The sequence below is a fragment of the Stegodyphus dumicola genome, chromosome 2, assembly GCF_044657685.1.
Source record: "Stegodyphus dumicola isolate Sdum_Otavi_A_Nest chromosome 2, ASM4465768v1".
NCBI lineage: Eukaryota > Metazoa > Arthropoda > Arachnida > Araneae > Eresidae > Stegodyphus > Stegodyphus dumicola.
The window spans coordinates 11,228,143-11,300,231 of record NC_140769.1 but is presented as its reverse complement, the minus strand read 5'-3'; the positions used below and the strand labels follow the sequence as shown (position 1 = coordinate 11,300,231).

Sequence of the window (72,089 nt, the reverse complement as noted above, 5' to 3'; positions counted from 1 at the left end):
CGTTCGCGGGATTCGAACCTCGGAGCGAACTACCAGTGCTCAGCGACTTTACCGCTCGCAAATTCAAAAGGAAAAACTGTACATGAAAGAAACGATAAGCATCAACATTGCTTTTGAAAACAAAATAGTCTGAAGAAGTGGTGGCGCCATCTAGTATAAAATTGATTAACTAACGAAATCCAATACATCGCCAGTTGGGACAATACCGAATTATTTAATCTATTATTCCCATTAAACTGTATGATAAATTATTTTCTTCTTTTAGAGCATTAATCATCATATTTATCGTAAATAAAAGCTTACTGTATAAAAACACTTTTTCTTTAATTAATCTCAGTTGCAGGTTATCAATGACGAAATTTTTAACCATTATTAAAATACAAGTAATAAATTTTAAGAAAATTAGGAAATAAAGAAAGATAATTGAGAGTCATTTAGAGACTAAAGAAATCGCTTTGAATATTCAGTTTCGAAAATTGGATGCAATAACAATGTTACAACGAGCATTTTACTTTGAAGTTAAAATGGAAAACCGAATACCGTTAATCCCTCACTAAGTGCGCCGCTTTTTCAAAGCAATTTTTCCGCGAGAAACGCGTTTTTTCTCCTTTCTGCTTAAAACTGCAACAATTTTTTTTTTTTTTTTTTTTTTTTTTTTTTTTTTAAGAATTTTAAAAAGTCACTCAGCTGTTTTATAGTCTTTTTGTTTTAAAAGAGGGCAAAAAATTCGCTTTATAATCTGAAAATTTCAAAATTTTATGTTCGGTACACTTTTAGATGTTAAAATTTTGCAATCATAAATGCAAAATATCCTAAAAAATCAAGCAATTTCCAAAAATTTAGAAACTAATTTGCAATTTTTCATGCACGTTTCATTGAAAACTTTTTTTTTCCGTCTACATTGGACAGTCCAAATAATAAAATTATGAAATGCTTAGTTTGTTCGTTAAAGAAAGGCATTTTTTATTTTATGTCTTTTAATGAACAAACTAAGCATTTCATACTTAGACTTGCGGAAGACACTTGCGGAAAACCGTTTAAGCATTAAATAACAAGGCCCTTTTCCGTTTCGCCGGCGCAAATCTCGTCAAGCAGACTTTATTGGCGAAAAAGCACAGTATACACATAAAATATGCTAAGAAATGTTAGTTCTAAGAATTTTTTATTTTGAAGACATTTTAATATCGTTTAAAATTTTGTAAAAAACCAATAAATAAAGACAATAGATTTATTAAAAGACGTTAATTTAAGAATTTACTATGCTTTCATGGTTCAACATCCTGATTCGCCAGTTCATATCACGTGACTCCAAGTGATCTCATCTCACGTAAACTACGCTACAAAAATCTAATTCTCTCAGTAATTATCTACATTAATTTCAAGTTAAATCTTAATTTGGAATACAAGTTTAAATGCAAGAATTATTTCAATTCGTAAGAAAAGATTACTCAGAAATTACGTAAAACCGCAGTTCTTTACTTCGCTAGTGCATTCTCATTAGAATTGATGGATTTAAGCCTTGAATTTGCCTGTTCTATATTTTCTCCTTTGGGTGAGCGGTGTAATTGCATCTTAATTAATTACCGCGAATGCCTTTAGAGCGTAAAATTGAACTACCTGGTATAAAAATTTTATGTAATTGTATGCCAGTATTGAAAGAAACAATCAATTTGATATGAAATGGCTGTGACTTGTTTTGAAAGAGCCGTAAAACCAGTGACCAGTGACTCGTTACCAGTAGACCAGTGACCAGTCACTCGTTACCAGAAGTAGTAAAACCAGTGACTCGTTACCAGTGAGGATTTTTCGTTTGGCATCGGTCGTACCATTTTCGGAGACTTATCGCCTGCGCCGGCAAAATGGAAAAGTACCAATAATAATAATAATAATAATAATAATAATAATAATATAGATTGAACTAAAACGTCAGTTCGGGCTCGTAATGGATTGAATGCACATAGAACCGATGATAGCTTGAAACAATTTATTTTCCCAAAAGAAATTCTTTAGATTTCTGGAACTTTCCACAAAAATACTTGTACAACTCTTCTCTATATCACACTGCACCATCAGCAAATATACTTCAAACTACTGAGAATGTTTAACACTATGCAATGCAAGCTCGAACGGAGATCTCCATACTCCGAAGTCAGCTCTGAATTAAGAACTGAATTGAAATCGAAATCGAAATTGAGTCAATGGCTAGGCGGCAATTAGTAGCCAACCGCTACTTTAATCGTCTCTGTTGGTAAATTGCCCTATTTTGGTACTTAAGTTTTTCATTAAGGCGATTTACGCCGCGCCAACTAGGCGAAACTTGTCAATTTTTGTGAAATGTACGTGGAGTAGCATTTGGAATTGCCGTTCGAGCTGTGACAGTATTCGCTAAGTGGAGGGAGTTGATTGGCAGGAGCCTGTCACGTGAGTGATCACACACCTAAGTTCAGACTCCGAGCAAAGCAGCTTATGCGTGCAATGAGAAATATTGTATATATTAATAATTATCAAGTTTTGAAACAGGTTATCCACATTGGATCCACATGGAATAATTAAACTAATATCGCGATCTAAATGAAGACAAATGGCACAACTGAGTGCAACAGATTAGCTAAACAAAATATTCAAATTCATCCTTGCTGTAAAACACAGATTGGACAGTGGTAGTCACGTGGGGTCACCCTCCCGTGAACTGTCCACAGCCAATACATCTTGAAATAGTAGATAACACAATTCAGTGAAGTCTTGGTTTGAGAAATTAAACACTTAAGTTCTTGTACAATACTGAGGCACATGAGTTACTGAAACTATACACTATGTACATATAGGGACGGCGGTATTTGAGCGAAGTAGCAAATGGTGAAAAACACTTTACACTAGCAATAAATAATCAGAACTTTGAAGATCCAGGTATACGGATCATGTCCGTAAGTCCACAATATTACAAAGTTTCTGATATAACAATAAGAAGATTACGAAAATGACAAATATAAGATCAGTGCTTTGAAGATCCAGGTACACGGATCATGTCCATAAGTTTCAAAGACACTGGTAAAATGACACAATGAAGATTACATAAAGATAATAGTACTATGTACAATATATACACATTTCACCATTTGCTGTTATGGAAGATGCCTCTATTTGCGGTTGGCTACTAATTGCCGCCTAGCCATTGACTCAATTTCGATTTCGATTTCAATTCAGTTCTTAATTCAGTAGCAGCGGGTCTTATTAAGCTGGTATAGATCTTCTCGAGACTGATATTTAATTTAGCATTTCTTCTTATTAAAGGGTAAAGAGACATTTTAGCAGCGCTTTGCTGTAATTTCTATAGTAGGATCATAATTTATCAGATTACGGATATGTTCGTATTGAGAAAGTTCTATTTTAGCATAGAAATTGTGGCTCGTGGTGAAAATTTGATCAGCTATGGGTCTTATTTTTAGTTATTTATGTATCTGCAGGTTACGTACAAACCATGGGGATTCAACAATTTGTTTGAGTATTTTGTTCTGAAAGACCTGTAGTTTGTGTCTATAAGTCTTGTACACAGTAGCCCAGATAGGCACTGCATAAAGTAGGCTGGGTCTTATTAAGCTGGTATAGATCTTCTTCTCGAGACTGATATTTAATTTAGCATTTCTTCATATTAAAGGGTAAAGAGACATTTTAGCAGCGGTGGCTTTGCGCAAGGCATACTCCGTGTGTTCTTTGAGTAACAGCTGTGAGTCGAAGACCACTCCTAGATACTTGAAACAATTGCTAGGGCTTGATCATTAATTTTTATATTTACATTCACAGGAGTGAACTTCCGATGGCGTCTGAAAAGGAGAATTTGGCTCTTTGAGGGATTTACTTTTAATTTCCATGAATCATAATAGTGTGCTATGATATTTACTGCGCTTTCAAGTTTATCTACAGCGAGATGAGGTTTGGCGCAAAAAAACTGAATTGATGCTCTCTACGAACTTATATAGTTTTCCCCTGGCCGCTGAGAAATCTCTAGTACCTTTCACTTCTCGAAATTATTAAAAGGCATATATGGTTAAAGTTATGAACAAGAGCCGGATAAAGAAAGTTATATACAAGAGCCGGATAAAGAAAGTTATATACAAGAGCCGGATACAGTTACCATTACATATAGGGATCAATTACAAGACTTTTGGCGATTTCTCACCAAATCTGCCGATAAAAACTAATCACCAAAAGCCATGCGGCTTTCTCGCCAGTTAGCAAAAAACCCATTTACCTCTGTTAAAATAGACTTGCACTTGTAATCCTATTTTTTCGGTAAAACTTCGTTTTTCGAGTATTCTATTACATTATGCAAACGATACTACAATTTTACATAAAATTCACTATAACTATTTACATATGCATAAAATTCGAATAGAATGTTAAAAGAATCTCTTCACCTTATTGCATTGCCATCGGCAAACAATGTGCAAACAATCGGTAAAACTTGAACTCGACAGCTTATCAGAAATAGGTTAACATCGATGATCAAATTACACTGCCAGTGAAACACCACGACTGAACTAAGTAAAAGTTTATAAAAAAAAGGCAAAAGCCCACAAATATATGCCAAGATAATAGCGAGGGCTGTCTTAAATGTGATACTTGTTTCTATATAATCTATACTATTAATATTTAAATATGATATGAATAGTAAAATACTGTCAACATCAAATGTGGTGTGGTGGTGTATTTAATTATGGCAAAGCACACTAGGGCTATCTGCCTAAGGGGAGGGATGCCTTTCGTGGAGGACTTTCTAAGGGAAACTGGCTAGTATACACGTTACACATGGGGAAAACCACGAAAACGCCCATGCAGCCAGCCCGTTCGCGGGATTCGAACCTCGGACCGAACTACCAGTGTTCAGCGACTTTACCGCTCAGCCGCTGGTAGGCCAACATCAAATGATGTGTATTTGCTTAATATTACTTTAAAATAATTTTATAGCATGACTTTTGTTTAACAAATAATATAAAATATGCAGAATAGTGCGATATAGCCTTCTCTCTCTTTTTGATGTATAAAACTTAAGGATTTTCACATTTCAGATTAATCTGTCAAACACAATTGAAAAAAAAAAAAAAAAAAAAACGGTGAAGAAGTGAAGCTCATTCATAGTATTGTTCTGCTTTAAATCTTAAATATTTTAGATTGCTTGTATATGTTCTGTCTTGCTGTGTATTTCTAGGACTTTTTTTAAAAAATTATTTATTTAATGCATTTTTGTGTTCAATTTTAGTGCATTTTTGTTTAATTGAATTTGTGGCGTTTATTGGGTTTATACATATTTATTTTATGTATTATGTTGTAGATTGCATAACTCTTTACCGATTAACGTTTAAATTGAAAGGACAGTTGAAGTAGAATCATTGATATGTGTGGGCTTCAGATCTGTGGACTACCAAGCCTTGGAGAAAACTGGTGATTTCTTGCCAATTTGGCGACATTCTGAAATTTGCTGGGAAAAGTGTTTTCGAAGTCCTAGAGGCGATTTACATGGAAGTTTAGAAAAGTGCTTACCCTTCCTCTTAAGAAATCATATAAATGTGAGGTAATCAGGCACGATCAGTCAATTCTAGCCACACCTTTTAAAGAACATTGCATTTTAAGAATTTTAAAGCTAGGTCTACCTTTTAATGGTTCCACATAAATTACTCAATTAAATGCCAAAGCAACAATCTAGAGAATATCTCAACATCCTAGTCCATCGGTCAGTTTGAGATCAGAGTTATACGCTTAAACTGAGCTTTAAATAATAAAGTAAATAGAAATAAACTTAAAAGCGTTGCTTGGTCAACATCGTCATAGCCTACTTGATTTGATTCATCTCTTTGTATGGAATCATGGACATTTTCAAAATATGTTAGTCATGTTATCCTTTTCGAAACACCATGCATACCAGAAAATGTCGTTCATATATCGATATATATATGTCTTTAAATGTCGTTTATATGTCGATGTATATGTTGCTAAAGGTCGTTTGTATATCGCTATATATGTCGTTTTCTGGCAATATGTTTTGTACTAAAGTGTTTATTTGTTGTTTGTTCATTTGTTTGAATTATAGATCCTTTGATTCCGAGGATAACGGCTTTGGAATTTGTTCAATAAATACATAAACAATACAGCAGCTCAATTAAAATAAAAAGTAAAAACAGCTGAATTAGAAGGCGAGATATAGGCCATTTCGTTTCTCGTTTGGCAGCCATTTCTTGTCAACTTGGCGATTTCCTGGGAAATTTACATAAACACAGCTTTAAAGCTCTACCACTCATTCTTCCAGAAGTTTCCAGAGTCCATGTTGCAGGATATTAATACGAGTAGGAGAACTCAGTTGTTAAGCAGTTGCGAATCAATTTGTGAGACTTAGCGGTTAGGTTAAGGTTTATCCTGAGTGATTTGAGGAACTTTACGATACATTTCGTGTGCTAAGGAGGAACTGCTATATATCCACACTTTCTCTGAGTTATTTCCAACTATTATTGGGCTGTGTGTGCTATTTATTGTGCATATTTTCCTAATAAATTGTTCATTTCTTCTGCTTACCTGGATTTATTATTTAATAAAACATCAGCGATCCTGTATCTCGCAACAAATGTCATTCCCACTCATTGTTTCATACGGTAGGAGGGAAAAAATTTAATGCAATTTTCACTTAAGTGTTAATTAATATTATTTATTTCTGTTCATTAGGTCTCATGAAAGTAGGAGAAAGTCAGATGCCATGAAAATGGGAGAAAGAATTCGTGAATTGTCTGAAAAATTTGAAGATACTGAACTTGGACGGGAAATCAAAAGAATTGCCAATGAGGTTTACTTCTTATATTCAGTATTCGTAAGATATAGTATTTTATAAAATTTTAAGAACTGAGCGAGGAGTATATTTAGAACGAAGGAAAACATCGTATAAATAATTCAGCTCCGAAAGTCAGTCGGTTGCATGTTTTTACTTTGTTATTTTAAAATAGATACTTCAAGATGGTAGCTGTTGAACCACCCGTTGTTTACAACTGTAGCGTATGTCGTCATCACTGCGCAGAGGAGATCAGGAGATTTTAGCAAATCAGAGAACTCCATTATCTTCCGCAACAGTCGTTACCATAGTTACAAAGCAAGCCAGAATGACCTTGAAGTGCATGTTCTAAAAAACTTTAACGGAGCCTAAATTTTAAATTATGCCACTTTTTTCTCGAGGACAGCCGAAATCGCTTATTTGAAATTCTAAAAATAAGGGCATAAATACAAATAAATAAATAAATAATTTATCTGAAAGCTTTTTAGATTTTAAAATACTTCCAAAGGGGCATTTTTTCAACGGTTATGTTAGAGACGTTAAGACCTTGTAGAGACATTAGGTATTTTTTGGAAGCAGGAAAGATGAAAAATTAGCAATGCCCTCGCCGGCAATCGAACCGCGGACCTTTCAATTACGCGCTGAGCGTGCAGACCACTACACCACGAAGGCTCGTTCAGAAGGCGGGAGAAATACCTTATAACCTTTATTTATCAAATATCATGTTCTTAGCACCTAAACCATAAAATTCAATTCAACAGCAATATCACAAAATAATTTAAAAAGAGCATATGTTTAGGGCTTCCGATACACAGTCTCGTGCGCTGGAGATAAAAATGTTATTTTTTTACCGTGCATTGTTGTTACTCGCTTTGAAATCGTTGAGTTTGTTAATCAAAAATTCGCTAAAGTTTTACAAAGTATGACGTATTCAGAATTTGACTAGGAACCGTTGTTTTTTCACTGTGCGAAAAACATACATACGTTCATGCAGGTTCTTCATTATTTCATTTCTTAAAATATAATGCAGGGCTCCAATATTTGATGACAACAATTTGAAAAGTGAAACGCCGTTTATAGTGAACCAATGCAAAATGCCAAAACGAAATTAATAGGCCTTCTGGGTAAATTGCCCCTTTGGGCCAATAATTAACGCCTTAAAATATACAATTATTGCGCCTAAACGAGTATACTCGAAAATAATTCGCGAGTTTTTCTAGCGCATGATAGAATATTTTCGACTAGAACAGCGTCTCGTGCTTCGCTACGGCTAGAGAAACAATTATTTTCCCTGGCAACCTCAAGTTGCTTAAAATTCGCGATGGGCTTTAGTCAATAGATGGCGCCAGCCACGAATCTTGTTTAATTTATGGGTAGATGCCATTATTGCTTTACACAAACTTAATCAAAAACTCATAAATGCTTTACAAAATATGAAACAGATTATAAAACAAATTCTAAATTCCAAATTTGGGCTCCCTGATGCCCAAATTTGGCTAATTATGAGCGAGATATGTTATCGGCCGAAAGGCAAATATTCGAAATGATATTTTGGACTAAGTGACTATGCGACCATTAAAATTATATACCATCAGCTGACATATGTAATACTGTGCTGTTTAACTGCTTGTCGTTATAACAGATGCCATACTTTTTATGCGAGTTTTGTATCATCTGTATTGTTGTGACTCACTTGTCTCACAGTAACGTGAGAACAAGCCCACGAGATTTATCGTGGCAAGAACAGCAAGTTTCGCTTGTCGTTGGTAAGAGCCTTGAGCACCATACAGGTGATAATCATAGACCTGACCATTACAGCTCTATGGTGATAATACGACTTCGCTCAGTTCCGCCCCTAGTTTTGATGGATACCACCCCAGGGGAAAGGGTCCACCTCTCGAAAGGACTTTCGGCTCGCCGCATATTTAGATTGCCCCCATGTCGCAAAGACACTATACATTTACAAACATCCATGCTTTCTGCGGGATTCGAACCTGGTATTTTCATACATTTCTAAACCATCCATGTCAGGTGACGAAGCCTTGCTATAGGGTGATGTCCCAAATGGAGCGTTTCCCAGAATAGCCTTAATAATTTAATTTCAATTTTGAAAATTGTTACTTAATTTAATTCGGAACATCTTAACTTTGGAAAAGCTGAAATTAAACCAAGTTATTTTATAGCTTCAAAATTACGACCAAATATTATTTATGGTTAGGATTTTAGAGAGACGATAGCATAATTATATCCCAACAAGATAAATCACGATAAAAATGGGTTAAGCCGTCCAAAGCACAGACTTTACGTTCTTTTATTCATAGAGGGAGGTGTAAAAACCCACACGTTTTTGCAAATGAAATGAGGAAATATTTCTCTATTTGACTGAATTGGGAATAAAATTAGCGAATCCTCTCCTCTAAAGCCGAAATTGGAACAAAATTGTTAAGGCTGTTTTGGAAACTCGAGTTTGAGTCTCGGGCCTTCGGTATCTTAGAAAATTTCCCGAATTCCTGACAACAATGATCCGTCCTTGGTGGCAATGATTGTTATTAAGTTGTATCCAGTGCCATTACTGTCGCTGAACACTGATAGTTCGGTGCGAGGTTCGAATCCTGCGAACGGGCTGTCTGCATGGAAGCTTTCGTGGTTTTCCCCATGAGTAACGCCTATACTAGCAGTTCTCTCAGAAAGTCCTCCCCAAAGGCATTCCTCCCTTTAGGCACATAGTCCTCGAGTGCTTTGCCATAAAAACCAAACCATGCCAGTACCATTTTAAGTTTTTAAGTTTTTTTTTTTCCATTTTTTTTATAACATGAAAATCATGTAGTAATTAATTTAACTAAGAAATTTATGTAAAACACGTTTCATAGTTTCTGTCAGTATGTGTCTTATTTTTATCGAATATCTGATATAAGTGTTCGATTTTAAAGTTTGGTTCCTATATAATGTGTGTGTGTGATTATGGCAAAGCCTCGAGGGCTATCTGCCTAAGAGGAGGGATGCCTTCGTGGAGGACTTTCTAAGGGAAACTGGCTCGTATACACGTTACACATGGGGAAAACCACGAAAACGCCCATGCAGCCAGCCCGTTCGTGGGATTCGAACCTCGGACCGAACTACCAGTGTTCAGCGACTTTACCGCTCGGCCGCTGGTGGGCCTTTGGTTCCTATATAATCCTTTCTTGGTACTATTCTGTTTTGAGGGCCGTAAAAAAATTGCTGCGAAAATGTATGCGCAAAAGCGCCAAATCTAGCGTACGCGTTGATTTCAGATTGCGTAAGTTTATATAGTTCTATATTTCTTAAGACGCCATTGAAATACTAGTTTAATTTTTAAATCCTTTTTTGATATCCTAAGGATTTAACAATTTGGGAATTGCCCATCACGAAAAGTCGGCAATAGAATTTTGGGTAAAGTGCAGAATCACTCGCTGCTTGGTGCATTTTTAAGAATTGCACATACTCGGTATCCATGTGCACATCAATCTATTTTCACTTTAAAAAAAAAAAAAAAAAAAAAAAATCCTAGAATTTCCAAAAAAAAAAAAAAAAAAAGCACTGCGCACACCCTTGACTTTATCTATGTACGCATCGACCTATTTTCGCCTTAAAAAGTGAAAGAAATTTGACAAAAATCCAATTGTTTTTACCCTTGTAAAAAGCGGCAAACAAATAAGTGAGCGATTCGGCACTTTACCGAGAATATTTTCAAAGAAAAGGCGTCATTCATTATAGAAAATTACGTTTGAACAACCAACGAGATAAAATTATTCTTTAGCGATAGGTCGGTAGCGAAATGGCGATGCAGACATCCATTAGGTTTAGCAATTTTTATATAAATTATAATAATAAAAAAGTATTATATGAAATTAACCTTCCATCTAAATTAAAACATCAATCTTAGATAGTTATTTACTATTATACTTCCTTTCTTTCCGCAATTATTTTTGGCAGCAATGGCATCAACGGTAATTTAGTGATTTTTTACGGCCCTCGAAACCGAATAGTACCCATTTCTTTAATAATTAACATACGTATATTTTTCAGGTGGAACCAGAGAAAATAACTGAAAGGGAGTTTTTGGATATTCTTTATGATGTTGTGGGAAGAGGTGGTGACTTTTGGCTTAAGATTTTAAAATTTTTCACCTTCATCAAGAACTTACTTATGCGAGCCAGTGCAAAAGTATGTGAATTCATAAAGAAGCAAGTAGGAGATTGGTTAAAGACCATTTCAGATACGAAGTCCGAAAATTGGGTATGTTATGATTCTTCATTTCCTATCTGTATTTCTTATGTACCACATAATGTAGAAATGATGTAGTGAAATGTAGATTTCTTTGCAGCTTATCGCTTGTTGAATAATTAAGAATTTGAGTAGTTTTAGCAAAATGAGGAACAATTTTAGAAGGAATCTACGAAATCTTACATCTTTGTACAAAGTAAAGGAAGTATTGTAATCACCAAAAATTCCGGGTATCATATTTGAACGAAAATATCCATTTTGTCCGTTATTTAACGATGTTTTTGAGTGACATCTGTACCTAAGGACAGAATAAAGAACTATTTTTCCCCAAATGAATTATAAAACTGATTTAAAATGGATTAGAAGAGATTTTCTCGTGAAGTCTGTATGTGCGTGTGTACTTATGTATGTATCTCTCATAACTCTAAAACGAGTCGATCAATGTCGATAATTACTTGGTTTATTAATTTTCATATTAAAAGTTTGCATTTCTATTTTTCATGATTTTACTTCAGTAAATAAATTTATATATATATTACAAAACAATTCATTTGAAAACCAAATATAAACATGCCTAGTATTTTCGCTCATTAAGCTGCAGAAAAAATTATCATTAAAGATATAAAGTAAGAAATTTAGAACTAATATTTCACAAAGACCAAAAATTCAAATTCATAATTAATAAATTTCAAGTAAATGCAACAAAGAATTTAAAAATGGTAAAACCAAAACAATTTAAGCAAGCAAAATCCCATTTCAGAAAATTAATAAAATTTAAAGAAAAATTAACAAAAACAGAAGAGGAATTCGATCAACTTCAATGCTACTTCATCGGGGGGGGGGCAGGAACATTGAAATCAATTAATTCTCTCTTCTACAAAAATCAATCCTTGCTTTTCTGTATCCAGAATTAGCTGATGAACTATTTCAATGTATTTTAATTATAATAGTTCACCCGAAAAAAAACAAAATAATTTCTAATTAGAATAATTAGAAAAAACCTTAGAAAAAGAGAATTATGTTTTATAAAAAGAGAATTCTTTTTTATTAAAATTGAAACCGAAAATGAAAAAACAGAATACTTCAGTGAAGAAGTTTAAATCAAAATGCTTACATTTAAATAAATAATCCAATGAATAAGGATGTGAATGAATTTATAAAACACTGCTGAAAAAAACCTAATTAGAATACACAAGAAATAATTAAGAACTTCGAGCACTCTCATTAGACACCATTCTTAAGTATGAGATGTGAAACAGAAGTGATGCTCAGGTTTGCCATTTTGGCTTTATTGTCGAAACTAAAAAACCTTGGCGAGAAAGTAGTCGCTCAAAAGGTTAAAAACTTGTACGAAAGAAATTTTGAAAACCAAAGAAAAACTTTTAAAGAAAATTTATTTCGTCAAAGAAAAAAATTGCATGTTAATTGAATTTACTAAAATTAAGTAAATTCTGACTCTTGTAAAACAAAAATGGGAAAAAAGAATATTTTTTAGCGTAAAACTTTAATTAAATTTTAAAATCAATTAATCCTTAAAGAAGACTGAAAACGTTGCACAAAAAGTGATTAAATAGTTTTAATAATTGTTTGGTAGAGATGAGTAAAAAAATCTATACAGTTGAATTTTAGTTTTTAAATTCTGTAATTTAAAAGTACAGAAAAAAGTTGAAAAAGAAAGTAAAGAAACTATATTAGAAAAGTAAAACGTCTTCACGTCATGAGCTTCTCATGACGACTTTGAATATATGTAAGGCCGGGGTTAGTATGGAATAGTAATTAAAAGAAAAAAAACTATATACCCTTTAAAGCATCCTCCTTTATCCTTCTCTTTTGGAGCTTTCAGATAAAAATTTCAGACTTTTAAAAAGTATTATAGGGTGTAGACTTCTCCATATTTGTTTAATATACTGTTAACAAATTTTAAAGGAATTTCATTTTCTTTTAAAATTTGGTGAGAATTAGAATTTCTTCTTTTTGTGTTTCATTTTCAGTGTAAACTTTTTTAATTCTACTAATTTGGTTAAAAATAATATTTGCAATAACTTTTTTAGATATGTTAGAATTCCAGTTAATAAGTTTATTAGTAGAAAAATTTAAATCTTTTCGTTTATCAAAAAGTTTAATTTCCTTTATGAATACTTAGATCGAGATAAACTACTTCTGTTTGGTTTTTACCCGCTTTGTTACTCGGCTCAGTGAGCTCAGTTTTTTTTAATTATTATTTTTATATGTAGTTATATGTTGGTTAATTGTATATTTTTTGCTTTAAAAATGATTGAATTATGTTGTTATCTTCAGGTTAAGGTTTTCGTGCCTTTAGGTAATCTGTCTGCAATAGTTGCACAATAATCAACAATTTAAAAGTTGTTTAAGTGCGGCTAAGGCTAATATTTTTTACCATAGCATATTTGCTTACATTTGCAACTTAGCAGAATAGTGAAAGTCTTTCTGCACCTTCAGTGTCTTTTTGCCAAATGGGATCAAAAGTAAACTTTCAGTTTTGCGCCACGAAAAATTTGCCTTCTTGCCTGCTGGCCGAATTACTTGTTTTTGCGTAGAAACTGTAATTTTAATTGTAAATTTTTTAAAAATTGTTTTAACTGCATTTGGTGTTTTATGTTTTTCTATATCTTTAAATTTTTAATGAAAATAATTTGAGTTTTATGTATTTTTGCTTGCTGCGTAATAAGAACTGAATTAATTGAATGAGAAATGTATGTCTAATGAAATCTGAGGAAATAAGCTTAAAAGAAGTGCAGGGAAAAGTACGTATAATTTAATATTCCGTACAAGGAAGCCATATGTCATCATGATTGTATCACCTGATGTGTACATATATTTTTTACCATAGCAGTCATATTTGTTTACATTTGAAACTTAACAGAGTGAATTAAGTCAGTTTCTGCACCTTCATTGCCTTTTTGTCGAATGAAACCAAAAGGATTGGATGGATTGGATTGGAGTATTTAATTATGGCAAAGCACACGAGGGCTATCTGCCTAAAGGGAGGGATGCCTTCGTGGATTTAGGTCTGTTTCCGCGATTCCTGTTTGCGCGAAATCGGGGAGTACAGTCCCCCTCCCATAGTTCCTCAGGAGATGTCAGGATGAGTCATTAAGAAGAGTTGGGCAGTTTCTTTGTGGATACAAGTGTCTAGCCCCTCAGATGCTAGTTTCCTCCTGATTCCTCCCTGATCTTTTGCGCAGATTCACGCGCAGCGTGTTTACTCCAAGGAGCTCGGCGTGGTCAAAGCCGATTTTTTTAAAACGCCACGCGTTTAGCACGTTACGAACTTGGTGCGCATTACTGAATGTAAATTAATTTCTTTTATTAGTTTTTCTGAAATAGTTTTCTTTTTAATTGGTATAGATATTTATTTGTTCAGATGTTTTATTATAAATCTATACATAAAGGAAGAATTCCTGATTTATTCATTTATTCATCTACAGATCATCGCCCAAAGCTATTCGAGATACAGATGTCAAAACTTAGGAGCATATTCCTTTTGTACCGAAGATGTCATTTAAGAAGCGATTTTTTAAGATCCGGCGGGCAAAACGTGTTTTTATGTTTTTTCATATAAGGAAGAAACAGATGTACATAAGATTCTTGCTTTAAAATGTATGGAATATGAATACCTAAAAAAGAATTGCAAACGTTTTCAAAATTCGGCCCCGAAGGGAGGGGGGAAACGTGTTCTTCATATATTCCTTCATACCTCAGATATCCATAAGACAAACTTATGAATTATTGCTGTAAAATGTAAGGAATACGAATAAATGCTGACATCAACATGTGTGGGGAGGGGAACCGATTGGCATAAAATACAAGTTTACATAATGTACAAGTAAGCCCTATTAAAGGTACACACCAGGTATGTAAAGCTAGTTAGTATAAAAAAAAAACTTTGATTAATTGATAAAATTGATAATTTTAGTTATAAAGCATTTTCTGCCTTCTTTCCGCATGCCTTCGTGATTAATTGGAAGCACACTCGGGCGTGTATTCGAGAGGTCCAGGGTTCGAGACTCGTGGAGGGTACTGTATATTTTTCACGTTTGCTGCATTGATTAAACCCAATAACGTCACACTGTAATCAAATTTATTAAATTTTCTAATTGTAGCATGCATTTTAAGGGATTATCAGAGATTTCGAAAGCATGAATTTTAAGGGATTATCAGAATATCGCAATATTCGACGAATACTGAATTCTCCACTTTTTAAATATCCATCGCCAAAGTAAACTAAAGTCGTTTGATATTTGCCTTAAAGAAGCTGATTTTTACTTAAAGAGCTGATCTTCAGTTACAACTGTTGAACCAGTGTTTCCGAAGTTTTTAATATTGCCACCATACGAATAAATTAAATTGCGAATCGCATTTACATTTGGAATTGAAAGTGACTCACAAAGTACAGTTTCTCTTAAAAAAAGAAGCTAAATGAATAGGAGATTTAGGAAAAGAGCATTTTAAAATGAAATAATATCAAATAAGTTGATAATAATTAGCAGTTCCATTATATACGAATACAGATGTGTATATATAAAAATAAATGATTTAAAATATACTCTTTAACTATTTATATTTACTGTCAATAATTACTAACAAGTATATACACATAATTAATTATTTTAAATTAGTATGATAAATATATACAATCACTGCTGAATCGTGCGCTATGCTTCTGGAATTTCTGAATTAAATCTTTGAAACTAACAAATTTACCTTTGACAATTAATAAATTTATCAATGGTTTCTATTAATGTATTTGGATATTCCGATGAATACAAGTAAAGCAAGTCCATTCAATCGAGATTCAGATGCTATATTTCTGAATTATGACTTTGACAATTTACAGCTAGGAAAAAAAAAAGCTTCTTTTGGCTAGGACAAAGCTGTCTCAGAAGCTGCCTTGATATTCGAGGTATATTTTATTCTCATCTTTCTCTCTTTTCGCAACGAATAAATATTCTGAGATTTTATTATAATTCACCTTTATGCAGAATTTCGGAAAAATACTGTTTTTACTTTAGGAAAATATCTTTTAGTTCATTGCCAAAATCATCGCAGAGTTTGAACATCTCTTCCCTTTTAAATACAGTACTTCATTTATGCAAAGATATACAAAGACTCAGACTTCGTAAATATCTTTCGATTATTTCTTTAAGAAAAAATTTTTTTTACTCTAAAAATTTTTTGCTTTCCTACATTTCGGAAGAGGCCAACGCCCAGTCGGGCCCCCATTATGGAACCCCTTGGGAAGAGGGGTAATGAAGATTGATGATTTCGCGCAAACAGGAACGTTTTTGACAACCGCGCAAACAGGAAGACACCCCTTCGTGGAGGACTTTCTAAGGGAAACTGGCTCGTATACACGTTACACATGGGGAAAACCACGAAAACGCCCATGCAGCCAGCCCGTTCGCGGGATTCGAACCTCTGACCGAACTACCAGTGTTTAGCGTCTTTACTGCTCGGCCGCTGGTGGGCACGAAACCAAAAGGAAACTTAGTTTTGTGCACAGAAAAATTTGTCTTCTTGACTGCAGGCCGAATTGCTTATTTTTGAGCAGAAACTCTAATTTTAGTTGTAAAAATTGTTTTTTGAATTGTTATAACTGTATTTGGTGTTTCATGTTTTTCTGTATCTTTCAATTGTATTTTTATCTTGCCGTGAAGTGAATTAAATGAATGATAAATCTATCTCTTATGCAATTCGAGGGAATAAATTTAAATGAAATGCAGTAAGAAATGCGTATAATTTAATATTTCGTACAAAGAAATTATGTGGTGTACACATCAAATATTTTTTCAATGGGAACTTGATTATGGATGATCTATTGCCAGCGCATATTCGGCTATTGACCCTTTATTATCATTGAACCTCCTTAAAATTTCTTCCAGGGGATCATTTTGGGGACTCCTGCTTGAGTGCCTTAACTTTCATCTTTAAGTGAATCAAAATTGAAACGTATTTTATCAAGATACCTTTACAAGGAATAGGTTAGTGGCCCTTTTTACGACAACAGACAGCTATAGGCATTTCGTCGGAGATTTTTCTTGTGGTATACAGACAATATCATTCTGCTGAATATTGTTTGGGGTTGTCCTAGAACAAAAAGAATTCCTATTTTCCCTAAATATGCAAGTGCTTTCAAAATTACGTGTCTTCCTTTTCAGAATCCTAGTTTGAACAAGTTTTTTTAGTCGTAGCAAATCTCATTTGTCTAACGCAATCAAAATAAGTCCACGAATTTCATCATGGCGAGGAGTAGAAGATTGCTTCTGTCATTGGCACCTTGCAAGCCTTGAGCACCAATGTATGTTATAGAATGACTTTGCCCAACTCCACCCCAGTTTCAAAGGAGAGCATCCCGAAGGATGACACTCCTCTTCCCCTAATGCCAAAGTACTCGGAGGATTTTCGGCTCGCCATTATGTTTTGAGTGCCGCCATCCGCACAGACAAAACATCTATGCCTCCTACGGGATTCGAACCCGAGCCGTTCTTTATCGTCAGCGTCACTAACAGCTAACTCGTATGGGTGGCGAATAGGCTTTAATGTTATTTTGGGTCTTTATTCCCTCTCATCCCTTTCGGCTCTCCTTTATGTTTGGAGTGCCCCCATCTGCACAAACATACAGTTACAAACATCTATGCCTTTTACGGCATTCGAACGCGAGCCCTTCGTTATCGTCAGCGTCACTAACGGCTAACTCGTATGGGTGGCGAACAGCCTCTAAAGGCCAGTTTACATCTGTCAGAGCCGCTCGTAGCGAGTCGCTCGTCCGTGCGTTTCGAACCGAGTGAACGGACTTGTACTCTGATAGATTGTTTACACCAATCAGAGTGGACTGACAACTCGCCTCCGTTTGTTTACGAAATGGATACCGACGTGGCAGCTGCAGGAAAGAATATGCATTGAACATACATAGATGTTCTTTGGCTGCAGTGCTTGAAGTCTGGGAAGCAGTTTCAAACGAATTAATTTCTGCTCTTGCGAGAGGAAAAAGAAAAGGAGAAGAAAAGGAAATGGGTACGTGACTGGGTAGCTTGCCGCGATGAATTAGGAGTATCAAATGAACTATTAAATGAATTTCGGACGAGAATGTCCAAAGTTACAAAAACGTTATTGCATATCAGATAGAAGAATTTAAACGAAACTCAGTTTGAGAGAAGTTATTTAGTCAACTGTGGTTACTGAAATTCAAATTCACGAAGTTTTTCTACTATATACAACTGTTTATTTACATCTAATTAATCATTTACAAAATAATGTAAAAGTAATAATGTGTTTTATTATTTATTAATAGAGAGAATATATTTATTCATCCAGAATCCACAGAATCAATAGCTCTCTGTGCATGTAATTAATTATGCAGAGTTCTGACTGGAACTGTGTTATTTCTAGAGAAGAATGCAAAATTAACACATAAAATATTTATTCAAAGCAACGGCAGAAGCAAAATGTATAATATCTACCTAATTATTCAGAAAATCTTAAATAAATAAGTAGCAAAAAAACTTAGGAGCATTACATATATTACCACAGGTAAAAGAATATGTATATTATGACATAGTTCCAACAGGAAGATATTTATCTCAAATTCTTACTTTTGGATCCTACTTAAATTGTGTTTCTGGACAACACACAAAGTGATATCAACAAAATTAATAATGGTTAAATATAGTGATTATATTTTACTTTTAAAATGCTAAAACGGATAGTTTAAGAAGATTAGAATTCATCTAGCATAATTTGTATAAGCCTTAATACACCTTCAGTACACATCCAAGCTGAATTTTAACGAATTATAGCCCAGAATGCTTTTATACAAAGCAAGAAATTTAAATATCCACAATAAAACAGATCTATTTATTTTTTTTTCATAATTTCATTTTTATTTTTATAGTTTATAATATCATATATTTATTGCATCATCATGTAGGATGCTTGTAGAAAAACGAATATAAGCTCACATAATTATAGAAGTATGCAACATCTTAATGAAGCAGTGAAGTGTTCCCTAAAACACTTCATAAGATGCGTATGCATTAAAAAGTGCCATGGTTTGGCTATCGCTTTACATCTCGGCATTATAGAACTCACTATCACGACGTCCCTGCGAACGCTGCTCGGACTAAATGCCCGGATAGATTTTCAACAGGTTCAAAGTAGAAACGGAAGCGCTGACTCATCTCCCCTACGTTTCTACTCCGTCGAAGTGAGCGTTTACACTGTCAAAGTAATCGTAACGAGCCGCTCTGACAGGTGTAAACTCAAGGTCCGTACAGTGAAAAGGTTCGCGCATAAGAGGAAAAACGGGTTGAATGGTCAACCACATCGTGACGTCACAGGGAGACCTCTGTTGCTTTCTCTCATACTACGAGGGTAGAAACTACGTTAGGCGCTTGAAACGAATTTGCGCTTATTTGACTGTTATTTATTTGCTAGGTGTTTACATTAAAATGTTAAAGAAGGATATTAACTAAATTATAATTTAACATGTATAAATATCTAATAAACATTTTTTATCGACATACATACGACTTTTGAAATATATATTTAAAACTAAACGTATCGAATAAATACGCAAATCAATGAATGAACACTAACCTGAAAAATAAATTTGCATTGTACATACTCTTATTTCTTTGACATATTTTATACTTGAGCGTATAATTTTTAAGACAGTATATAAAGATATCTTATAAAAATAAACTTTGAATAATTTAAACCGAGGGCAAATTAAGTTCAGAACCCAAATTATGTGCTGTAAATTGCATAAGTTTAGTGGCTATATTTATTAAATTCTAAACATAATCTAAGCTAATTCAAATATCATACTGAATAAGGAACTGGCACATGACTTCGCAAATGCTATTGTAAAAAAAACAAAATAGATTTTTGTAGTTGCAGATTTTTTTGTCACAATTCGCTTTTTCAGAATCAAAAATATTTTTATTTATTTATTTTACATTATGAAGATGTATTATATATATACATATAATATTTTACACTAAGATATATGCATTTATATATATATATACAAATATTATGAGATGAATGTTTAAAAAAAAATATATATATATATCAGATAATACGTAATACAAAATATATTTTTCTTTCCAAAAGTAACCAGGTATTTGCATCTAAAATTTAGTCTAGTTACGTAATTTGGATCAGTTCTGTTTAATAAAAAATATTTCTTTCAACAGATATGCTGGATACACCATTTTTTCCGCAGCTAAGCTTTGCTTGAAGAAAAATTTTAAGTATTCCTTACAATGGTTAGGCTAAAAAAATAGCGCACCTAAGATAACAAAACAAAAGATAGCTGGATTTATATTCAGTTAAAGAAATAATTTTTTGATATTACGAAATTATTTTCTTCAATTTATTTTTTCTTTTCCGTGTTATGTCACAGTTTTCGTCGACTGAATTTAGTCTTCTTTTTTGTGCTTTCGAATATTTTTTATTAACTAATTTTTGATTTGAAGTCCTTAATCGTATGAAAGTTCGAATTCTAGCAAAGCACTTAAGTAAGTTTTCATCTGTGTCGGAAAACTGCTGTTTAAGGGTTTTGACAAAGTCCTTTATAATATTTTCTCCCTTTCTTAAAGTGGAACCGTTGAAAATTAAAAATTGTTCTTCCATTTTATGGACCTGCGTTTTCCACTCTTCAGAGGGTTGAATTAGTCCTCCATGAGACAGATGTTGTATCCACGACGAAATACAATTTGGATCTTCTTTCAGTTTATACGCAGTAAAATGGGCAGAACATATCCTAGAAGAGTTTGCATTCCATTTATCTTCTCGACGGCAAAGATTTTTCCACTTCCTTCTTAATGTAGGATCACTTGGAAATTTATGATAAACTATGCGCTCAGATAAATTTTTAGTTTTTTCTAAACTGTTGTTGCAAAGAGCAACGGCACATCGCATTCCAGGCATCTAGTAAAATTGAACAAAAGAAAGAATTTCAGAATCGTTTTTCTGCACTGTAAGCATTCCATAATATAATATAAAAATATTCAGTAAATATTTTAACCTTTTGATATAGAAAACTATGTTATATTACATTAATATGTATATATGTAACTTTTTAAACATTTTTTAAAACCATTTTTTAAATACTTTTTTATAAACTTTTTAAAATTCTTTTTTGCATTTAAAGAATTATTTGAAATTTATTAATTACGAATTTCACCTTTTGGTCTTTGTGAAAAGTAAATTTCTTACTTTATGTCTTTACTGATAATTTTTAACAACTAATGCGCGGAAATACTAGACATGTTTATATTTTGTTTTTTAAAAAAAGAAAAAAATTGGAATTTCACATATATACACATTTTTGTAATCTTTATTCTGTAATTTAAGCTGTTTTGGCACAAATAGGTATACAAAATTCGTCTATAAACAAGCTCTGAACTTAAGCTTGTTATTTTACAATTAGTACTGAAGACAAAATATTTGATAGTATAAAACAGAAGTGAATATTACGTAACATTAAAATAAAACAAAAGTATGAAATTTTACTAACCTTGAAGAAAATGTTCTCACTGACAGACGACTTCACAGGAGTTCAGCATTCGAAAGCAATGACTTGGCGTTTCCCTTAGACTCGTATATCACGTAGGCCTCATCTGGTCGCCCTGTGACGTCATACGTTGAGACTTGACGCATGCGCTCTATGCCTCAGTTTCCGAATGCGCGAACCTTTTCACTGTACGGACCTTGGTGTAAACTGACCTTTTAATGCTATTTTTAACCTTTGTCTCCTCTCATCCCTCCGGGTGTCGACTGGGAGCAATCCCGGTGTTCTGACTAGGCCAATATTTAGACAGATCCGACTTCTGGGGAAAACATTAACAGTCTTACAATGTCCAAAACCGTAGTTTATTCGGTAGTAGGTTCAGGCTCGGCAGAGACCATATGGTATCGCTCCTTGGTTGTGGAGACGCTACATGGTTTGATATCAAAGGTTGTCCTTGAGGGTTTAGCTCCTCTTGGTCAACAATGGAGGGCGGTCGATGTCTGATTTTGTTCTCTTTGTGGTGGAGGCGTGTGACGTCCACCTTTGACTTGTGTGTTTATAACCCAGATTATGTGAAATATGTCAGTCCCCCTGAATTGACCGGAGGGTTATGCCTCCTTAGATAGCCTCTAGGGGTTAGGGCGTTTAACTGTGTAAGGCTGTCACTGAGCAAAGGCAGGTCTGAGTCCCCCTTTCTCCTATGCTGTATCCCATCTCATACGACCTAAAAGTCCTTTTCAGATTCTGGCTGTTTCGATAAGAGAAAAGATATCCTAAAGAGGTTATCACACCTATCGATGGTCTGGGCTAGACGGGACTTTTCTGAAAAACGAGATGCTAGTAACACTGGTTTTTGAAACTTCGCCGAAAATGTTTCGGCTAGAGCTCTGTCACGTGTAGAGAACAACCAATCAGATGAAAGTTCTGCTTCTGAAGGATCACGTGATCCCAATCTGAGTGATAATCGATTACTGTTTGGCGTTCCAAGTCTTTGTATTAAGTAAAAATGATAACCTAGCTACGCAGGTTTCCTGGAAATGTGAGGGTTCTGAGAATTGTCCCTTTCAAAGTCAAGTCCCTCGCAGCGCAAACATAATGTGATTGAGACTTAATAGAGAGAAAATAAAACAGGAAGAGAAACACCCCAACGTAAAACCTGAAATTAAGCAAAACAGCGAAACTTATTTTAGCGTAGATTTTAAGTTACTAGCTATTTCGAGAGCGATGAGACACAAGTGTCTGTTCTTCAGGAGCAAAAAAAAAAAAAAAAAATCTGCAAAGAAAGAAGTGGTGAGCGTATTTATATATCATATTTTTGCCCCCCATACATTTTTACATAAATACGGTCATCGCTTCTCTTTCTTTGCGGATTTTTATACTGCTGAACAAGAGAGACTTGTCTCTGATCGAAATCGATAGAAATTTATTTAAAATCTAGGTCGAAATAAGGTTACTGTTTTTGCCTAATTTAAATCGCAGTAAAGAGAACAAAGTGAAGCGTTTCAGGTACAAGCAGAAGTGGAAAAATTAACTGTCCTGTGGCGCCATTTAGTGGCGTAAAGTGAGAGGAAGTTTATTGAAACAGAAGAAAAGTCATGACTGAGAAACAAAGGGGAGTTCGGAATAAACCATTATTCCTTAAACTCTCTCCTTAAAGGCAGGTCTTAATTTCTAAAATTAAAAAACAAAAAGCGCCGGATTTCTACGGAAAACTGTGAGGAACGAAAAAAAAATAAGTAAATAAAATAGACAGAAATTAAAGTAATTAAATTTAAATTAAGAGAAATGTAAAGAGATAAAGAGAAATCTAATAAATTATTAAATTAATTTTAAATAGTTAAATAGAAAAAAAAAATATCGAACCTTGTCTTATTTGGGGCATCGTCTGGAATTACAATTCCACTTGGATGCTAAGAAGCACCTCATCATATCTCCGTCTGAGTTTAAGCCTGATTATACGTATAATGTACTATTCCAATGGATGACAAGTAAAACACGTTCTGCAGCTCACCAAGTTAAAAAAAAATAATAATAAAACGATTAAGGCTCCACTAGGTAGAATAATGGGAATTCTAGAAACAGTATAAGAATATGGAAAAAAATTTAATGGAAAAGTGCATCTTTGAAAAAAAACCTTTTTATTTAGCATACTATAATTATGTGTGAATTTAAGAGCATAATGTGATTATGTGTGACTTTCATATGCATTGTATCTATAAAAGTAAGAGTTCAAGACTTTCTGATCGCGATGCCCTGTCGATATAATTCTAGCCGTCGAGCAGAAATTTTGTCTGAGATACGATTCGGTAACAACGAGAAAATAAACGTAAGACTTCTCTGTGAAACTGTGGTTACATCATTCAGAAACACTACAGGAGCTCTGCAGTAGGAAGTCACTACCGTGGAATGTGTACAACCAGGGTATCACTTTTAGTACTTTGAGAAACACAAAATTTAGCCTCTCTTATAAATTCATTGCACATCCTGGAGAATAAGTCTTTGGTCTTTGACATATGGTTGGTGGGCTTTTCTTTCCTTAAAAGTCTGAACCTCTGTGCGAGGCTTAAGTGCGAGGGAAAAGAAGGCCTGCATTCAGAATGCAGGCCTGTCTTTCCTGTGTTTCTCAAGCCTTGAAAGTAGAATTAATTTTTAAGGCTTGTTTTCTACTAAAATTGTGGCTCACTTACATAAAAAATCTGATGTGTACTCCACAAGACTTCCTTGTACGGAATATTAAATTATACGCATTTTTTCTTGCATTTCATTTAAACTTATTGGATTGAATTAAATTTATTTTGTCATTAGTGCATAAACCACAATAGAATAAATGCACTCTTTGAAATTCACTATATTTGTTTACCATAGCGACACTCTGGCTCTAGGGTCGCTTAACAGCGTTAAATTTCATTCATCTTTATTTCCTTGTACGAAGTAAAAAGGAAGTATTGTAATCGCGAAAAGTTTCAGGCAGCATATTTCAACGAAAATATCCATTTAGACCGCTTTCGAATGCAATTTAACGATGTTTTTGGGTGATATCTGTACATAAGGACAGAATAAAAGAATTTTTTCCTCCAAAAAATTATAAAACTGCTTTAAAATGAATTCTGAAGAGAATTTTTCGTGGCGTCTGTACGAACGTATGTACGTACGTACGTATCTCGCATAACTCAAAAACGAGTAGCCTCAGAACGTTGAAATTTTGTATATAGGACTACTATAACATGTAGATGTGCACCTCGTATTTTGGTTGCAATCGGCCGCGCCAACCTCTTTCACACTTTTCATAGCAACTAAATATGCTTATGTTGGATTTTTCTCGGAGCCACAGTTTTGCTAATTTTTCGCGAGCTTACTAAAATTTATCTTCTAATTTCCTTAATTTTCCGGCACAATGCGAAAAATTTCGACCTAAATTGGTCTTTTCGTTTCTTCTTACAACCTTACTTATAATAATATATTTATATATATATTCCCTCTGTTACCCGGCTCAGTGATCTCAGTTTCTTTACTCTTATATGTTTGTAAATTGTATACTTTTTGCTTTAAAAATGATTGAATTATGTTGTTCTTATCTTCCGGTTAAGGTTTTTATGCCTATAGTAAATCTGTATGCAATATTTTTAGAATTATCAACAATTTTAAAGTTGTTTAAGTGCCGCTAAGCCTAATAACTTTTTTGATGACGGCCATTGCTTGTTTACATTTGAAAAAACAGAGTAGTGGATTTGTTGCCAATCTAGAGAAACGTAGCTTCGCAACAACAAAGATAACGCCTTCATTTATTATTGCGAATTAAATCATGCTTAATCCTTTCTGGAATTTTTTCGACGAAATAAGTGTTTAAGATTTACTTCGTAATTTTTAATACAGATATTTTGAGTTTTTATGCATTTTTGCCTTGACGCGAAGTGAGACCTGAATTAATTGAATGAGAAATATTCAATCGTCTGTGAAAAACTGTTTCTTTTTTGTTTTGTTGGCTTAATTTATTTTGTACATCCTTCTAGATTTATTATAGTATTTGAATAGAACATATGGCAATGATTAGATAATTCTTTAAATGATATAAATTTTGTGCATTCTGAGTTATAATACTCGTATGAACGAAATATTAGTGAACCTAGCGCCAGAGTGTCGCTATGGTAAACAAATAGGGTGAGTTTTAAAGAACGCATTTATTCTATTGTGGTTTATGCGCTGTCGGCGAAGTAGATTTAATTCAATCCAAGAAATTTAAACGAAATGCAGGAAAAACTGCGTATAATTTAATACTCCGTACAAGGAACTTATGTGGTGTACACATCGGAATTTTTTTAACTCAGAATGCACAAAATTTATATCATCTTAAGAATTATATAATTGTTGCCACATATCCTATTCAAATACTATAATAAATCTAAAATGATATATAAAACAATTAAGCAAACAACAACAAAACAAAATAAAAGAAAAAATTTTCGCAGACGAATCAGTATTTCTTATTCAATTAATTAAATTTTTACTTCGCGATAAAAACTCAAAATATCTGTAGTGAAAATTACGAAGTAAATCTTAAACACTTATTTCCTCGAATAAATTCCAGAATGGATAAAGCATGATTTAATTCACAATAATAAAAGAAGACGTTATCTTTGTTTTTGCGAAGCTTACTTTCTCTAGATTGGCAACAAATCTACTATTCTGCTGTTTCAAAAGTAAAGAAACATTGTCGCCATTGCAACAGGCTTAGTGGCGCTGAAAGCATTTTTAAATTGTTAATAATTCTAAAAATATCGCATGCGGATTTACTAAAGGCATAAAAACCTTAACCAGAAGATAAGAACAACATAATTCAATCATTTTGAAAGCAAAAAGTACCCAATTTACAAATATATAAGAATAAAGAAACTGAGATTACTGAGTCGAGTAACAGAGTGGATACTCGACTCAGTAAGTACCCAATTTACAAATATATAAGAATAAAGAAACTGAGATTACTGAGTCGAGTAACAGAGTGGATATATATACATATATTTATATACATTTGCCGATTGCAACCAAAATACGAGGTGCACATCTACATACTAATCCTATATACAAAATTTCAAAGTTCTGAGGCTACTCGTTTTTGAGTTATGCGATATACGTACATACGCACAGATGCCACGAAAATTTCTCTTCAGAATTCATTTTAAATCAGTTTTATAATTTTTTTTGGGGGAAAAGGGTCCTTTATTCTGTTCTTACGTATAGATGTCATGATGCAAAAATATCGTTAAATTGCATTCGATAGCGGTCAAGATGGATATTTTCGTTGAAATGTGATGCCTGAAGTATTTCGCGATTACTATACTTCCTTCTTAGTTCGTACAAGGAAGAAAAAAGTTCCGGAGCCCTTTTATTTAGGACTCCCATGCGCTCCGGCTGAAATTATCTTAATTTATCTCGAATTAGCTGAATTTATCTCGAAAACTGAGAAGTACCGGAGCTGGGCTCCGATGGGTTCCAGCGTAATTTAAGCTCCTAAAGCAGTTGTTGCTTTGTAAGAAAAGTATGCAGAGTTACCTTTTTCGTTTTGAGGACGGGGGTCCATTTTTTCACTTTGTAAGAAAAGTATGCACAGTTACCTGTTTCTTTTCTTTTCTTTTTGAGGAAGGGGGGCATTTTTTTTACTTTGTAAGAAAAGTATGCACATTTACATGTTTCTCTTCTTTTCTTTTTTATTTTTGGTCCATTTTTTTATTCATAACTTTTTCACAAATTTAATTAAGGTTACTAAAATTACTGAAACTATTCTCTTTTTATTTTAGGACGAAATACTTCATGATATAGCTTCTGCAGTTTCCAGGTGGATTTCTTAATTCCTGGCTTCAGCAACTATGACTTAATTTTTCATGCTAACTTATACTCAATACTAAATGATGCATTTACGAAAATAAAATGTGTTTACACAACTAGACTGTCATTATTTCACGTATCAGTTTAAAGCAATTTAAAGATTTCCATTTATTTATTTCACTTATTTTAAATACGAATTGTATTGTTGCGTTTGTACGGGTTCGTGGATTTGGAGTGATTGACGAGAACACTTGATGAAGAATGAAGACACAATGTATTAGCCAGTATTACTCAGGATAGCTCCAAAAACACGTTTACAGTCGTCGAAAAACTACGACGCTGGAACAATCAATAACACAGCCATCTGGCTATAACGGTAAAGACAGCTTCACGGCAAAGCACTAGAGTACAGCTTCCGGCTCGGTTCGGTCGTTCTCAGAACTCATCATACTCTCGATGCTACAACTCACGATGCACTCGACGATACACGGACGAGACACCTCCACCCTAGATTGCTACCCCACGTACAGGCAAGGTTTATATAGCTTTTGGTCTGCCTTCGAGAACATTCTAGGCCAAACCGGTAAGAATTCGTTCTAGAATTTTCTCTATCCGTCTAGAGTATATGGCTAATTTTGTCGCCAAATATGGCAACCCTGCCTTCCATTTCCATGTTCTGGCAACCCTAAACACGCTTTGCGGGGAAGCTATCTTACCGCAGCTGGACATTTCGTAACAGTACTAAATAATAATCTCAACTGTTTTGTGTTTCTTAAATGAAGAAAGCATTATGATTTTTGTAAATGTTAAATTTTTGTCATTTAAGATATCTGTTGCATTATACATTTTTATTTTATTTATTAGATTTAAATTTTATTTCTGATTTCATTCTAAATTTGCCGATTCGTTATATAAACACACATGTATAATGTTATGTGTTTATTACGTTTGAATATCAAAGCAGACGTTGGTGAATATATCCATATTATTATTAAAACCACCAACAAGCTATGATTTCAAATGCTATGAATATTACGTACTAAAGTTAATTCACGTTATCCTTGCTAAGTTTTTGATTCAAAAATAAAATTAATGCGTTACGATGATATTCATAATCTTCAATTCGCTTAACTATTCGAGTAAGCGAATGTGCGTAACTCGCTAAGGTTATTTAGTAAGTTATAAGCATTGGCCCCAGCCCAACTAGTAAGCGAATGCTGCCATATGGCTATGGGGGGACAAACCCATCCAACAACAAACGAACGTTAAATAACGAGACGTAACATAATAAATGGTTAAATAACAACATAATAAACTTAGTGAAAATCTGGTGGTAGGTTGCAAAGCTAATATAAACACCAGATCATACAATCATACAAAATAAACATAAGAAACTCAAAAGAAAGAAACCGGTTATAAAAGAAGTAAAATCACAACACGTAAAACAAATATATACAACCCAAATACTCTTGGTGAAATAAATATATACAGAGTCGGATTAACCATTAGACAAGAGTAGGCAAGTGCCTAGGGGCCTAGCGCGAAATCAAAAGAAATTATTAAAAATGTTTCATAGAGTGAAAATTTTTATCCTCAATGATAATAGGTATTATTGCTTTTTTTTTTTTTTTTTCTTCGACGCATGCTTACAGAAGAAAACCATCTAGCATCGAGTAGTAGAACTAATAATATGGATGCTTTACGTAGCGTATTGTATGATAAGCAAACGTTTTGAAATGCTTGATATGCAATTACGATTTATGAGTTTTGTGACCGTGAATGAATTTAATTAAAAAAGTTTTACTGCGGTCTGTGCTTCAAAACTTATTAATTTGGATTAAAGAGTGCTTGATATTTTTATAAAGTATAAGCATTAATTCGGAATGCAGCCGATAAAGGGTTGGCTGAGTGAGTACTAAACTTCACATTGGTTGGGGGAATCCGCGATTCGTTGGACGCATTCGCATTACGTAGCGTAGTTGTATGATACACAAAAGTTTCGAAACACTTGTTGCGATTTATGAGCGACCGCGAATTTAGTTTAAAAAGTTCCATCGTGCTCTGTGTGTTTCACTTCACTCACTCACTGTGCTCTTCAAAACTTACGAACTGGGATAAGAGTGCTAGATTTTTTTTATAAAGACTGATAGTGCCTTGGTAAAATCGGCGAGACGACGAGCTAGTGTAATTGTGAAACTGAAGTTACCACTGTTACCAGGTGAGTTTGATAATTGATTGCAAGATTTGGTTTTACATACATATTTATTTCATCTCATATTATAAAATCGACGAGTGTGAAGTACCAAAGGTTTTCTTGAGTAGATAGGCATTATAGAAATTTTTACTATTTCTCTCGCGTCGTTTTTCATTCACACGATTATTTACCTTTTCTTTAAGGAACAAAATCTCGGAGGAACCCGTAAAGAAAAAACACCTAAGTCGTTCAGAAAAACATAAGAAAGCGGCTGAAACAAAAAAAAAAAAAAAAATGTGATGAACTATTGAAGAAGACACAAAAACCTTTTCCAACTCGGAATTCAGTCGCCAATCAACGGAAAATCAACCTTCTCCAAGTACGTCTGCTAGCCAGACTATGGCGGCGAACCCAGTAGAGAATCCTTGCGAGTGTTCTTGACAGACTAACCAGGATTAAGAAACAGCTACTTTAGCGGGGGCAGAGGAAAGTGAAGCGGAGGTCCAATTGCTACATTAAAACATAGTCCATCTAGCAGTAGAATACAAGAATGACATTGTTTTGTATTCTACTGCCACTGGAAAACAGACATATCAATTGTAGTCTTGCAAAACAAACCTTCTTTTTTTATATAAATTTTCTGACTACACTATTTTTGTGACAGACATGTGGCCCGCGGATCTTTATGAATTTACTTGAACTTTGAACTTAGATCGACTACTTGACTTGTAGGTCAAACTGGTACCCTCATGGCCAATTGCGGTAGTAAGAAGAGATGATGCTCTACAGAAGGGGGTCTTCAACCTTTCACGCTCGAGGACCACATCAATAAATTCTAGAAATTTACGAATTCCCGGATACTTATCTTCCGTCTCGTATTTCGAATAAAAATTAATCAATGTAGGATTTTCAAGAAACTTGTATTTTACTGCAGAGTCTCGCTGTAAATGTATAAATTCTAATTGAAGTTCATGTGGAACACATATTACATAAAATAAAGTGAAATATTTGAAAAATTCGTCATTTTCAGAAAATTTTATCCCAAATAATAACATGCATGTCAATAAAATGTTTTAAGTATCAAGAATAAGAGAAAAAAAAGTTATTTTTTACGAAAAAAAGCTGATAAGGCAATTTTTCTTAAAATCAAAATTTCTTAAAATTTTTTCAATTTTTCTTCAAATTCAAATTTAGGGCCACTAAAATACCTTCAGCGGGACACCCATGGCCCGCGGAGTACGGGTTGAAGACCCCCTACTTTAGGGGTACGCAGATGAGGTTATATAATGGATGGGGGAGGGTTCTGACAATGGTGACAAGTTGTATACTAAATAAATGCTTATTTCACTAACTTAATTTAATAGTTTTTCACTATTAAATTACAGTCCACGTTAATGAAAACCAGTCCATCAACTAAATAATTCTTTAGTTGGTCTTCAGTTTTCGGATCCAATAATCAAGGTGCGTCTTATACAAGGAGAAATACGATATTTAGTATAATGAGATGAGGTAATAATATCGAGGAGACATATTAAGACAGTTTTTTGATTAATAGAAGACATCAAAGTTTTTATGATATAAAAATGAATAAATGAAGCCATTGACGAGCTATATAATGAAATCTGGATAACATGTTTAACATTTCCAATTAACTTAATCGGGCATTGGAAAAATTATTAATAAAGAGCTGCAAAAAAGGATAAACTTATAAATAGTATGTATGCTTATGTTAAACATGTTCAATTTCAAATATGGGAAATACAATATGAATCAAAATATTTCGTACATTTCCTACGTTTCAAATCCTGCCTTATTTCAAATGAAAAATCTCAAAAATATATAAGAAAAAGAGCATTACAACAAGAACTTCAAGAAAGATGCATTCATCTTAATGATTTGTAGTCAAATTTTACATTATTTTCATTACCGTTAGAATGAATGTGAATATCGTTGCAGAAATTCTACAAATGATTTAGGATTGTGAAATAAATCTTATTCAAGGTTTATATAGTTGATTAACTTTTCTTCGTACTTGCAAAAAGACAAATACCCTCAGTTACGAATTTTCGCAACAAGAATAATCAGTACATTTTTAGTGTTTTTCGCAGATGCAAATTATTAAGTCTGAGAAAAGAGAATCGACTGATGAGTCTCTGTTGTTCTTGATGAAGATAACTTCTAACAGTTTTCCTCCAAGGCTACAAACTTTATCAGAATCAAGATGCTACCAAATATTAAGTTGTAGTAAAAATTAAAGATGTTTATAATCGCCTATATACATTTATTACATGAATATTTTTCTACATGTGGCGGAGAAAAGTTTAATGCATTAAAAAGAAAACTGAAATTTGTTACATTTTATATTACTCCCAAAGGGGCTCTTTTTTAACCTTATGTGTGTTACCTTTATTTATTGAATATCATGGTCTTCGCACTTAAACCATAATATTCAATTCAACAACAATATCACAAAATAACTTTAAAAAAAAACATGTCTTTAGAATTTCCGATACGCAGTCTGGGGCGCTGGAGATAAATCCCCCCCTTTCAAAGTTGCTATTGCTCGCTTTGAAATCGTTGAGTTCGTTAATCAAAAATTCGTTAAAGTTTTGCAAAATGTGAAATAGATAATAAAAAAAATTCCAAATTCGGGCTTCCTGATGCCCATATATTCGCCGGAGGATTACGTTATTCAAAATTTGGCTCTAGGTACCGTTGTTTTATCACAATGCGAGATACATTTACGCAGATTCTTCATTATTTAATTTCTTTAAATATAATACAGGGCGATAATATTTGGTGGCAACAATTTGAAAAATGAAACGGTCATTTAAGTTTTCAACGCAAAATGCCAAATCGAAATTAATAGCCCTTCTGGGCTAAAAAACAGGCCTGTCGCTATTCTTACGGTTCGTCCCACTTGGAAAATTTTGATTGTAAATAGGGAAAGTTTTCGTAAAATTTGTTTGTTTTATTTGAAATAAGTTATTTAGTGGTTCTTTCAGCGTATCAGGATAATTTGAAATAAATGTCAGTTTGAAATTTAAACATAGAGATCTCGAGACACTTGAATTGCGCAGTGTAACCAAGAGAAATTTCTTGGAGGTAACAAAATTTAATTATTCAGAGAGAAAATAAATATAAATTTGAATTTACTCCTTTTCATTATCATTATTGTGGTCCGATAAACATCTGTAAAGGATTAAGCACCTAAAATATTAAAAAAAAAGAATTTAGCCGAAAGAATCTCGTAATTTAAGCAGGGAAAAAAAAAAAAAAAAACTGTAAGTTTGAGAAATAAAAAGCAAATATAGAGAAAATACAGTTGAGTATTATTACAATGTATTTTCAATTAAACTATTCTCGAGACAAATTAAATTAAAAAAATATGTTTCCAAACATATTACAAACTCACACGCGCAGCATCAAGTTATGAAGGGGTGATATCCATGCACTAGAGTTACACTATACGGCCCTATATATAAAGACATATATGTTTCATAAGAATAAATTGAGTTTAATTAAAAAAATTAAATTTAAATACATATTTAATTAAATATTCTTTGCGCCATTGCTGCAAGGAATGAAATTTAAATTTAAACAAATTTAAATTCTTAACAAATACGTATAAAATTAAAAAAGTAAAAAAGCAAATTTAAATTCTAAAAAAAGGAAAAAAGCCAAAATAATTTAAAATATGCAAACATGTAAAAGATTTAATTCTCGAACTAATCTACAATATCATTTAAATTCAGAAGCATAAGCAATTCAAGTGCAAAATCTATCCATGAAAATAAATCTACTAATTTAATAAATTAAAATTAAATTTAAACATTTTTTTTAAAAAATGCATATGTGAATGATCGTAGAGTAGGCAGGAGACAGACTTATCAAGGGGAAGTTGCCTCCAAACCTAACTCTCCAATTATTCAATTCGTGTTTCGTCATTCATGCAGGCAAGGGTATAAGTCAAAACCAAAAGTAATTCCAATAAGGTGGTACCCTTAGAAATTAACATTTAAGTGTTAACATTTAAGAATTAAAGTTCAAAAAGGAAAATACTAATTAAAAACTGAAGGGTTTCAGATTTTAAATTACGCCGAAAGGCGCCTTTTTTCTAACGTTTTGTGTGTTACCTTTATTTATTAAATATCCTGTTCTACGTACTCAAACTATAAAATTCAGTTCAACAGCAATATTGCAATTAAATTTTTAAATGAGCATATCTTTAGAATTTCTGATGCAGAGTCTCGCGCGTTGGAGATAATTTTTTTTCCCCCTCGTACACTGTTGCCATTGCTCTCTTTGAAATCGTTTAGTTTTTTAATCAAAAATTCGTTGAAGTGTTACAACATCTGAAATCGATTATAAAACAAATGTCAAATTCAAATTAGGACTTCCACATGCCCATATTCTATGGAAGATTACGTTATTCAAATATTGATGGCTCTAGGTATCGTTGTTTTATCACAATGCGAGAAACATACATACATTTATGCAGATTCTCCATTATTTAATTTCTTTAAATATAAGACAGGGCGATAATATATGGTGGCAGTGGCATAGCTAGGATGGGGCACGGAGGGACAGCTGTTCTCGGGCGCAGCATCCAGGGGGCTCCAAATTGATGATATGGAATTTTAGAATGAAATGTTTCCACTCTCGGCACATAGAAAAGGGCGCAAAATCTTCAGTTGTCCCCGGGCGCTGGAAACCCTAGCTACGCTTCTGTATGGTGGCAACTTTATAAAAAGTGATACAGCCTTTTAAAGTTTTCAACGCAAAATGCCAAAACGAAATAGTCTTTCAGAGCAGATTGCCCCTTTGGACTAAAAATGCATGCCCGTCTGTAGCTTTTAGTTTGAGCGTCGGTCCGCATGTAATTTGAGTTCAAGACCACTTTCTTTGATGACTTTTCATTTCATTTCATATTACTAGATGGCGGCACATGACAACATACCTAGTTCAAGCAGCGAACTTCATTTACGCCCTTTCGGCGGCTATGGTTTGAATGAAATGTGTAAATAAACATGTTAAGCAAGCTGTCTTGAAACTGTTGGGAGAGGAAAGGGTGTACGCTCACTTCCATTTCTTTAGAGCTTACAGGTACTGCTTATCTTTCCTGTTTTGGTGAGTGAAACATTATCGTACATTATAGTTATTTGTATCTATCTTGTTCTAAAATCATGCTATCTTGCTAAAAATCTAAAGCTATCTTGTTCTAAAATCATGAGAAATCTTTTTTACAAAATTTATATATTTCAGTTACAATTTACAGGTACTGTTTATCTTTCCTGTTTTAGAGAGTGAAATGTTATCGTACATTATCGCTATCTGTATGCTATCTTGTTCTAAAATCTTGAGAGATCTTTTGTTTTACAAAATAATAATATATAGCATATGTGAATCAGTTATTAGTATAAAAATATATATATATATAGTGAGAGAGAGAGTATGTATGTATACATAGATAGAGAGAGAATATTATTTTATAGATTTTACATTATTTTTTATTAAATACATATGCACTAATTCAATTTCTTAATGGGGTGACATAAGTAGAAACACAACACACTATGCTATAATAATATTTAATCATGACGTAACATTGCAGTAATAGTACGGTAATTTGATAGCCTCTGATATATCTATTTAGTACAATAAAAGATTTAAAGAATTTCATTTACTTGTTACTTGGAAATATAAATTTCTCTAGCTGTGTATGTTATTTTAATATCACTAGCCCATGTTACAGTAACTTTTTGAAATGTTATATTTAATAATGCAAGTTCCGCTCCATGGAACAAGATTACAGTTATGTGTTTTAATGCACCTAATATGCTATTGCAGTTTTCTGTTAAGCTGTAGAAGAATATAATCCTGTATAGTAGTGGTATGAAATTGGCAGACCGTTGAAGACATTTATTTATGTATTTATTGCAAAGATATCATGATTCTAATTATTTGACCGAGTTTATATTACTTTCACTTCATTAAAAATGAGCATGAGTAATGCACCTGAAAATCTACAAATGGAGCTAATTAAATACAGTGTACTATAGCTATTATTAAAAAATTTGATAAAATTCAGATTTTATTAACTTTATTTGTACTTTTCCAAAAATAAATATGAATTTACAAATTTTTCATCTAAGAATAATTACTTTGTTTGGGATTATATTTATATGTGAACAGTGTTTTTCACAGATGAAAATTAGTAAGAAAAGAATCTCTTTCTAGTAAGCTTTCTCAGACTATAAATATTATTTATAAGAATCAAAATCAGTTTCCTCTTGATAGCATTATGTATTCAGTATTCCTGGGCAAATCAGTTGATTGTGGTACCTACAACAAACTCTCAAGAAACTGAGCTATAAATATAAAACTCAAAAGTATAAGCTTTAAACTAGCATGGGCCCCCAAGCATGTGCCCAGGGCAGTTTGGAGTAATATAAATTACTGCCTCGGCGATCTGTTGCACGATATAGAGACCTTCAAACTTATGTGGAAACGTAGATAAAAAATTTTCTGGAGCACTAGACATGGTGAATTTTCTTTTCAGAACCTTATCCTCCACTTTGAAATCTGCTTCGCGGCGTTTACTATCGTAATAATTTTTTGCCGCTCTTTTGCTACATCTGAATTCTTTAACGCTTCATCAATTAGTTTTTGAATGTTCGCCTGCTTAAATTCAGACTCCCGTTCTTGGACGAAAAATAATTTATCGAGTGGGGTCAAACACTTTCTACCCAGAAATAATTCATCGGGCGTTTTTCCCGTCGTGCCATGTTTGGCAGTTCTTAAAGCATATGCTAGTTCGTCGACGCAGCCATCCCAGCGCTTTTGATAATTTTTAACATAACTTCTAATTATGTTAACTATATTCTTATGCAATCTTTCCGCGATGCTAGATTGTGGCCCATAAAGGGGCCATTTTCAAACCTTTTACATAAATCCTCGAAAATTTGACTTACGAACTGCCTACCATTGTCACTTACAGGGCCGTCTTAAGGAATTCGGCGCCCATGGGCTACTAAAAATAATGCGTCCTTCTTCCTAAGAAAATACGCAGAATGGCAAATGGGAGTCGGAAAAGTTATACAAAACAAAAGTGTCAGAACTAGAAAAAAACTATTTATTACTTTTATAATAAACTGTTATCTTTATTGTAACTTTTCTTTAAAATCACTTATTTAAAAGATGGGTATAAATGTTTACCCAGATTTGAGGGGATTATCTCAATAATGACAGTTCCGATCAGTTTTTAGTCTAATCCTTAGAACTTGATCGGAACTATTATATGATTCTCCATCAGTGCATAACAGAAACAAAAATAAAATTTAATTAAATAAAAAACCATTTAAGAACAAAAACACACCTTAATCTAAACAAATGTAACTTATATATTTACTTTCCTAGCTTTTTCTTTGGCAAACTGATCAATAATATCACTAGTATTTAAATTTTCAAATAAATCTCTTTCAATAGACAAAATACTTAAATCATTGAGTTTACTCTGTCCCAAAGAAGATCGTAAGTAATTTTTTATTCTTTTGATTGCTGAAAATGATCTTTGGCCACTGCAGTTTGTTGTGGCGATACTTAAAAATATGCGCAGTGCTGTGGTTACGTTTGGAAATGTAGATTCAATTTTTAACTCGATTATTGTCTTTAAACTTAGTTCTGCGATAGATATATTTTCGGTATTTTCCAATAAATTCACATGTTTAAAATGTAGGCATTCTTCAATAAAGTTGTTTTCTAAATCATTCTGATATATTTCGCACAACTTTGCAGCATTATTTCTAATTATGTCTTCATTTATATTTTTAAAATTAACTAGAAACCCAAATGTTGAATAAATGTCAACATATGCACATTTTCTCTTTTGTACTTCTGCTAGAATTTTATCAATAATAGCATAATATGTTTTTATGCGGAATTCGTCATTTGCATCAAGTTGCACTTCTTCCGACGTATTTTCGTCGAACTGTCTTTTTCTTTTCCGTAACCGTTTGTATTCATAACAGCCAGATAATTTTATACCTTCTGATTTGTAAAGGTTAAACGAATCTATATTTCGTTTCGATTGTACAAATTTTTCTAAAGAAGCATATAATGAAACAATGCATTCAATTGTAATATCAACTTTTTGAAGCGCTATATTAGTTTTATCGATGGTTTCCAATATTTCACTCCAAAATGCTATCATAATAGCAGTTTCCAATGAGTTGAACTCATTTAACAACCCCTGGGCTTCAACTTTTGTTGCAGGCTTTTGAAAATTATCTTCGTAAAGTTTAGTTAAAGCATTTTAAAAATTTTCATAGCCCGAAACCACTACTTTCACTGAATCAGCTCTTGCTGACCAACGAGTGTCGCTTAATTTTTTGGGAACTTTATTTTTTGCTGTTAGCGTATTTTTTAAAATTTCCCATCTTGATGTTGATGCGGCAAAGAAATTGTATAAGTTTTGTAGAAACAAAAACAATTTAGTTGCTTGTATGCAGCATTCAGCTGCCGATTGTCCAATTAAATTTAAAGAATGTGTCGCACAGGGCACATAAATGGCAAGATTATTTCTAGATTTAATGCGTGCTGGAGGCCATTATATATACCCGACATATTAGAGGCATTATCATAAGATTGTCTTCTAAAATCTTCCAAACTAATATCTAAATCAGATAATAGCTTTAAAATACAGTCTTGCATTTCTGAGCTCTTATGGCCAGTATTCTCCAAAAATTTTAAAAACCTTTCAACGGGTGTTTCATTTTTATTGACATATCTTACGACAATGGTTAATTGATCCATATGGGAAATATCGGGCGTCGAATCTACTATAATAGAGTAATATTTTGCCTCTTTTAGTTCCGTGATAATAAATCATCTAACATTTCTGCCCAATATTTTTAGAAACTCATCACAAATATCTGCAGATAAATAAGAAATATTCCCAGTACCTTTATTTGCAAAATTAAATATATGTTGTTGCAAAATAGGGTCAAATTTTGCTAAAAGTTCTAAGCACCCTAAATAATTCCCATTATGTTTATCACCAATAGTTTGATTTTCTCCCCTAAAAGCCAAACCCTTTGAACTTAAAAATTTTATGACTTCGATGATACGTTCTAAAATATTTTTCCAGTAATTCGTATTTTTTTCCATTGATATAATAGAATAATTTTTGAAATATTCCCATTTTTCTGTAGATCTGTTCACAATTATACGGGTGTTTTCTTTATGAAGGGCTGAATTTTCATGGTCCGAAATTTTTTCACTGTGTTTCCAATCGTTAAAACCTGCACTAAATGGATTATTGGCACTACCAAACAGTTTGCAAGGGATGCAATATACTTTTCCTGAAGTATTTGAGTATAAAAGCCAGTTTCGTTTTTGTTGTTTTCCGTTTTGTAAACGTCTATAAAATATCATTTTTGTAGCATACCTGCTCTGTGATTTGTAGACCACTTTAGATGCAGAAAAGTATAGTTCTTGAATATTTACCTCTACGTTAGATATGTTCTTCATTATATATATAATTTTATCTTCGCTTAATCTTCCCCATGATGCTGGATCAGTATAATTAACACTCAACATATTACTAAGTTCATCTTCATCTAAATATTCTCTTTCTTGATCTTCTGGCTGTGGCTGTTCCATGTTTTGTTGTTTCTGGTCCTCTTCTTTTTCTTTCACATTTGATTGCTGGGCATTATTGTCATACTGTTGTTGATTTTTTTCTTTTCCCTCTTTGTGTTGCTCATCCTCTGTAATATCCATAGAAAGTGTTTCGCCTTTTTTAAAGAAATTTGTTAATGTAGGCATTTTTTCCAAGAGAGCTTTTTGCCTCGCCTCTTTCTTTTCTTTTAATTTACGGTTGGCGGAACCAGATAATTTTTTTCGTTTATGTTCCATGGTTAGTCTTCCTACATAATGGAATAAAAAATTGTTATAAAATTGTTAAATATGTATATATCATTATTAATTAATTTTTAGCTAACATATACACTAGTGGACAAAAAAAACGCATAATCAAAAAAATGGCATTTAGCAAGATAATATTTATTAATTTTAAAAGGTTAAAAAATAAATTGGTTTTTTTCTCATTTTATATTAAAAAATATATTTACTTTAAGGTATAAAGAAATTAGGTAGTATATTGAACGGTTTATAAAAATCAAAGTGGACTAAAAAAGTGCATATTGTTTAATTAATACCTTGTATGCCCGCCCTTTGCTTTATAAAGTGCTTCAGCTCGATCTGGCATACTTTCGACCAACTTTTTGCAGAAATCCGGATCAATCCTGTCCCATTCTTCATGCGTTATCCTTTTTAACTCATCAATGTTTTTTGGCTGTCTTTCAGGTTTTCAGGTTCTTGTTTTCAGGTGAGTCCAGAGATGTTCTATTGGATTCATATCTGGTGATTGGGATGGCCAGCTTAGCACAATAATCTTCTTATCTCTGAAATATTCTCTTGAATGCATTGAACGATGCTTTGGATCGTTATCTTGTTGGAATTCATATCTATTAAGACCCATTTTTGAAGCTGACAATGCAAGACAAGAGTCGATTATCCTAGTATATTTAAGGGAATCCATATTTCCTTCAATGATCGTTAACATTCCAGTGCCATTAGAGCTAAAACAACCCCAAACCATAATATGCCCTCCGCCATGTTTAACAGTAGGCTTTAAATTTTTCAAATTATATCTTTCCCCTACCTTACGACGCACATATCTTCGTCCATCTGATCCAAACAAGTTTATCTTGGTCTCATCTGACCAGATTATGCTATTCCAATGCTCTTGAGTGTAATAAACCCATTTCTTAGCATGCTCATATCTGCTTAAAACATTTTCAGGACTTAAATATGGTTTAGAACAGGCAACTCTGCCAGGCAAACCTATTGAACACAATCCACGACGAATTGTTCTAGATGAAACACATTTTCTTTTTCTGTCATTTAATATATTTTTCAATTTATTTGATCCTGATTTAGGATCTTTTGAGATATTTTGCTTCAAAAAAGTTAAATCACCTGACGAGAGTGACAACTTTCGGCCAGATCCCGGTTTTCGAGATGAAGACCCTCTTATAATATATTTTTTAACAATTCTGGAAATTGTTGATTGATTTACGGAGTATTTTTTTGCTAACTCCATTTGGCTCATTCCAGACTCGTGGAAAGCTACAATTTGAGCCTTGTCTTCAATTGATAATTGCTTTGACATGGATGCACTGAATCATAGAATTTTTTTATGTTTTTTGGCGGGAAAAGGCAATTTTTTTCAATATGCATTTTTTTTGTCCACTTTGATTTTTATAAACCGTTCAATATACTACCTAATTTCTTTATACCTTAAAGTAAATATATTTTTAAATATAAAATGAGAAAAAAAAACAATTTATTTTTTAACCTTTTAAAATTAATAAATATTATCTTGCTAAATGCCATTTTTTTTATTATGCGTTTTTTTGGTCCACTAGTGTATGTAAAAGGAAAAGCACTTACCTTAGGAAGATAATAATATAATTTAATAATTTCCACTTAATTTTCAATTTTTAATTCATCTTATTCAGTCGACAAATACTAAAATTATATCAATTTTACTTTTGTCGTGCAATCTATATTAAGGTACGCATCAGTGACCCCTTTATGTTCCTATCTTTTATCAGGATTGTTAAAATAATACAATTTACGTTTAGATAAATGAATATGCCCTGGCGACGCGGTGAGTATACGTAGGTGGTCTTATATTAACTCCAGTACAGCTCCGACAGTTCAAATGCGACTGAAACAAAAGTACGATCGGTAGGGTGTTACTCCTATTTCGCGTTGCCCTTCTCTATCTATCGTTTTTCAGCACATTTGGAAGAAATAAAAATCAGTTTAATATTTTAAGAAGTGTTTTAATTTAAAAATAAGTAAAAACTAATAAAATGAAAAATAAATTTTTACTATATCGCAAATAAAAAATTGCCGCCTCAAAAGGCTTGCGCCCTGGGGCCCATTTAGCCCTGTGGTTAGGGCGGCACTGGTCACTTATTACTTTTAACGGTGCACCGTATTTTAAGATATACCTATGAAAAAATGCATCTGCGGCTAATTTAGCCGACGCTCGCTTTAACGGAATTATTTCTATCCGTGTAGAAAAATGGTCAGCAATTACTAAAAGATATCGATTTTTATTTAACTCACTTTGGGGAAAAGGGCCAAAAAGATCTATTACAAGAATTTCATTAGGAAAAGTCGCGCGAATACTATTTAGGTACCCGGCTGGGCTATAATTAATTTTAAACTGTAAGAAGGAAGTATGTACAATTTGTAGTCAAATACAATTCCAGATGACTAATTTTTATAGATATTTACTAATATATTATTTTCATTTTATTCTAGGGGTGGGAAGTATACTTCCCACGGGACCTTTTATGGTCATAGAGAAAATTCAATTCAAAGGCGATTATTTGCCGTGAAAAGATGAGAAACATGTTGCAATGCACAAGGGTGCTTCAGATACTGCACACATATAGCGGGTCTTCTTTTCTTACATATAGCGGCATTTGTGCTACATTTCTTACATCCTCTATAGTTGGAAATCATCTTTGGCATATAATTTCCGACACTGACTAAGCGTACATCATCCGGAACTGCACACCTTTTTGCTTGGAAGCTAGCAGGACGGCCTTTCTTTTTTCGAGGAATATCCATCTATTAGTTGACGAGCTAATGCTGTACGGAATGTTAGCTGGTCTAAACTTCTGTTTCTCTTGTTTCCTTGCCACAGTTTAAAACTATTTACGATGCCAAGATCAATAAGAAAATAAAAAATACGATGCCACCATTTTACAGATCTTCTTCCTATTTGGTACCTTTCTTTTTTTTGATCGAAGCAGTCAACCTCTCCCATGATATCGTTATATACGGCAACAGCTTTAGGGCAAGGTACTTCTGTTTTAGTACTATCCTTTTTTGTACGATTTACAGATGTAATAATCCCTGAATTATGTGCAGTAGTCAACAATGTGACAGCCTTTTTGTTCATCCACTTTATTGCAGCAACACCTTCCTTAGTTAGGAACACTGATTCCCCTATTTGTAGTTTGTTATTAGCCTTCAGTATTGGTGGAAGATCCTTCCTTTGCGGCCTCACAGTTCACAGTCCCCACAGAAAACAGACCACTTATAAGTAGACTTTTTGCAAGCCTAAAAGATGTCAAATAGTTATCATAGGCTATAAGATGACCTGCCTATTTCACATCTTCCGTTAGTTTAGTTATTACTGTTTCCCCTAAGCTCAATGTTTTATCCTTATTATTTATTTCTTTTCAACAATAAATTTCAAATTTTTGAATATATCCAGTCTTAGAGTCTGCTAAACACCACACCTTGTAACCTCTTTTTATAGGCTTCATTGGCATATACTGCTTCAATGAAGTTCTCCCTTTGAAAGCTATCATACATTCATCTATTCATAATGTTGACGAAGGTTCGTAGACTTTAGGTATGGAATCATTGAGCTGTGAGAGGATGCCTGACTTTATGGAGTTTATCATGCCCAAATTGCCCACATGGATTTGCGCTGTTATCGTTTACATGTAAAGTCTCAGTTTTTTTTTTTTTTTTTTTTTTTTTAACCTCTTTGCGATTATTATTCTTGCTACTGATTGAACATAGAGAATAGGGTCTGTGCTCCAGTAGTTTTTCAGTTCAGGCAATTGATGTATACCCAGGAGTATATGCACACCTACCCATGCTTTCAATTCTTCTGATGTGATTTCTTTCCAGTTCAGGATAATGTCTTTTGTGGTATTACCCAATCTCTTCCTTTTCTTAGGCTGCTTTGCATATGAGTTTGTTTCGTCAACAATATTCTGTAAAATTTCCTCGGTAAAAATCATGCCAAAATAATCCTTTTTTTTCTCAGTAGAATTGAATGATATTTTCAAATGTATTTTAAAAAATATTCTAATTTTTCCAACATACCTATTGCACGTGGCTTTTATACATGATGCAATAGCATTTTCACTTTTCACCCATTATTTATTATTCAATATTAGATAGTTCTTGCAGAAATATACAAAATAAGAGAACGTTATTATAATAAAAACAGTGTTTTACTTACATTTGTAGCAGAATCGTATAGCAATGCAAATGTCAAATCAAAACAGGTGTCTCAGTGGAACAGATCTCACACAACGCGTTCGAACTTTTAAAACAAATGTGGTAATCCTGTTTTCAATCGATTGAACACAGATGGCAGTACAATACTAAAGTGGGCAAGGTACTTCTGTTTTAGTACTGTTCTGTTTTAGTTAGAGTTCCCAACGTTAAAATAGCAAAGCCAATATATTATAGTGGATTTTGCGCTTCCCACAGGTGTATTTCCAAGGAACATGTAGGTGGGAAGTATCCTTCCCACGGCCCACGAAAGGGTTTTAATTCTGTCAAAGAAATAAAATTTCTAGAAATATAGTTGTACGTATACAGGGGAAAATGCATCTGATAACTCTATAAAAAATAAACTAGAATAAAAAAGTACTTTCATTTCTTCCCAGCTGTAAGGCCTCATACATTTGTACTAATTTATTTTTTCTCAAAGGGATTTACTGTAATAAAAAGTAAGTAGCATGAAGTTGCCTAAATAAACATTTACTCCCCTTTTTCTCACTATAATACATGGTATCATTTCCTATTATTTCTAGTTATAATTGTACTGGTAGAAAAATTTCAGGTAAAAAATAAGTCTTTTTTTAATGCGTTTTGCACCCTAGTTGTGCTACTTTCTTAATAAAGATCTGAAATTATTCTGAAAATTTTAAATCTTACCTTAACACTAAACTCCTTATTCCTTACAATTCTAAAAATTCAGGGCATTTCATCTGTTTAGATGTTTTAAAAGTTTCTGCTGATTATCCTGATAAAAAAATTCCAGTAAGTGCATATCAATTGTACAACTTGATATTTATCATATTTATCATTTGCTAAAAAATTCTTAGATAAGTTACAATTAAATGATTTTTAGGAACAAAAAGTTACTAGTTACAAGAAAATTATATATGTACATATTAAACAAAAGGGATGTTACAGACATTAAATGATAAGAATGAAACTTGAGAATTTTGGATTTCAAACAAGTGTAAAGTTTGTTGAATTTTTGCAATTTTCCTTTTTTGTTATTGAGAAAGATGCAATTACATATTCTTCAAAAATAGGAATCTAATTGAAAAAACTTAAATGTATGGAATTTTTTGCGCCTATATTGAAAATTAACACTGAATAAATACCAATATATGCTCAAATATAGTATTTTTCATACTGTTCAAAAATAGTATTCAAATCACACTCCAGGTTTATTATATGTTACGAAATTCAATCCTACAGTGAAGTGAACAAGATCAAAACCGAAAAATTACTAAACAAATATGTGTAAATAGCAAATGTTAAAAACTGATATTGCAAAAATAAAACATGATTAATAAATTTAGGATTAGGGATTTTTAGTTTTAATCAACTGTTAACTTGTCATGCATTATTGTTGCCTTTTTATTAAGGAAGAGGATATTTAGTAAAATATATATTCAAAAAGCAAACCAGCAACAGCCAGATCTTAAACATGTTTTTTTTTATTACCACCATCTGAAGTATGTTAAATCAATTTCTGTTCAATTATTTTAAGTGTAAAATTATTTAAGAAATGTTAAGATACGTATTGGAAATTAGGAAATGCAGTCGATGAAGGGCAAATCGGATATACATATTTATTTATTTAAAACCAAATGATGTAAGCCTTCTGCAAGGGGAGTGCCTACGTTTCATTTTCTCTCGTCTTAAGGGAATACCAGCGATAAGTGGCTTCATGTGGCAACCATGCTGTCTGTAGATAAGGACGACTTTAGTGACGTAGTGTCAGTCGTGCCGTGGCTTTGTATGTAGGAGGTACTGACCCTACGCACCGTTTTCCTTACCCCGAGGTGGCCAGCGGTCGGGGCGTCATGCACTTCTTGCAAAACGCTTAGCCATAGTGCGGCTGGGATGACTGGACTATATTCGAAGCTTTCATTCGTAGACTTAGTATAAAACAGTAAATTATCAACAATCGCGTAATTTTGGGCTCTATTTCTAATTGCGGCAAGGTCTGGATGTTTGAAATTATCTGGATTCTTTAAATAAGCATAAATATTACCGAATTATGGATCCTTTATCAATTTATAAATGTTAGTTTCTCCGGAATCTAAAACTTTACACGTCAGAATTGCGCATTTTACCTGATCCCCATTGTCATCTATCTTGATTATTGATAGCGCGTCGGCCACGGTAATTTCTTTGCCTGGAGTATGATTAATTATTAAGTTGTACTCTTGTAACTTTAAGGCCCATCTAATTAGTCTAGGGTTTAAATTCTTTCCCGAATATTCTACCTACGGCCGCATGGTCTGAATATAATGTGACGGGCACTTTTCTGAAATATACCTGCAACTTCTGAACTGCCATTAATACGGCTAATGTTTCTTGTTCGGTCGCCGTATAATTATGTTGCGTGAAAGTTTAAAGTTTTACTAAAAAATTCCAGGGGATGCTGATTTTGCATTAACACCGCACCCACGGCATAATCTGAGGCGTCGGCCGCAATCCCCAAGTTATCATCGCCCTCCGCAATTTTTAATAGCGGTGCGTTAAAGCTTATTTCAGTTGTTCGAAGGAAGTGTTTGCCTCAGCTGTCCACACAGACATTGATTTTTTTTCTTTTCAACACTAGCAAAGGTTCTAAAATGTTAGCGAAGTTTTGAATAAACGTACGGTAGTACGAGTATAGTCCAAGAAAGATGACAGCTTCTTTGCCGTATTTGGCGGAGGGTAATTCTTAATTGCTTTAATCTTGGAATCCTTAGTCTCAATGCCTTTAGCTGAAATTTTGTACCCTAGATATCTTAGTTCTTTGGTCGCGAACTTACATTGTGTTGCATTTACGGTTAATCCCGCTTCCTTCAATAATGAAAAAACTCCGTGAAGGTCTTTTATATGTTCGTCAACAGTATTGCTTGTTATAATGATATCATCTAAATAAATTAAAGTGGATTTCCCGAGGACAGGACGTAAAATAATATCCACGGCGTGTTGAAAAGCTGAGGGTGCCCCGCATAGTCCGAAAGGCATACGTAAAATCGCATAAGTGCCTGTTTTAGTAATAAAGGCAGTTTTATGATACCATTACATGGCGATTGACTTCTAAATTAGTAAAGGCAGTTTTATTTACGTCTTCCGGTTTCATGGCTATTTGAACATATCCTGAAGTAAGAGTAGTCATAAATTCTGTAGATTTTATTTTCCTAATTATCTCCTAAATCACGGGTAAAGGGTAAACCGGAAATTTACTTAAACTGTCAAGTTTTCTATAATCTATAGCAAAGCGATATGCTTTGGGATCCGTAGGGGGGGGCAAATTGTTCTTTTTCCTGCAGAGCACAATAGGGCTCGTATATTCACTATTTATGGGAGTTATAATTTTATTTAGCATCTCTTGTATTGGGTTGCTCAATGATGGCCTCTTTCTCTGTCGTACCTGTACGGTTTTGCTTTACAAGGTTCATTTGATTTTAATTCAATAGAATGAGTTACTATCTGCGTGTTTCCTGACTTATCAGAAAATAACAAAGAAAATCTACTTACGACTTCTTGCAGTTTGGCTCTTTCATCTTGCTTTAAATGCTGGAGATCAATTTCTGGAATTTTTTCAGCAGCTTTTCACCACCTTGGCTCCATATCCAACGTAATTGAATTACTTAAAAAATTAAATCCTGCACTTGAAAAATTAATCATGACCACAGTATTTAAATACATTTTAAAGGTATTTTTCGATGCGCAAGGGGTATGAACCCTCAAATTCTCCAACCCCTCTATTCGTTTAAAGCCGTTTTTCTTCTTGCTGTTTTCTGGATACGCTGGCGGGTTTTAGCGTCATCCTTATCATTGTTGCTTGTTGATGGCTTAGGTGAAAAACGGTTTCCTCCGTTGTTTTTATTTCTTTCCGAGGCTATGCCTGCCTGGAGAACGGCTGATTAAATCGCTCTGCTAGAAATCTGGATTCTTCTGCTATCCGCCGATTCTGAAACTTTACGGTTAATTCGAATCATTCTTGCAGCGTTCGAGGATTTCGAAGTTCCACGAAGTCCTGAACGGAGGATAATAATATTGGCAGTATGATTTCGATAATTTCACTGTCGGGTTTCCTACCGTATAGCATGTTCACTAGCTTGACTTTTCGTAGGATAAATTCGGTTAGTTCTTCAACCCTCCGTTGGTAAAAGCCTGTGTAATTCGGCTTCAAGCTTGGCACGCTCTTTAACTTTCGGGAACGCTTTTAAAAGTGCTCCTTTGGAATTCTCGAATGTATAGGTAAGGGATCCAACTCTTCGTGAGTGTTGGTGAGTGATCCAACCTCTGCACCAAGCCTCCGCCTGTTCTCGGAGGGCACTCGAGAGAACAGCCACTTTTTGCCTTTCCGGTACCGGATACAATTGGAAGTGCGTCTCAAAGGCTTCCAAAAATGGGGTGACCGAGTTCTTTCCGTCAAATACCACTGCTGGTTTAATTTCGGCCCTCATTGTTTGTATCAGGAAGCCAAATCTATTTAATGGGGAGGTCATCATTGGGTCTGCCACTTCTGAGCCTTGTGGGGATACTTCTTCGTTGACTATTTTCTTGTTGGTTCATATTAATTCGGGCGCCAATATAGAGTCCAGGTGGGTTAACTTCTGTCTGTATACTGGAGTAGCAGGAAACTATATAGGAGAAGGGTTCACGTACCCTTTATTAACAAGTGATAAAACTAGCTTACAGGGCTCAGCGAGATCTCGTAATTTCAAGCCCCTTCTAAACTAGTGGCAGCAAAGCAATGCAATTAAGCCACTCGAACCAGCAATAAGCAAACGTACCTACGGCAAAGACGGTAGCTAGAACCTAATTCTCTCTTTCTCCTACTGAAACTCGGCTTTTAAGTGCTTCCTTCAAAATAGAAAATTTGCATTCGTTGACGCGCCCTACAACATTTAACTATTTCGGCACTGACAATTAAGGGAATGAAGGCTTACAGGAAAGTTTCAAATAAAACTTTAAATTATTAGTTAAAATAAATATAACCCCCCTATAAGGTAAAGGTCGTGATCCTTGAGGACTAATTAAATAACCCAAGAATTTTATTTCTGGTGTGCCAAAGATGGATTTGGAAACGTTTATGCGGAGTCCATAGTCATTTAATCTTTCAAACATTAGTTTCAAATAGATTCTGTGTTGTTCCTCACTAGTAGATACTATCAGAATGTCATCTAAGCAATGAAAAGCAAAATTTAGACCAGAAAGAACTGTATTTACAAATCTTTGAACCGTTGTTGGTGCATTTCTCAAACCAAAGCTCATGACATTAAATTCGTATAATCCCAAAGGAGTAAGTAATAGCAGTTTTTCATCTGTTTTCGTCGGCAATGGGCACTTGATAGTAGGCCTTATATATATTTATTTTGGAATAAAAATTTGTACCGTTTAAAATATGATGGAAGTCCCCAATCCTAGGAATAGGATAGCTATCAGGAATTGTTTTATTGTTTAGCTGTCTATAATCTCCACATGGGCGAAGGGTATCATCATTTTTTAGCACTACGTGAAGAGGACTTATCGATTGAGAACTTGAGGGTCTTATTATATTAATGTCGAACATGAATTTTAACTCTTGCTTAACTACTGCAAGCTTTCGATAATCCAACTGTTTGGCTTTAGAATGCACAGGTTGACCATGAAATTGGAACATTATGTTTTAAACCTGATAAGAACAAATTTGATTTGCATAAGTCTGGATATTATTTTAGAAGAGTACAAAATTTTGTCGAATAGTTTACCGTAATGATATCACTATTTTCACTAATGAAAGCAACTTCACCAGTTACCTTTAGTTGGGTTACTCCATCAATTAATTTCTTGCCATGCAAATCAATTATTAATTTAAATTTGTTAAAGGAATCAGCTTCTAAAATACCTTTAATTTTTAATTAAATTTTGGCCACTATGAATTTTAATTTTGGCTACTATGAATGCAAATTGGAATTCACGCCTAAGCCTCAAATCAAGTGTTAACATTTTTATACCAGATGTTTCGATTTCGGTACCATTCGCTGCATACAACATGAAATCTGCGGATTGTTTGTGTTGTGTTGATGCGGATAAAATTCTAAAATCTGCAGAACCATCCACTAAGAAACGCACTTTTGATTTTTTATCTCTGATAAATTGGCGACACTCTGGAACATTATCGGTCGTAGAGCTTGCCGCCTTCTCTACTGCGCATTGTCGGTTCTCTGATTGGATGACCTATCAGTTGACAAACTGCACGGCTGAGTACATTTATCCTGATGATATTTGTTACGAAAATGGAAATGACAAAAACAATATTTTCCTTTAGGATTAAATCTTTTCCTAGAAGTACTGCGAGATCATCTGCAGGACTGAGAGTAGTGCTAAATCGTGGTCTCGATATATGATAAACAGTCCTTTGGACAATTCGCTGTTTAAGGGAATGAATTTTCATTAACAATTCTGTATTCCAGCAATTACCAGCTGTAGATACGCCACAAATCTGATTAGAAGGTGTCATATCTGAAATTTTATCAGCCATGATCGCCAACTTGGGTAATTCTCCGTCATTAACAAGTATTATATTACGTAAAGAATGCGGCAGTTTCTCCAACCGTAATGTTTTAATTAAATTTGCGGACACATCCGATGTTGCAACACATTTTAATTTTTGTAATAATGACTTGGTTTCAAGTTGCCTAAATCGGTTCCTGTAAGAAGTTTTTTAATTCGAGTACTTTTACTTTCCTTGAATAAATCCAGAAGCCTTTTTGGATTCTGAATATTTCGTAGCGGAATTAGTTTTTACGATATCCCAGATGTTCTCAACATATTTGGGTTCTAACTGTGATACTAAGTAGTTAGTACAAACCTATTTTCCTTATAAGGTATTTCTCCGAAACAATCCTATTTTCCTTATAAGGTATTTCTCCGAAACAATCCTATTTTCCTCCGAAACAATCCTATTTTCCTTATAAGGTATTTCTCCGAAACAATCCTATTTTCCTTATAAGGTATTTCTCCCACCTTCTTGGCGTGCGTTCGTGGTGTGGTGGTCTGCACATCCGGCCTGTATTCCAGAGGTCCGCGGTTCGATTCCCGGCGAAAGCGTTGTTAATTCTTCATCTTTCCTGATTCCAAAAATATGCCTAATATCTCTACAGGGGCGTCCGAACTAAAAGAGTGTTGAATGAGGATTTTCCTCACCCAAAATTTGGCGATTGGGTCCCCTAAAAACTCCAGTCGCCCTAAAGGGGGAGTCTATAAAGTATTTCTCCCACCTTCTTAGTGTGCCTTCGTGGTGTGGTGGTCTGCACACTGGGCCGGTATTTCAAAGGTCCTCGGTTCGATTCCCAGCGAAGGCGTTGTTAATTTTTCACCTTTTCTGCTTCCAAAAATATATCTAGTGTCTCTACAACTTTAAACTCAGCCTCAACATGAAAAAAACCAGATTTCTGGGCGATCCAGCCAAAATTAGAGAAATTTTAACACTTAACTTTCACAGTTCGCAACAAATAAAACAAACAACAAAATTGAATAATCTTTTCGCTGCCATTCCAAAAACAACAAAAAACAAATAAAACGATATTAACCATTATTTAAAATTTTACTACAGCTACAACATAAGCTACAACAGTGCTGTTTTTAACTGCTCTTCTCTCTATGTACACAGCGATCTGTTTTCGACTAAAAACACATCAGACTTGACATTACGCAAACCCAGCATTGTGCACAGCTGTCTACTAAACCTCGGCTCATCATTGTTCGCTTGACAATTTTGTGGCAAAATACTGCATTCATGCACAAATTTTATTGTAGTTTCTTCCATTGCTGGCAAATTCCACGGGCACATATTTTAAAATTTAGCCTAAGGTAAAAAATATCACGATTTGTCTTATAAAAACAGTTGGAATGGCAAAAAGAACACATATGAAAATTATGGCGCTGATTGATGGAAGAATTTGTATGAGCTTGATTGTTTTTTTATAAAGCTTGGTTGCCTAAAAAATAGTTATGCGTGTGGTAACTAGAGTTTGACACACATTCTGAAAATTTGGTGACTTCTACTGTTTTTGATGATCCCCGAGTACGCGTATACCCCTGCCATTACAGCAATTAAATTTTTAATGATGAATACTAAAATATGAATTAATTTTTACTTCTAAAGGTTCCAGAAATGGCTCAAATTTGGCAAACTGGTGTTCTGTTATTGTGTGCTGTTGCCTTGAGTGCAGCTGGAATTTTGATATGGAAGAAGAAAAAAAGAACCTATCTGAGAGTGGGAAAGGTTGCTAAAATACTGTTTTATCCTATCAAGTCCATGAACGGGATTGAAGTAACGCAAGGAAAATGCACTGAAAAAGGACTGGAAGTCAGTGGTCTTCTAGATAGGTTAGAAGTATATTTTTTATACGCATATATCTATACATATATAATAACAAAACAGTTTTTTTTTAAATAGCATAGTATAGTCATGCTTAGTATTTTCGTGCATTAAGCTGCTGAAAAATTATCAGTAAAGACAAAGTAAGAAATTTAGGCCCAATTTTACACAAAAACCAAAATTTGAAATTCACAAGTGATAAATTTCAAAAAAAATCCTATAAATATATAAAATAATTTAATAAATGTTAAAACTAAAATACTTCAAACAAGTAAAACCCTAATTCAAAAAATTAATGAACTTTAAAGAATACAAAAGAAGAGGAATTCAATTAACTTCAATGTCACTTCGTCAGGAGAAGGAACATTGAAATAAATTAAAATCTCTCTGCCATAACAGAAAAGATACAGGAAAGCAAGTATTTTTTATGGAAATTATTAGTATTTTATAAATTAAAAACAAGTATTTTATAAATTAAAATTTCTCTTCCATAACAGAAAAGATACAGTAAAGCAAGTATTTTTTGCGAAAGAGAGATTTTAATTGATTTCAATGTTCCTCCTCCTGACGAAGTGGCATCAAAGTTGATTGAATTCATCTTCTTTTATATTCTTTAAAGTTCATTAATTTTTTGAATTAGCGTTTTGCTTGTTTGTTTTAGTTTGTTTGCTTGTTGCATTTATTAAATTCCTTTATATATTTATAAGATTTTTTGAAATTTATCACTTATGAATTTCAATTTTTGGTCTTTGTGTAAAATTGGTTCTAAATTTCTTACTTTATATGTATATACACATTACTGCGTGTTGATAACGCAGATGAACAGGAGGGAATTGAAACTTTATTGAAATAAATAGTAGCTCATGTTGCAAATTAAGTCAGATAGTAAAACAGCGATAAATGAAATTCTTATTAACATGCAAGAAATATCGCAAATCACTAAAATCACTTAGTCTGAAGCAAGAATTTGCAGTCTGGTCTGCATTGACCCCTGGATGTTGATGAAATTGTAAAGGGGGTCAGTGGTAATCAAGGTATTGACTGGGTCAATAGCCAAATAAGCACTGGCAATTTATCGCCATAATTAAGATGTCATTGATTAAAAAATATTATAAAGTTGATAATTAATTTTTTATTAATATAAAGCTATATCGTTTAGTAAGAAAGAAATCGTATAATATAGATGGAAAATATGCAAAAATATTATTAAAATTAATAATTTTTAAAAAAATGTATAAGTTTTTATGAAATAAGTGCGATATACAGTGCAACACAAGGCTTTGATCAAGCCATTAATTTGCTGTGGAAAATATGAAATAAGTTGAATATTTTTGAAAATGAAAATTTAAGGCCGTTTTATGCCAAATATATATATATAAAGAAATTACATCAATACATCAAGCCATTTCTTTCATTAAAATCGGTTTTGTGCGACTGAAATTTGTGATTTTGTTCATAAAAACTTCATTATATTTATAAAATTAAAAATGATAAGAATATAAAAAATAATAAAACATGAATCTAATAAACCATTCCCCCTAACTTCTGTTCATATTACTATTAGTGTAATAGTTACCCTTAAGCTATTTTACATGCAGTTACTTGTATTATGGTTATGTTTATGCTGTGTATTATGGAAAGAAATGTAAGGGGGTCAATGAAAAAACCATTCTTTTAAAAAGAGTCGATGCAAGAAAAGATAAGGAATCTCTGGTCTAGAGCAACGACTCATCGAGCGAAATTTTTATAGCAAAGCATGACTCGCTAAATCTCTGAACTGACTGACTGACTGACTCCATGCTTTAAGGCTGGCAAGCCAAAGTCTCTTACAGCATCCGCCGTCGCTTTAAGTAATTACCTCATAGCATTACAACCTTTTATTTAAATTTCTTGGAACTTAATTCGTCATGACGACTATAACGAAGTCGTCACGACGTCTGGAGCACAGGAACGTTAATCAAGTGGGTAGTTAAGAAGCAGTTAGGTTTTAACTTTATAAATTCAATTTGAAATACAATTTAGATATAAACTTAGGATTAATCTTTGAAATAATTATCTTTTATTTTATCCCGTGGTAGGTCTTTCATGTTAATAGCAGGTGATGGAAGTTTTCTTTCTAATGCAAAAGCTCCTCGTATTGCTTTGCTGCGTCCACCTCAGATCCTTGGAAAGTACCTGATTGTCTCAAAACCTTCCGGTGATGATTTAAAAATTGAAATAAAAGACTCTCCGGCTCCAGAAGATAAAATTATTGAATGTCGGTAAGTATGCTTTTGCATTTACAACAAATTAAAGCCATAGCTTGAAGCTTCAGATGTACTGTCAGTACTATCTAATAATTTTCTGGTTGTTTAGAAATAATTAGTGGTAGCATTTAATCTAAGAACATTTTCTAAGTGTAAAAATGCACACATTGTCCAAAGTAATGCGTCTTCAGAAAACGTTATACAAATTGAATCTTTGCATAGAAATGCACATGTCACTAGCTGATTTCATTGTTTGCCCCTGAAATGCATAGATTTGGTTTGGTTTATTAGATTACGGCAAAGCACTCGAGGGCTATCTGCCCTTAAGGGAGGGATGCCTTCGTGGAGGACTTTTTAACGGAAATTGGCTCGTATACACGTTACACATGGGGAAAACCACGAAAACACCCATGCAGCCAGCCCGTTCGCGGGATTCGAACCTCGGACCGAACTACCAGTGTTCAGCGACGTTACCGCTCGGCCGCTGGTGGGCTCTGCAATGCATAGAACTCATTATATGGTACACGTGGTGGTAATGTAATTTCCATGCATGTCACGACACTTGTTATACGAAGTGACATGCTGTCATGTAGTGCAAATAGCGGTACAGCTCACCAGGCTTCTTAAACACGTTAAGAGTAATCATATTTCATCCATTACAGCACAATGGTCTTTTGATGTGTTTTCTCATATAATCACTCACACGTGTTGAATTAAATACAGATGCGATGATCTGAATGCCCAAGGCAAGATATTCACAATCTGTAGAGCATTCTCAATCACTTACTCAGATGTATTATGCTACCGGAATATTCCAACTTGAATAGCGTCTACGAAGAAGATTGCGATTGACTTAGTAACCCATTTGCTTATTGTTGCGCATTTGCTTATATTGCACATTGTAAATACTGAATCAATCCTTGAGTCATAAAATGAGGCAGCCCACATCATAACATGAGGAGAAGGCTGTGTATGGAGCCAGATTTGCTTCTTGAAGCTTTTCATTTAGGTGTCGCCATATGTGTGCTCGTCCATCATCTGTACCAAGACAGAAGTGGAATTTGTAGCTGAAGATAGCTGTCCCCATGTTTTCTAATAGCATCCTAGTTGACACCAGCACAGTCTGTTTAAATGTAATTGTGGAAAGAGTGGTATGCATCATCCCGTACATCGAGCACAAACCCCAACTATGTAGATAGGACAATGAATAATGTTACTAGACACAGTTCTGTGCAAAGAACTACGCACATCCCTCAGAATATCCAAAAAGGTAGTATTAAAGATGCAGTTGTACATGCATTGTGGCAATCTTGCCCTGCATTCGTTTAGTAGACGACAACATGCAAGAAAATGTTCTGCAGTTTCTTCCTGATACTTGGGTTCTTGCCCTGTAAAGGCCATTAAAGAGAGTTCTTTCATGATAATGTCATATAAAATACCCACATTGATACTGTTCGAAGCATTAAAAAGGACAAGATAAATGGTTAGGATGCTGAAATATGTAATAAATCTTGGATAAACGTATTTTATTGAAGCCTGGAGAGTCCAGATGTTATGAATATCTGGTATTTGGCAACATTGGACTGTCTCACAGTGTTGTTTAAAAGTTGGTTTGTAAAATCAGCTCCGAGATAATTCAATTATGATCCAGAATACGGCATAAGTAGGAATTTTCATAAGTGGTAAATGTAAGAAGTGATTGAGTGCATTTGTGTTCTTTTGCTCAATAACATGCAGTGCGATTAGTACCATTTGAAAACTTTAAACTTAGCAAACTAAGCCTTTTAATCCAGTAAAGTTTAATTTCATCATTTTTCAGAACGCAATATCCAGTCTGTTACTCAGTTACTTTGGCGCCAGGTGCATGGATGTAGTGACATAGCTAGAACTTTAGCTACCTCTTATTGATATACAAGGAAGTAACTGCAAAAAAGTGTTAAAACAACATGCAGAGAAATAAATTTAAACTTTACGTTTATTTTTTTTTGGGGGGGGGGAAGGACTTTATTTCCAGCATTTTAAAATTATTATTATTATTACTTTTGTTGTTGTTGACAAAGCCATCAGTTAATTTGTAGGGGTCTATTTGATTTGCTTCAGTTTCTGTTATGTAGACAATAAAGAATTTCTTAAATGCAATATATATATTTGTATTAGTTCTTAAATTATTTTTATTTAGAAATTTTTTCTCACAACTAACGACACTCTCACAACTAGCAACTGAGAGGAAAGTTCGCACTGGTCTTACAATATTTGAAGCTTTAATTCTGGGGATTATATTTTAGAAGAAACTTCAAAAATTGGAAAGGACTGCCCTTCCACGTTATTGTTTCGATTTCTGGAGTAGTAGCGGAAATAAAACTCCCAAATACTTACTTTTAAACTATTCTTGTCACCGTGATAATAATTTAATTGATATTCGTAATTTGCATTCAAAAGTTTCGACGGAATGAGAAAGAGATAACAGAAGTATGCAGCTGCTGAAATCATCTTGTCATTTCTTTGAGTGCGTTATCTAAAGTAAAAACTATTTTTCTTATCAGTTTAGTACCATATGGCAATTCAGAATCTCGTTATTCTTCATCTGCCTCAAAGATCAACCTGTCTGACCTCTATAAAATATTACTTCACTCAAAAATCGCCAGACCTAAAAAAATGGGCCGCCCCCTCCACCTTCTTCTAGCTACGCCACTGGACATGACAAATTCTGCCATCAGGACAAACGTAAAATACCTGTATTCTATAATCCTTGCAATCTAACACATAGCCAGTTCTGAGAATGTGGAAAAAAAAAAAAAAAAAAAAAAAAAAAAAAACTGAATTATGATACCTAAATATGCATGGAAGATCAAAGCCCATTTAATTTCACAGATGTAATCGAAGTATTGATTCTGATTTTGTCTCTTTCTTGAAAATTTAGCTCTTCAGCTCTTTTCAATATAATGATCTTTTGTCTCGATGCATTTCTTCAGGAAATAAGTCTGTTTGGGTACTTTCTGACTATTCGCATCTCCATCTTTTTCGTTGGCCCCTAATTTTTTGCCAAGCTATAGGCAAAAGGCAAGCACCATTTTGATGTCGCGCTAAGAATTCCATACGAGAGCAATGAATCAATAAAATTAAAAAAGCAAGAAAATGCTTAATTACACACTTTTACAAAATATCCTTATGTAAATTTTTGCGCTTTTTTCCCATTGTGCACAGCGATTTTGTTTCGCTTAAAAAAAGCCAAAAATGTTAGACAATTAAACAGACTTGAACACAGCAGTCAGTCGCTGATAAAAATTGAAGAAATTGTACAAATACGATAACCCGCATTCCAACACTTTGATTTCGTTTTTTTCGCATTTCATTTCATAAAATTCGACTGTTTAAAGGGACTACTTCACAGAATGGGAATTTTGGCTTTCTCTACTTATGTACTAAAAGCCATATTTCTGGGGGGGGGGATGCAACGCTTTCTTTTTCATCAGCTGGCAGACTTCACAATCCCATTTCGATTTCTCTAAAAGAAGAAATGTACTCATTGCAAGAAAAATGACTGAAAAATGTCTGTCGAATTTGATAGTGGAAATCCTTGCTCGTCTGCTGCGCATGCTCGTGCATCTCTAGATTGCCACATAAATGCGGTGTCATGATTTGCCAATTTTAGCGACAACGCATTTTTTCGCAAATGCTTTCCAGGAAGTTTCGGATAATCGGAAAGAACCTACATATGTAAGACTGGTTAAAAACAATTGCTGTTAATTACCTGCAATTTATAACTCTAACAAGAGTTATTTGAGTGAAATAAACCAGGTAGTGTTCGCGTTTTTATTTTATTTAAAATTCTTGGCTAAGTATGAACAAAATATTACGAGAAAGAATATTCAGTATATTTAACGTTGTTCAAAATTTGTTAATTTTAGGAGAAAGTTCATGAACAGTTTTTTTGTTAAAGGAAATTTCACGAGTGAAGCAAGCAGTCTTTAAAATTCCTTTTGGCGCACTTGGAAGTCTCTCTTGATTAGGTAGCAGATAGCTGGCTACCGAGTCTTTCTGAAGAGAGATAAAAATGCTCTTGATAGAGCGAGCAGTGCACCAGAAGGAAGAGGCTCCCAGTCCTGGCTTGCTCAATTTAGCCTTAACACGGTTAAAAAGCGTCAACCCCTGGAAGCCATCCGAGAAGATGCCACCCCCTTCGGTCAACTCAAGGTAACTTAAATGCTTCACATAACGGGTCATAAGCACACAAGCGTAGGAGGACGGCGACGCTTCCACCACAAAGAGAAAAAAAGTCACAGTTAGACATCGACCATTCCCCAGTGTTGACAAAGGAGAGCCCATCCCCCAAGGACAATCTTCGATATCTGATCATGTAACGCCACCACAACCAAAGGGAAGATAAGATAGCACCAGTGCGGTCCCTGCCGAGCCTGAACCTACCACCAAATAAACGATGGTTGTAGTCACTATGAAGACAGTTTATCTACCAGAGTCAAGGCCGTCTAGATATTGATCTAGCTGGTACACTGAGATTGCCAGTCCCAGTTGACCCCCCCGGGGTGATAGTGCGAACAGAAAATGCTGTTGGGAGAGCTAAGAAAATCACTAGAGACTAAATTCTCTCTTTCTCTCTAACACTCACTCACTTTGGAGTTGCGTTCATTGTTTTGTTCAGAATTTTGTGTACGTGTCAGGAAGACTCTGAATCCTCATTTTCTGAACTCATCTCTGTCTTTGTAGCCTCTTATTCTTTATTTTGAGGAAAAGTCAGAAATCATACATTATCAGATCAGAAGAACCACAAACAAGTCAGATTATGGGAACTCCCAACAGGAATCAATAGGGTCTTCTGATTTAAACAAGAATTGCTCAAACATCATTCTAACTATAATACACCATGGAATTCTGACAACCAGTCTTCAGTCGCTAGTTCCAGCCATACATTATATAGAAGTCCTTTATCATTCGTGGTAAAAAAGCATTTCCAATTCTCCTCTACCTTGTTTCTGATGACTTCTATGCTTTTCAACTGCTTCTCCTCCACACCTCATTGAATGAAACTTTTGCAAGAAAATTTAGGGCTTTTTTGTAAGTTTGGGGTCCGTGATCCTTTTTTTCCTTTAGAACGGTTGACTCATGCAAAATATGGGATAAAATACGGTAAAAGATAGGAGTATAGAAACGGAACTTTTTTACCATCGTTGTAAAATACTGCAGCTAGAAGCCATTTGAACTAGTTATGGCAAAATGCATTTCTATTAAAAGTTTCTTATTGCGTTTTTCGTCCGTAGATGTGATACTAGCTTTAAGCTAACCCAACACCACGCCACAAGCAACTTTTGGGGTCACGGTGTGAAGCGGCTGGAAATTTACCCTTTGAGCTCCTTCGACGACAGCAATTGCTTGTTCCCCTAGCATTCGGGAATCTGAAAGCATCTGAAATCTTTATGAAGAACGGAAGCATTATTGTTCAATAAAATGATGTGAAATTAAAATTGGCTATGTTAAACAGTGTTAAAGAAATGAAATTGAAAGAAAGAAAATTACGCAGCTTTATATAGTATTTATAGAAAATCGATTGAACTTTAAAAACAATTTTTGCATGTATTAATTAAAGGAGATAAATAAACACACACTACTGAAATTTATGATAATTTTCAGGAGAAAAAACATTAATTTAAGATTACTATTTAGTATTATTGTATTTCAGAATGAGTTCAGATTCTGTTAAAGGGGTAGACTGCGGAGATGAAGCAGCGGCATGGTTTCAAGAATACCTGGAGATTCCTGATGTTCGTCTAGTCCGTTATTTTCTGTCCCTGCCTCCAAAAAAATATGTGGGGAAAAATTCTTTCCGAGCTCAATTGACCAAAAATAATCCTGTAAGAATTCTTCTAATGACATTATTCGTAATATTTGAAAAGTAGAGACTTACTTACCCATATTATAAATGAATTACATCTAAGACTTATTTTCAATTTTAGATTGGATTACAAGCTAAGAGTGCGATTCATTTGGTATCTCAAGCCTCTATCGATGACCTGAATTCCAGATTAGACGAGGATAATAAAGTCTCAGTTATCAATTTCAGGCCCAACATTTTAGTCGAAGAATGTGGTGCTTTTGACGAAGTAAGTTTATTAGGTATTATCAAATCCTGCACTAAGATTAGTAAACTCTGCAGAAAGGATTATCCTCCTGTAATTATTTGGATAAACTCTACATCGTTCGATCTGCTGTGTGATCCAGTTAAGCATGCAAAATTTCCAAAAAGAGTAGGTTACTCTAAAGCAAATTGGAATCACATAGCAATGCGTCGTCGGAAACGGCATCTTGGTATGTTCTTAACCAATTAAACATGGCATATAGGCATCAGCAGATCCGACATAAAGGTCATTTGCTTGCAAGGCTGTTGATTATTTTTTCACGGCTTACATCAAATGACTAATGTACAACAATCCGTTAAAAATAATGTGGATCTTGTAATACTCATCTCTGTAGCTGCTTTGAAAGTCTGAGAGATGTCAGGAGTTTACTATTATGTACATTCTGAAAAAAAAAAAAAAAAAGAGGGGGCAGTTCTATATCTCCTCGGCCAATTGACAAAATTTAATTTGTGTTTTTTACGTCTTAAAAGCTCGATTTAGGATATATATTAGATTTATATATAAGACTGTTCTGACGTTAAGTCTTTTGGTATAAAATCGGACTTTTTCTAAATTGACATACCGATTTTTTCCATATTCTCCAATTATGGCTAAATATTAAATTTGGTAAAATTTGGAGAGAAATTTAAAAATTTATCTTTGCATTTCTTTCAGTTTGCGCCGAGAATAATTGACTTCGCGAAATTCTTAATTTACGGTAACCTATTTTCACCTTTCCCTTTCATTGTGCACGAGTGGAAAAAAGGCGCATCGTTCATTTTTTCGAATAGTTTTAACAAAGTGCGTTAACCACATTTCGCGTCATTATCGCTTATAACAAATATGCCAAATTTCAAAACGCGCTAATATGTAAATTCACTCATATCTTGGGAAATTTTAAATAAAAATACTGTAATTTTTTGCAGGTTTGCCTAGCAATACCACTGTCTGCTTTAATGTGACAGAAAAATTTTTATAGGTTATAATTCAAAATTTTTACAAAAAATTACTAAACAATAGAAATTTAAAAAATAAATCAGAGTATATCCGGCAATTTTATTTGAATTAAGCCTAAATTTCGAACTGTAAAAAAAAAAAAGGTTTAAGTAAGTTTAATAAAAAAAAGATATAATAATAAATATAAATATATTAATATAAATATACCAAATTCAGTCAACAATTAGAAGCTAATATTTTGAGAGCTAATTTTTTAAAAACTACTCGTGGAATTTTAATAAAACTTGGCAGTTTGGCATAATTTGAATCAATAGAATCGAAATATGGAGAAAAAATTGATAGATCATTTTAGAAAAAGTCCGATTTTGTGCCAGAATTCTTATGTCAAAACAGAGCTATATATAAATCTAATATATATATCCTAAATTGAATTTTCGATAAGCTATATAAACCCTGCTGGTCCGCAATCAGTGTGTGTCTCTCATCGAGTGTGTGTGTGTCTCGTCTAGCGAGTCAGTCAGTGCGGAGTCGATCGAGTCGACAGCCGGGCAGCGAGTGCCGAGTGTGTCGTCGAGTGCACCGAAGGAGTCTGTTAGTGTACCGCAGTTAGTGCATCGTCGAGAGAGCGTGTTGAGCTCTAGGAACGACTGAACCGAAGAGTCGGGAGCTGTGCTAGTGTGTCGTCGAGTGCATCGCGAGTTGTAGCGTGGAGAGTCTCTAGAGTACGTGGAATTCCGAGAACGACCGAGCAGAGTCGGGAGCTTTCTGCCTAATTTTAATTAGTTTAAAGTGTAATTTTTAATTGTAAAAATTGTTTTTAACTCTATTTGGTGATTTAGTTTTTTCTGTATTTTACAATTTTTAATGAAGATGTTTTGAATTTTTATGTATTTTTCCTTGCCGCGAAGTGAAAACTGAATTGCACGCGAGGGAGTAGTTTAACACCAGGGTGCGTGGGTATAAGGACCCTACCCCTAATCGAATAAATACGTTGTTTCGAATTACTATAACAAGATATGGATAGACAATAGGAAATAGACAACGTATGTACATATAAGTTTTTTAATAAGTCGAGGTAATTATCAGTTATTTAGATTATGAATTAGAATAGTTAGAGTGTACAAAGATTCGAGAAATGCCAACTTGGGAAGCTAGGTACCAATCGAGCTGGTGTTAACACCTATTAAATAACAGTAAACATAAACAAACAAATAAGCAAGTGCTATTTGTGCTATATGTGCTATATGGGAAAAAATATCCATTACCAGTTATCATTAGCATTGTAATCATGCACTCGAATGGCAGGATTCCTTATTAATTTTTGGTCACTATAGAACTTTCGAGCAATATGGCAATAAAAAGTTCTTTTTTAATAGCTCGATACGTAGTTCTTGGTGTAACTTGGGGTTTCTCACATACCACGGAGCGTCAGAGATTTGCCTCAAAACACCGTTTTGGACAGCTTTAAACTTTTTTTCGAAGAGATTGATACGAATAGGCCCATACCGGGCAGGCATAACATAAAATAGGACGTAGCATGGACTTATAAATAAGTAACTTGTTGTCTATAAAAAGAATGCTATTTCAAGCTATTAAGGGGAATAGTGTATGTTTACTCATTGGAAACTTTCTGATAATAGATGTGATGTGTGGGGGTCATGAGAGTTTTACTGAGGATCCCCCGAAATAAAAGACTTGCTTGACCCAGGGGATTGATACTCCGTAAAGTTGAAGTTTCTTTCTGAACTTGTTCTTCTTAGTGAACAGAATAGCTTGTGTTCTTTCAACGTTCACCTTAATTTTCCACTTATGAGCCAAGCCTCAAATGTGTGTATGTAATCTTGTAATCGTTGTATAACTGGACTAACAAATGTATTTTGTGTGAGGATCACTGTGTCGTCAGCATACATTGCGAGTGTTGTGTTGGGTATAGTGGGGATGTCATTCACGTATATATTAAAGAATGTGGGACCAAGAAGGGACCCCTGGTGGAACCCTAGCCTGGATGGCCCTGTGAGTAGAGAGTGTGCCTGTAACGTGAACGACAATGTGTCTACCGGGAAGGTAGGATTTAATTATGCCAGTGATGTACTCTGGGAAATCCAAACGGTGTAACTTGTAAATGAGGGCATTTAGACATACACTGTCGAAAGCCTTTACTATGTCTAGAAATAAGCCATCAGGACCTTCTTGTGCTGAAGTCCTTTGCTAATCATTTCCACAACCCTGTAGAGCTGGTGAGTAGTCGATGGTTGAGTCTTGAACTGGAACTGATATAGAGTAAGTAGGTTGTTGTTCCCGATGTATTGATTCATTCTTGATAGTATCGCAGCTTCAACTGTTTTGCTCAGAGATGGAAGCAAGCTGATTGGGCGATAAGATTCTGGAGCACTTGCAGGCTTGGTAAGGCTTGAGGATGGGAGTAATTTTCGCAGTCTTCCCAACTCTCCGGGAGGTGTTGTCACTTGAGAATAGGATTTACTATTTTCGTGAGGAGCAGGATGACTTTGGTCGGGAAGTGCTTAATCATACGGTAATTCATTTTGTTCTATCCTGGGCTCTTGTTCGTCATCTTCTTGATGTAGCTACAGCCTTCCAATGGCATTACTGAGATAATGTCTGTGTGTGGGTTTATTATCTAATTGGCATGAAAATCAGCAATTAACTGTTCTGTAGAAGGATCACGAATGTTGTTAGTGCGAACGGATCATGAATATTTTTAATGCGAAAATTGAATTGATTGAATGAGAAATATATCGCTAAATGAAATTCGGGGAAATAAGTTTAAATGAAATGCAGCAAAAAGTGTGAATAATTTAAGAGGCCGTACGAGGAAGTCAGTATGGTGTCCACATCAGATTTTTTTAAATAGGTAAACAAAAACTTTACATTCAAATTATCCGCACCCCCAAACGAAAATTTGCGAAAATGTATCTATGAGACAAAGCAGGATGTCGCCAAAAGAGTGATGTGGCAATGCACAATGTCGCCAAAAATTATTTATATAGCAACCCAGGTACTGTGTGCATAGCACATGTCTGTTCTGTGTGGCATGCCAATATTTTACGAATGTCGAATTTGTGCAATTCTCTGATATTTTTTAAGCCGAATATCATTGCTTACATGAGGAGAAAAAATATCATTGCTTACATGAGGAGAACAACAGTTCAAAAACTTGCGAAAGGATTTCTCGAAAAATTGAAGTGTTTTATTAACGATGCTCTTTGCTTTTTTAAATTTTATTCATTGATGCTCGTTTCTGGAATTCCTAGTGCGCCGCCATTTTGAAAATGGCTGAATGCTTTCCGAAGTCGCCAACGAATTTGCGATTTTTCAGTGTGGAGATGCGGATAATCAGAAACACAATTCATACAGTTAAAATTAGAAACAAATTCATGCAGTTAGAAAATATATGTGAAATATTCTACGCTCAATTTTAAAAACTGCTATGAAATGAAAAATTTTGACAATAAAAATTCTAATTAAAGAAAGATAGAAAAGTTTCGTAAATATTATACTTCTTAAAATTTAAGGAGAAGATAAAACAGAACTTTGCTAAATATTTTCTGGTCAAAGTTGTCTGGTCTATTGTTATCCTTATAATCGCGTGATCACAGGCTACTCTTTCGTCATTTTCTCTTTTGAAGAAGAAGGTTCTATATTCAAACCTTCGAAACTAATTCTACAAATTTATAAAAATCACGGCTGTTACATGTTGTCTTAGTATTCCCAATACGGTTGTCTTTTGTTTGATATTATTTATTACATTTTTGTTGATTCAACCTGATCATGTTAATAATATTTTTGAATTTTTTTTTTAATTCTGTTAATAATGTTTTTAAAAATTTTCAAAGGATTCTTGGAAATACATGAAGTTTGAAAGAGGAATAGAAATGCTGAACTGCTCACTTAATCCCAGGTAATCAATTCCTTATATTTTTCAGATGCATGAATTTGTATCTTATGTGAGTAATGATACATTATCAAACCAGCAGTTTTTATCTTTCATCACAAAAATTGAAATAAGAGGCGTTCCAGCAGTTAATTTAATATTTATGTAAAGATAATAATTGAAAAAAAAATTTTTTTTTTAAATTCTGAAAGCTTTCAGATTTTATATTGCGCCCAAAGGGGCGTTTATTTAACGTTTTGTGTGTAACCTTTATTTTTTAAATATCATGTTCGCACTTAAACCATAAAATTCAGTTCAAGAGCAATATCGCAAAATAATTTTAAAATGAGCATATCTTTAGAATTTCTGATACACAGTCTCGCGCGATGGAGGTAATTCCCCCCCCCCGGTGCACTTTTGCCATTGCTCGCTAAATCGCTGGGTTTGTTAATCAAAAATTCGTTAAAGAGTTAAAAAATATGAAATCGATAATAAAACAAATTCCAAATTAGGGCTTCCACATGCCCATATTCGGTGGAGGATTACGTTATTCAAAATTTGATGGCTCTAGGTACCGTTGTTTTATCACAATGCCAGAAACATACATACACTGCAGTTAGAATTTAATTTCTTTAAATATAACACAGGGTAATAATATTTGGTGGCAACAATCTAAAAAGTGAAACGGACATTTAAAGTTTTCGATGCAAAATGCGAAAATGAAATTAATAGCCCCTCTGTGTTAAAGCCGTTTGGGCTAATAATTGTGAATCATAAGACATTTGTTCGAAAATGTATACATAGTATAATGCTACAGTTTCCGTGCAACTGCTTAATACTTATATATAAAATCCAATAAGAATGAATTGAATTTAAATAAAAGTTATATGTGAAACTGTAATATATTTTGTATAATGTAATATGAACTTCTTGAAAGAGATGAGGCTCCGCGGGAAAAATAAGAATACAGGGGCAAATCTATTTAACATTGGGTAAATAGCTATCTCGCCAATTTAACGAGATATTTTAAGCTGGCGATGGTTTTGGCGTCTAATTTTTTTCGCCAAATTTCTTGATAAGTTTCTCGCCAAATTTTACAAAATTTAATATGTAGGCTAATGTGAGTCGAAGAATCGAAATATGAAGAAAAAAAAAAAAGGTATATCATTTCAGAAAAAGTCCGATTTTTTGTCAAAATACCTATGCTGGAACAATGCTATATGTAAATCTAATTAATATATATCCTAAATCGCGCTTAGACATGGCAAATGCAAATTAAATTCGCCAATTCGCCCAGTAAAACGGGAGACACAGAACTCTCATCTGCCTTTTTTTTTTTCTTTTTCCATTTTGTACATTTGTATTGTTGCATGTCTTATTACCTACACTGTGATAAAATTAATGAGTGGAATTAGGATATTCTGCCAGTATTAATATTATTCAGTATGTTTTCTGTTACTATAAATGTGTGTCAGTGTTACTTTGTGTGCTATAGGCATTATTCTTAATATTAGCTGCTCGTGTACACTTATATTAATGTTGATTAGTACGTCTGTTAATGTTACCTTTTGCACTGGTATTAGTTTGTGGTAATGTTAGTCTGCATAATTTAGTGCTGATGCATATATTAATGTTCATGTGTTAGTATGTGTGAATACCAGGGTTAGGGTTAATGTTAATGAGTATGTGAGTTAATATTATCATTAGAATGTGTTAATGTTAGTGTGTATATGTATTATTTTTAACATTATATGATATTCTAAAATTTAGATTATAAGGTATTTCTCCCATTCCCTAGCGTGCCTTCGTGGTGTAACGGTAGCACGCTGGGCCGGTATTCCAGAGGTCCGTGGTTCGATTCCCGGCGAAGGCGGTTGCTAATTTTTCATCACTCCTGCCTTAAAAAAAATAATGTCTCTACAAGTGGCGCCCGAACTAAAAGGGTTGTGGATGATGATTCTCCGCACCCAGGATTTGGCGACTAGGTCTCCTAAAACCCTAGTCGCCCTTTAAAAAGGGAGTATATAAGGTATTTCTCCCAGTTAGCTAGCGTGCCTTCGTGGTGTAACGGTAGCACGCTGGGCCGGTATTCAAAGGTCCGTGGTTCGATTCCCGGCGAAGGCGGTTGCATATTTTTCATCTCTCTGGCTTCCAATTAACCTAATGACTCTACAAGATGACTATTAGTGTTAATATTAATGTTGTGTGTATTAATGTGTGTGTTAGTGTGTTTTCTAATGATGATGTTTGCATTATTATTAGTTTTTGTTTTTTAGTTTTATTGTGTTTGAATTTTAACGTTAATTTCTGTATATATTTTAATTTAATTTTTTGTCTTATTTTTAGCGTGCACTCCGAATAATTTCCAAATTTCAAATTCAGTACCTTCAATTTTTCATAATTTTAAGCAAGCTGCAAATAGTAATAAAAATTTAATCTATAAAAGCATGATAATGCAATTATATAATTACGTTCAAAACTTCAATTAAATTCGGAAATCTGATGTGTACACCACATGATTTCTTTGCACGGAATTTTAAATTATACCCATTTTCCTGTATTTCATTTAAACTTATTTCCTTGAATTAAATTAGAGATGTATTTTTCATTCAATGAATTCAGTTCTCACTTAGCAATAAGGGAAAGTACATAAAACCTCAAAATATCTTTATTGCAAATTGAATAATATAGAAAAATATAAAATACCGAATACAGTTAAAACAATTAAAATAAAAAATTTTTAAATTAAAATTGGAGTTTCTATACAAAACAAGCAATTCGGTCGGCGGGCAAGAAGGCAGATTTTTCGGTGCACAAAACTGAAATTTTACTTAATGGTCCCACTCACCAGAAAGCCACTGAAGCTGTGCAAACTGAATTTACTATTCTGCTAAGTTTCAAATGTAAACAAATATAGCTGCTATGGTTAAAAAAAATAGGCTTAACCGCACGTAAACAATTTTTAACTTGTTGATAATTCTACAACTATTGCATGCAGAGTAACTAAAGGAATAAAAATCTTAACTGGAAGATCAGAACAATACAATTCAATCATTTTTAAAGCAAAAAATGCACAATTTACCAACATATTACAATACAAAAAATTGAGCTCACAGAGCCGAGTAACAGAGTGAGTATATGTATCTATACAAACATTATTTGTATTTATATTCTTTTGGTGTGGGAGATTGCAACCAAAAGGAAGGTGCGTAACTACATGGTATAGCAGCTCTATATAGAAAATTCCAACGTTCTGAGGCTACTCGTTTTTGAGTTATGTGAGATACGTACAGACATCACAAAAAACTCTCTACTGAATACTTCAAATCCTTTTTGCAACCCGTTTTGAGTAAAAGAGTCCTTTATTCTGTCCTTACATACAGATGCCTCTTAAAAACATCGTTAAATTGCATTCGATAGCGATGAAAATGGATATTTTCATTGAAATATGATATCCAAAAAATTTTCACGATTACAATACTTCCTACAAGGAAGTAACAAGGTAAAACACACGAATTTTTCACAACAACAGAAATTCCACACGCATCTTTTACATACAAATTTCATGCAGATGAAAATTGTGAACATGAATTTCATAAATTCCTTTTCATTAATTTTGTGAAAATGAGTTTCATACACACACACAAATTTCATACGTAAATTTTGCAATAACACAGAAATAATATACAGGGCGATCTTGAAAAACTGCCCCAATATATGAATTTCTAACGTCCTATCCGCTCAACCAATCGAAATGAAATTTCAGATATTGTTATTTGAAAATATTCACTCGAGATGGTGACGATTTAGTAGAAAGAGCTTTTGCGGTTAAAATAAAAATATTTCAAAATGTTCAAATGACAATATCCACTATTTTTGGCGAAAATTGTTGGCGTAAAACATTCGCAAAGAAAAGCATTGTAAAGGATCAATGATAACACAGGAGAGGGAAATTTTTTTTATTGGAATTACAAGTTTTCAACGTGCAGGACCGTTCCTAGGCCACTGACTGCCCACGTACTTTCCTAAGACTTGCCCCCCCCCACCAAATAAAAAAAATGCTCAATGATTAATAAAATTTCGGTTTCATACTCACTAAGTACTTGCATATGACAAACTGTATACAAAGTACTTACACATGATAAGTAGTTGCAAAAAAATTAAAATATTTAATCTCGGTATCGCCCCGAGAGTCCGGCCGCCCCTGATTTTGTCCGCCTGCGTACTTTTACGCTCTGCACCCCTGCTAGCAGGGGCGTAGCTAGGGGAAACAAGGGGAAACATCTGTCCCCGGGCGCAGCATCCAGGGGGCGCCAAACTGACATTAAGAAATTTTAGAATGAAATGTTTTCCATTTTTGGCAAATAGGAGGGGTGAGCGAAATCTTCTATTGTCCCCGGGCGCTGGAAGCCCTAGGCTACGGCTCTGCTTGCTAGGAACGGCCCTGCCCACCTTACCTGATGATAATGCATTGCATGCGGGAGATTGTTGACAGCATTGATGAGCATAACTTCAGAACTGCGCCAACGAAATGTCGTTAATGACATTGCATGAATGCAAGATGGTGTTCCTCCACACGTCATCACACGTCCTTGGCAAGTGCTGAAACAGCATTTCGGAGATAGTCATCTCCTATAATTTGAAGCTTCATAGCCACCGCCAACCCCCGACCTCACTCCAATGGATTTCTACTTCTGGGGTTATCTGAAATCTAAGGTATACACGTCAAATCCACCATATTTGCCAGAATGGCAAGATGGCATAAACAGTAGCGTAGCTAGGATTCCAGCGCCCTGGGACAATTGAATTTGCGCCCGTTTCTGTGTGCCGAGAATGGAAAACATTTCATTAAAAAATTTCGTAGCATCAATTTGGCGCCGCCTGGATGCTGCGCCCCGGGACAGATGTCTCCCCCCCTTTGCCCCCCCAGCTACGCTACTGGCCATACAATGTGAAGTTATGCCGATTACTGCTGTGATGTTACATTCGTCATTGTTGTCAACAATCTGCTGCAAGCAATGCGTTACCGTCTGCGAAGGCGGGCACGTTAAAAACCCTGTAATTCCAATAATTTTTTTTCCTTCCTCTCCTCTCTTTCGTTGCCATTGGTCCTTTACAATGCTCTTCCTGGTAAATATTTTACGGCGGCAACTTTCGTCATACGTGTATCGTTCCAATGACATTTATGGTTTTTCAATGCACTGATCAATTTGCGCAGACAAAAAGTGTATCTTGCTATTCAAAAATTTTGAAATGTTTCCACTGTAACCGTCACCACGAGAACTTTACTATTTAAAATCATAAAGATCTCGAGGGCATACCTTCAAATAACAATATCTGAACTTTCATTTTGATTGGCTGAGTGAATAGACCGCTAGGAGTTTATATATAGGGGTAGAGTTTTATGACCACATATGTATGTATGTAAATATAAATGAAGCTTGCAACAACTTTTCACGGAGTCGTTTGTAATAAGTTTCAAAATGATACTCAGCTTTTACTTTTAATAGATATTTTATGCAAACATAATCTGTGTAACAATCTTCAATGCATTATGAACTTTCCAGGTGCCTTCAAACCACAGTCAAACCTGATGTTGGAGTGTTAACCAGTAAAGAACCTTTGATCACCTTAGGAAAGTACGTTATGAAACTTTTATAATTTAATTTAAACATATGTGGAAAAAAATATATTTTTAATGCATTTTTTTTCCCTCTAGGTATAGGATTCCGAAGGATAAGGGAATGCGGGAGAAAACAGGGCCTCGGCCTTGTCTTGGAACACTTTGCATTGTTTTTAAATCTGGAGACATTCATTTAAATGATGATGTTTTTGCTGTGGTTGATGAAAAACCGAAGATGAATTAATAACAAAAAATCACAATAATTTTCTTTGAAACGCTATGAGGTATCACATGGTACCTTGTGTAATATCCGCTGTTATGTGTTTTGCCAACCATGATATATCAGGAAGAAATATAAGGAAAGGATAATTGACCCATGTGATCTCCCCAAAAGTATTCCTGTTTTTCATTTTTAGTCATTCAAAAAATGGGTACTTATGTATTATCCCGTCGACCATGAAAATTAGCTAGCATCGAACCATAAAAGTTATTGAAAATCCCGCAGAAGTTGTGTCAAGTGTGCGTGCAGGATGAGCATCACTTCTGTCCGCAATTCTTACAATAAAATATTCGTCAGTCTGTCTGCGTAATCCACCAAACAGTTCCTGCTGCGATTCTCACAGTAAAGCAATAATTCCTACAATAAAATATTCTTTAGACTTTTTTAAAGTCTCTTAGTCGCATCTTTTAAAAGCAACCATGGGGTTTCAGGAAGAATAATTGCAGGTTAATGAATTTAGGAACTGAACTGAGGGCGAAGATCTTGTTTTATGATTTGTGAAAATTTCAAAACTTTAAAGCAGAAATTACGTAGTCGGGAAAAAAGTGGCGATTTTAGAAACTTGGCCATAAAATCAGAAATTAACTTCAAAATTTAGTAATCATTTAAAAGATTCCTCTCCTCTCTATACGGTGGTGCAAATAATAAATTTCTGAGATTTTTTTAGTTCGTGCTTTAAACAAACGTTATTGTGAAAAATCGTTTAAACATTTTTTTTTTTTTAATATGAAAGGGTTCAGATTTTAATGATTGTCTAAAACGGTTTGTTGCGTTTTTCTTTTCTTTTCTCACACCAGTTGTTGCGTTATTTTCTTCCTTCACGTTCGTACGGGGCTCGTGAGG

The 72,089-nt window shown here is 34.0% G+C and overlaps 2 protein-coding genes across 5 annotated transcripts in view; both read left to right on the top strand.

Annotated features, from left to right (window-relative positions):
* LOC118202351 (uncharacterized) overlaps positions 1-27,520 on the top strand; it is a 40,594-nt gene extending 13,074 nt beyond the window's left edge. The window contains exons 3-5 of the mRNA XM_035374510.2: positions 6,712-6,829; positions 10,859-11,068; positions 27,386-27,520. Of these exons, the coding sequence (XP_035230401.1) occupies positions 6,712-6,829; positions 10,859-11,068; positions 27,386-27,436 (379 nt within the window). The 3' untranslated portion in view covers positions 27,437-27,520. The remainder of the gene's footprint in view (positions 1-6,711; positions 6,830-10,858; positions 11,069-27,385) is intronic.
* Positions 27,521-34,561: 7,041 nt separating this feature from the next.
* On the top strand, positions 34,562-71,629 carry LOC118204762 (mitochondrial amidoxime reducing component 2-like). Of its 4 annotated transcripts, none has more exons than XM_085810438.1 (8): positions 34,562-34,713; positions 51,902-52,125; positions 54,196-54,378; positions 60,059-60,230; positions 60,333-60,479; positions 65,306-65,370; positions 70,911-70,982; positions 71,063-71,629. In XM_085810438.1, exons 2-8 carry the CDS (start codon positions 51,911-51,913, stop codon positions 71,208-71,210), a joined length of 1,002 nt encoding a protein of 333 aa, XP_085666564.1. In that variant the 5' UTR covers positions 34,562-34,713; positions 51,902-51,910; the 3' UTR covers positions 71,211-71,629. The 4 variants fall into 4 exon arrangements, with proteins under 4 accessions (XP_085666564.1, XP_085666563.1, XP_085666565.1 ...); XM_085810437.1 differs by having other exon boundaries at positions 34,583-34,737; XM_085810439.1 differs by lacking the exon at positions 51,902-52,125 and having other exon boundaries at positions 34,589-34,737.
* The last annotated feature ends 460 nt before the right edge of the window (positions 71,630-72,089 follow it).

Coding starts and splice junctions, on each gene's coding strand:
- LOC118204762 (XM_085810438.1), top strand. CDS start 51,911: ATGGCTCAAATTTGGCAAACTGGTGTTCTGTTATTGTGTGCTGTTGCC. Junction 65,371..70,910: donor AACTGCTCACTTAATCCCAG/GTAATCAATTCC, acceptor TGAACTTTCCAG/GTGCCTTCAAACCACAGTCA. Junction 70,983..71,062: donor CCTTTGATCACCTTAGGAAA/GTACGTTATGAA, acceptor TTTTCCCTCTAG/GTATAGGATTCCGAAGGATA.